Source organism: Psittacula echo, assembly GCF_963264785.1.
Source record: "Psittacula echo genome assembly, chromosome: 6".
NCBI lineage: Eukaryota > Metazoa > Chordata > Aves > Psittaciformes > Psittacidae > Psittacula > Psittacula echo.
In genome coordinates this window covers 48,063,146-48,135,234 of record NC_137743.1, presented here as the reverse complement: position 1 = coordinate 48,135,234, position 72,089 = coordinate 48,063,146, and positions in this window count along the sequence as shown.

Below are 72,089 nucleotides of genomic sequence, written 5' to 3'. Positions count from 1 at the left end.
CTGATAAAACTACTTGATAAAAGACGACTTTAAGAAAAGAAGCAAAAATTGTATATATTTCATTTGTGGATATCACAGTGGATTGGTTTTGGTCCGTTCTGCATTCTGATTCAGTTCAAATAGAACCTGGAAGACTGGTAAACTGTAAATGCTTATAAGGAAAACAGAAATTGAGAGTAGTGACTTCAAATACTCAATTATAAAGCAGAAAGCATTGAAACTTATCTGGTTACTTTTAGTAAAAGTCCAGTTAGAACAACAAGGTCATTTGTTTAGTATTTACTGCTGACATTCTACCCTTCCAGTAACCAAGGCCTGAAAGTACAACTCATTGAAACCAGTGAAAATATATCCATTAACTTTGAGGTTACAGATCAGTCTCTGAAACAGTTTTAACATGATTTGTTACATATTTCTAGATCTATTTTAGAAAATGATTGATGTAGTTTCTTAGAGGAGATAATATACCCGCTTAAGCAGCCGCTAATCTTTCAAAACTTATTAAGACCTTTTCTCTACATTTAGCCAAGAAAGCACAAAATATAAGGGTAAATTTATCTGTTAAATCTGAGAAAGAATAAGAGGTGCACAATCCTAGTACATAAAGCTCAGTTCTCAGTAGGCTTCAAATAGTTTTCAGAGGTCAGTCACCAAAGCTGTTCTCATTGTTAAGCCAGCTTTTGCTGTTCTAAGCCCAGATCAGCCTGAGTAGTATACATTAAACTGAATGCAATGGCTTCATTTGACTTTTCTTGTATATAATTTGGGTAGCAGGATCATCAGTCAACTGATGGTAACTGATGCTAGTTCCCAGTCAACCAGGAGAGCATTTGTGACTGCAGACTGAGTGACAGTGTAAGTGTATGCCCTTTCTGTGGCACTTAGGGGAACAAATTGTGTGTAAGGAAATTACTATAAAAATGCTTCTGGAGTTACATAATTCCATAATCATGGATGGAATCTTGAGATCCAGAGTTGATATGACACCACTGAACTCTTGATTGGAAGGTTTTTAGAAGTGTGAAAAGAACTTCACATTTTATCCTGATGGTCAGGGTGGCTCCAATGCCTTGTTCTATTAATTTCAGTTCAAATTAACCCTGTAGCCTGTCCAGAATTAAGTAGTTTATTTGCTGCAAGGCATCTCATGCCTAAAGCGTGTGGTAACACTGTAAAGCCAACCACAAAAAAGTGCTTTGTAGAGGAGCTGGCTATTTTTAAAATGTTAAAATTCAGTTTTATGGCAGCTTAGGATAAAAACTTTGACATTCTTCTGTCAAAGAGAGTGAAGCTCCAGCTCAGACTTTGCTGCAGCAAATGAAACTAAAGATACGAAAAAGAATGAGAGTGCTGGGAAGAAATCCCAGGAAGGTGGATTGCATCTGGAAGATGCTTCTTTCCAGAGAATTAGGTTTTTAATGCTGTTAAGGCATGGAGTCACAATCTTGAAGGACTTCCAAGAAGGAGAGGTCCCCAAGGCTGATAGTATGTGCTCTTCACAGGAGGTAGGCTGATAAGAAGATAATTTATAAACTCTTCCCTAAAGGCATGGGGAGTAGGGTGGTGTCTTGTGAGCTGTTAGAAGTCTCTAGAGGCCAAGAAATTCAGTTCTGTGTTTTGCACAACAGCTACCAGGTCATAAAGAGAATCTTTTAACAATTTGGTAAAGAGAAAAACTCTTTAAGCAGCAGCATTTTCTCAATTTTTGACTTAGCTCTGAAAACAGCTTATTTTTATTTGTTCCTTGCCTTACACTTGGGACTGTTCCATAGTTTTATTAACAAGAATCCATTTTCCCTTGAGAAATAAAACCCACAGAGGGATAATCTTTTATTTTTTTTTACCTCCCTGAGCAAATCTCTGTTTACGACTCATGCCTCAATTGCTACAACAAATTTCAAAAATCACCATCTCCAGTCATCTAGCACACCTTTTCATTTTAAAAAATAAACATCCTGAAAAACAAAACTCTCGTGCACTATTTTGTTGTCAAAAAATGGGAAAAGGTAGTTAGCTATTCTGACCTAGGTCTTTGGTTACAAAATTCAAGTCAGAAGTTCAATCTGGAAATTGATACATATTGCATCTTATTATATATCCTTAGTTCACCTACTACAAAAATTCTTTTAATTCATGTTATTATTCAAATAAAGATAACAGTTTAGAACAAAATTTGCCATAATTGTATCTCTTTGCTACAAAGCTTCTCCAATAACACTGGCATTGCAATGCAATTTCTCATGTTGGTGGTAGACAGGACACTGGTATGCACAGTATAGGGAAAATTGTGTGTCAATGGGACAATGTCTGAAAGCACTGGTCAAGCACATGCAAAGTGCTTGACCACTGAACAGCTACATGAACAGCTACATAGAGAACATAACACTTCCTATAATCTATTTGTAACCAACTTAGTGTCTTTTCTCTTCCTCATGCATCTCTGACTTTCCTGCAATCTATCGTTGTTGTTATAGTTATGTAGTTTATCTGTTACTACTATGTCTTCTTTAATGAGCGTTCTTTATTTGTCAGCTTCCTTTCATTGACACCATATAGATCCTTGCTCTACACCAGGTGTTTATGTTATACCTGAACGAATTTCTCTATTTCCAGTCTTCTCTAAATTTCACAGAAAAGTGAAAAAGAATGAGTTTTTCACACTTTAAATAAACATGCTGAGTTCTTGTTAAGAAATACCTGCCTTCTACTGAAGCTGCATTGCTTGCAAATGCACTTGGCATATATGTGCAGCTTTGGTATAGGGGTAACTGCAAACCTCTGCTCCTGCTGTGGGAGTTTATTTTGTAGGTTTTTGTTTACCATCTATTTACAAGCACAGATTTGGGTTCTTACAAATACCTAACTTCTGGCAAAACCAGAGCTATTCTGCTTAGATAGCTGACCCCAGAATAAACAGACAGGGGTGCAAGATGAGGTCCAAATCCTTCAGAAGTTTATTGGTAATGTTATGAATCTCAAAAATTAAAATAATGAGTTAAGCCCCATAAACCAAGGACCTTTCTGAGAATGTAAAAATAATGAATGTTGGGTTCTTTAAACATCTCTGCTAGTCCTGTTACAAATTCATTTCTTAACAAGATTTGATAGATTTAGCAAGATCATCTTGGATGGAAAATGTGCATGAAATTCACCAGCCAGGTGACCAAAAAACAAGAAATACAGGATGTCCCACAGCAATGTTAGATCTATAATCCAATATTAGATATATAATATACCTAGGAAACTGAGATCTTGAGAAAATACGTGCTTGGTCTTAAGCCATTTTGGTAACTCTACCTTACAGTATGTTTTGGATAGTGTTTTCCAAGCATCTTCTTTCTTCTGTCTTCCTATTTCTGTATTTTGAAAAATTAATGTTCTGACTCTTAACCAGACTACAGTCTCCAACAACTACATCTCTAAAAGCAGAATATGTTTCATTGAGCTTGTAGCATTGAACACTGAGATTTTACTAGTGTTACACTAATATATGCATACAGGTATGATCTTTTGAAAGGTCAAGGCCAACAAGCATATTACATGCTTGTGGATGCTAAAATTTTACATAGATTAAAACCAGTATATGGACAAGTTAGTGGAAGAAAAATTCACTAATAGCAGTTAAAAAAAAAAAAAAGTTTAAATAAATTACATTATCTCTGAAAGCCTCTAACTGAAATCCACCAGAGAAGTTACAGAGTAGTAAGTTTGCCAGTGCCAAAGCATCCCTACAGTTCATAGCCCACAGCCCCACTGTATTGTCCCAGCATGCTCTTTAGGCTTGCTTCTTTAAGAAAGACTGCATACAAGTGGTACCAGTCTTCTGCACCCTACATATACTGACCATTTCTGCCTTTGTTCAAGGAGCACACAGTGCAGTGTTTTAAGCTGGTAACGGGCAGTCTGCCCACTGTTGTTTATTTTCACATTGAAATACTTACTTGCTGTGAAGATATTTGAAGAGAGAGTTCTTTAATAGTAGTCCTTAAAAATATCTCAACATCAAAAAAGTTGTAATTGCTACCATGAAAATAAATACTAAATTGCTTGTAAATGTAAGAAGAATTTCATGCAACACTATGATCAAAATCCCATCAATGGTTATTAGAAATAAAATGCAATGAAAATGGTAAACAACTATGTTTCTAAAACTCAAGATGAAAATGAACAGTTAATATAAACTGCAGTGCATGAAGAATGACTCTGAAGATGATTACAGTAGCTGTGTTTCATACTTTGAAGTAATAACGTCTTGGGTAGTACGTTACTGTTGTTCATAAAAAAAAATAAGATACAGCACAAAATTGTTAGCAACCCCCTACTCACTTGGAAACAAAAAACCCCAAAACATTCAAAATACATTTCAGAATTAGTACAGCATATCTCTGGTCAAATTCTATCAGCAATGCAGAGCATAAATTTCTAGGCCAACCTTGAACATTGCCAGCACCAAAACCACTGTCCTTGAGGCTGACTAGTGGCTAATGTAAAAATTTGGCAGCACTTCCCAAATGAACTGTTGAATTTCTACATGTTTGCAGATACAGAAGCCTGAGAAAAAATAAAGCTTTATGTGTGGACATGTTTGCTTCCCTGTATGCCTATGTCTGTAATGTATGTTTTATTCTGATAGCTTTCAAGTAAAAGAGCAATAAAAATTTTAAGCAGCTTCACTTTCTGATAGCTGCTACCTTGGGGCTCATTCCAATCCTCATTGAAAGTCAACAACAAAGATCCTGTTACCTTTAATCATGCAGAATCAGGGCCTTATGTGACATGGTCAATCCTGCTGAGTGTTTTTTTCAATAAATACTCACTCGTGTTAGACTGTGATTATGCTTTTGACTGCACTAACTCATTTCTGTTATTAGTTCTTCATAAATATTCTTGTTCAGGCATGTCAGTAACCAGGGATGTCTGTGGAAACAAAAGTAGTTGAATAAACATTAGAACAGAGTCTTGAAAACAGGTTTTAATTTATGAATTTATATTAAAAAAAAAGAAATCTGTTCCAGAGATGCTACCTTGCAAATCAAAAGCCATAAGTGGGTCATGCAATTAATGGGTTCAGTGATAACCAGAAAAGTCTGAAGTTTAAACCCCAAATACTTCAAATAATTAACTGCTACATGCAGGCCAGGGACAGGAAATGATCTCCCGGTATTGTTTGGAACAAAATTAATTGTCAGGCTGTTTGCTTACTTGTACTGTCCTGCCATTTACAACAAACAGAAAAAAAAAATATCTAACTTTCTAAAAGATAACATCTTTACTTTGTAACTGTAAACATCTGTTTTTGGGGTACAGCCTTTGTCCGTGGAGGTGGCAGATCATGCTTTCTCTTAGTAGAGCCTGCTATATTTTACTCATTTTGATGTTACCCTTCTTAAAACAGATAAATTATTCAGTCCAAAATGCCTTTACAGGAAATCTACATATGTCACATACATTATTTCAAAAGTAAATAGGAAAGAAAAGAAAATCTTCAGCAGAATTGCTGCAAAAACCGTTTTTGTTTTTGGCTTTGTTGATTTTTTCCTCTACTGCATTGTGGCAGTAGAACTGAATGCAAATAAGAAAAAACAGCCCAATCCCAGACACCAATTTTGTGGGATTTAATTTAGGAATTGAATCTCCAGCTGGAATTTTTTGAAGAGATTTGCAAGTCAGATTATTTGAAAAATCCAGACAGTCTTTTTTTGTTCTGGTTGTTTTTCCTAAGCAGAGGGGCATTTCAACTTTATCTCCTCTACATTTTTTGCAGAAGCTGGTGATAAAAGGCCTCTTGCTTTGGGACTATTTGTGCAGATGTGACATTATCTCCATTTCTGCCTCCTCTGTGGCGCTATCTCTCTAGGTTCTAGCAAAGTGCATTAGAGGTCTGGGGACATCTTGTCCTTTTGATAACATGTTTTCTCTTGTTTTCCTTCTTTCCTTCTCTGCCTTGGCAGAATCTGCCATACAAATATGTTACTGCACAAATGAAGGGCATATTTTGAAATCTGTGCCAATATTTGTACCTTTCATGATTAACTTACGGAAATAATGCTTTCTTGAGGAGAACATCTTTTCACCCTACATTGGTAACATTTTATGCTTTAATCAAAACCAACAAAACCTTATATGGGGGATTATTCTAAACCATTACCAGTGTTTAATCATTTCTTCAAGGTGATTCTCTATATAAGTTTGCATATGCAGCTGTTTCATTTGAAGGGTCCATTAAATCTTTGCTCATTTTTCAGCTCTGGGACTGGATGAAATTTTATTCAGGTCTGCTGATCTGGGAAAGCTGGGAGGAAGGTGTGCGTTTTAAGTAACTTTCACCAGTAACAGTACTGAGCTCTGAAAGTATAGAAAAGACATTATCTTAATTTTGTCTTAGTCATCTCCATCATGCAAGTTGATAGCCACTTTTCTTTGTAGCTTTTTAACTGTACTAGACACTATTTCCTGGGGTGTGAAAAGCCAGGCTTTCTCATCTGCTGTTTGACAGTAGGTCTGCTCCCACTTCCCTTTGCCCTGCTCATTTATTTCTCTGCTTTAATGTGAGACCATAATGTTTCCCTCTAGAAACAATATGGAAACTTCTGTCTGATCCGCATACACTTTTTTTGTAATTTTGTTACAGTACCCTCCAGCCAATAATTCATGCAAGCATATAATGTGCAACTTGGTTTGGTTTTTATAGAATAAAAACCAATTCTACTCTCAATTAAGTGTGAGATTAGGATTATTCTAAGGTTCCATGCTAGGAAAAGGTGTTAAGTTTTTCAGCAGGGATAAACAAACACTGAAAATATCTACCTCAGTTGGCTGGGTCCTGTGAAAGCCTGTAAGATACACGAGACAAATCTCTCTCGGGAGCAGTTGTTTCCACTTTTCTATACAGGGGTGGACCAAATGACATCTAAAGGTTCCTGACAGCCCTAGGCTGTGTTTATTTGATGATGATGACTGTATTTTCATTCATCAACTTGTGGGCTTGTTTACAGGTAAAAGCAACACACACTGAGATAACACAAGCCTAGACTTCCGAGCTTCCCTTTCTGAATCAGAGCTGAAATCGGGGATAAACTTCCTCCCCTTTTTAGCTTCCTGGGATGACCTTTCTTTTCCCCATCCACACTTACTACCTGGACTAGCTATGCACAGGATAGGATGCCCTCTTTCGCTCCTTCTTATGCACTTGCTTCTTCATGGGCCACCAGCACGTGAGAGCTTGTCCAGTTCTGGCCTAAGAGTAAACAGTTCACTGCTGCACCTTCCCTGCTCATTCCAGCCTCCTTTGCAGCCCTCAGCTTCAGAGGCTTTTGATCTACTTCGGAAGAGGGAGTGGGTTTTACCTGGACTAATGGTTCGTGTGGCTTCTGTGCTCCCCTTCTGTGCTGGTTTATATAAAAATCCCATTTGAAAGGTTGCTTGTTCTACCCAGAGTACCTAGAGAAAACAGTCATCTTAGTATAAAAACATCATTAATAGGTTGGCAAGTATCCTAAAAATACAGATGCATTATAAAAACATTGTCTTGTTCAGTCATCAGATGTTGAAATGTGTCCTATATTTGTTTTGTTTGGGTGTTTGGTTTTTTTCCCTGAACATTTTTTAGTGTTAAGATCTCTATGATCATCACTTAGACTTTCTTTGCACCTCCCAGACACACTGTGTTATTGTTCGAGTGTTATTAGTGTAGCAGTGGCTCACACAAGGTCCAGAAATTCTCAGACTTAAAATAGTATCTTAGCTGCTATAGTGATCTCTTTCTGAGCAAAGTACAACTTTAGTTTGCTTATCTAAATTAGACTGCATGCTTATGATACAGGCCTAATTGATAGAATCTGCACTTACAAAACAGTCTTATGAAACTAGTCTGGAGAAAGGAAGTCTCCTAAATTGTATTCTCTTTGGGTTCTTCATGACCTAGTACCTCCATCTTTTAAGGCAATTTAGTGGTGGTATCTTAAATTTTAGTGTTTAAATTAATCCATTGAGGAAATCCAGAGCCAAATTGTTAGTATAATAAATGCTGAAAGGAGATGATTTTACTCCCTGAATCTATTCCTACAGTGCTATAGAAATAGTCCTCCTTTGGTTATTAACGAATTTAGGGCATGGATGGATGTCAGGAGGAGGCCATTGAAATAATTCCATTTACTTCAATTGGATTAGTATCAGCTTCTTATGAAATAATTGTAGGAAATCAATGTGTAGGAACTGCTGCTGAAATGTGTAACTCCTAAGAATATGAGACTGAAAGGAATAAATATCAAGGCTGGTTCCTTCTTGTCAGAAACAGACAAGCTAGGTACCTTCCACAAGCTAATCGAGAAATACTGGGGGTTTTACTAAAACATTCAATGTAAAAAGCAGCTACTGTATTGTTAGCATAATTTCAGATGTGGTGGCTCGGGGAAGAGGAAGTCATCAAAAGTCTCAAGAAATAAGTCATCACATTTCTTCTCTCTGCCATTCCTTGATGTTTGCCTGCCTCTGGGCAGGTTTTTCCATCTTCACATTTAATCTGGTGGAACAAGGCCTCTAAGGAGAGGCCTTTCCCCAGTTTCACAGAACTGATGCTCTCATGCTGCAGTATCTTCACTGGCTTAGAGAAAATAGTGTCTGTATGCTGAAGCATCACTTCAGTTAAAGGTCTTCTTTCCTTATAGTCTGCTGAATCAATATAGAAATTTTTGTTTCCTGTAAAGCTGCTTCTTGGAAATACCCAGACCTTTCAGAAGTTTTTTGGTTTGGTTTGTTTTTTTTTCTCAAATGTCTCAAAGGGACGCTGTGTTCACGGTACTTGCTGAACTTTTACAGTGGCCCACAGTATCAGCTGCCCATGTGGCAAAATTTCACTGATTAAAAACTGTTAACCTTGCACAACATTTCCCTCTTGTGGTAAAGATCATCTAGTTCCAACCCCCCTCCCATGGGCAGGGATAATTTCCACTAGACCAGGTTGCTCAAAGCCCCATCCAACCTGGCCTTGAACACTTCCAGGGATGGTGCCTCCACGACTTCTCTGGGCAACGTGTTCTAGTGCCTCACTACCCTTTCAGTAAAGGATTTCTTCCATTTATCTAGTCTAAATCTATCCTTTTTCAGTTTAAAGCCATTCCACCTTGTCTTGTCACTACATACCCTTGCAAAAAGTCTCTTTATTGCTTTCTTGTAGGTCCCCTTTAGGTACTGGAAGGTGGCTATAAGGTCTCCCTGGAGCCTTCTCTTCTCCAGGCTGAAAAAGCTGAACTCTCTCAGCCTTCATAGGAGAGGTGCTCCAGCCCTCTGAACATCTTCATAGCCTTCCTCTGGACTTGCTCCAATACGTCCACATCCTTCTTATGCTGGGGCCCCCAGAGCTGAATGCAGTACTGCAGGTGGGATCACAGGAGAGCAAAGGGGGAGAATCACTGTTTTGAGGGTTATGGTGAAACTTCATTAAGAAGTCAGGTTTCTTCAGGCTGAGTTCTATACTAAAAGCAAGGTTTAATCAGTAATATAGCTCTGCTCAGGCCTGATTGATTGATTCAGCCTTTCATGTACTCCTGAGATGGAGGAAGGAAATAAAAAATGTTCCCTGGAATAAGCAGTGTATGGTCCTTAAATGTAAATGGCTGTTATCTCTCCTTTGGGCTAAGCCCCAAGTGCTTATTCATACCATGCTTTATTATTTTACTGCACACTATTTTGTCTCCTAAGACAGACTCTCACTTCCCCACATCATCTTAGCAATCGTTCACTTAATATTTTGTAACCTCAATTCCTGTATATCGAATAGTTGAAAACTGAATGGCATGTTCTATTTTACATGAGTTTTCTTCTGGGTCATGGAGAGTGGCCTGATCATTATAAACAAAATCTGAGCAACATGGTTTTGCAAAGTTTCTACACAGCAAGACTCTCAAAACTCAAGCAGGTGAAGTATGAACCCAGCTGTGGATACAGCTTCCTGTACAAGACAGAAATCTTCTAAGATTAACTTGACTTTTTCTGCATGTAACTGAATTTAGCTATGCTTATGCAACCAATATTTAACCTGAAATATATACATAAACACAATACAGGGAAAAAGACTCTTTCGAAGGGCTTTTGAAGATATGCATAAATTGGTAAGGGCACCCTGAAGATGATACCTGCATTATATAAAGGCAAACTGCTAGTTTCCATAACTTTGTATAAAAAGAAATTTTAATGGTTAGATTTTGGTTTAGGCTTTAAAATGCAGTTATTAGAAAATGGCACTGCAAATAGAAATGGGTGTAAGTGAAGTCTACATTAAAAATGTCAGCTGTATGAATCAACATATCTGCTTAATTGGGTTTTCTTTCAAATAAGAGTAATGTTTAAACAAAATATCTTTCACCAGTGCAGACCATTGACAAATCACTACTCATTTTAATGAGGGAGTGTTCTCAGAAAGAGCCCAAATAAGAAATAAGTTAACAATGAAAATGCTGTATTTCAGAAAGCAAAACAGGGACTTATTTTACTATTGTTCTCCTTTCTGTTTAGGATGCATAGAGCTCTGCATCTTGGGAAGAGGAAATACAGCTTCTGCATTTTGTTCATCTTAACTAGAGAAATACCTCATTTCCACCCTCCCCTCTCCCCAGAATGTCCTGATTATGCCCATGCTTGCCCATGTTTGCACAGTGAATAAGTTCTCTGATTTTCTAACACTTCTCTGACAATGAGGAAAATTCAATAAAGTTCCCAAGTGCCAATGGACATGCTTGTTTATTTGCATTGCCTACACTAGAACAAATTGTGGCTGAACGTAGCAGGTTGGCATGGAGCCTTGGGCAGGCAAAGGTTCCTCCTAAAGAGGTTGCTAATATCCTTGAAGTAAAACATTTATTCAAAATGTCTTCATGGGGATGAGAAATAAGTTTCTTTTGGAAATGTACACTTATTTTCTAACCATTTGCTGAGGTATCGCTGCATCCTAAATCTCTCTTGTTAATTGACAAATCTGGATTTGAGGACAAAAATTAGTGTTTCAAGTCAGGGATGTTTTCTGTCATCTTATTCCTGACTATTCATAGAACCAGCAGACATTGTTTTCATATGCAAAAGTTATTCTTTAATAATTTTCTCCTGTATGATGCTTTTATGCAATTTCAAATGTCAGCTATGGATCCTCAGATTCATTTCTAAATTCAATTTTAATGTCTAACCGTTCCTTCTCTTTCTAAATATAGTCTGCTATCTCCAGCACAGAGCCTACAGATACAAGGTATCAGACAAATCCTACTTTTTAATCTGTTTGTGTTCATAGTGTCCAAAAACATTAAGGAATTCTGTATGACTTTAAAAGTACACCTTACATAATCACAGAGTATGTTTAGTTGTTTTGGGGACATGGCGAAACCTTTATTTTTTAGAAGCAAATACTATTCCCCCCCTAAAGAGTACAGAGAGGTTGATTATTTCAAATTAAGATACAGGCAACACTATGTACATGTATATACATACATATATATATATACACATACACGCACTTCTTCTTGGAGCGTATTCAGAACCCTTTCAGTTTCTCTTAACTTTGTGCAAATTCACTTGGTGGGTTGGCATTTTCTTTGTTGGTTGCTAAGTACTACTTTTATATTTCACGTTTTTCATTAATTGGATGAATAAAAAATAACTATAAAAAAAATTACAGCTAGAAATAGGTTCAAGATAATTTACTAAGCTTTAACATTTTCATGTTTTCAATTAGACATATGAAATGTAAAGAGGTGTCAGTTTCCCCTATTCATGAAAATATCTGCCCCAATATGGCCAAATTACATTTATAAAAACTGGAGTTTTGCATACATGTCAGAGCAAATTGAAAGCTCTGAGGACTGCCTTTGCTGATCATGCTCCATCCCTCTGTATTTGCAGTGCTGACCAGCTTGTGTGCAATTAACTTACTGAGCAGCACAGCAAGCACTGTCTTCTCATAACTCCTAGGTCTGACTAGATAGCACATATGCCGTCCCCATGTAGTAAATCAAACTTTTCTTGTAATTGCTGTCCCCAGCTGCTCTTGAATATACCTTATATGCTTTCAGCAACACCCATGCTGGTAATGAAGCTGTGTGGATTTGAGGTTGGCATGTCTAATTTGAATGTAGAGTGGACTGGAGCCAGACCAAGGACAAAGAAGGAATATTTTGGAATAATAGTGGTGACACTTGACCTGAGGGGCAGGGAGGAGGGACAAGAAGTTTGGCAAGTGAGTTTGGCAACTTTGAGCTGAAGTTACAGGAGTAACAGACAAGGAAGTGGAGTTTTTTGTGTGTTAGAGGAGCTTGGGATGCAGTAAGCAGACCACGGCTAACGACAAAAACTAGGAGCCAGTGACATGTAGTGGAAACACACACATTGAACATGATAGTGAGAGGCAACTGTAACTTGGTAAGTACTGTGTAAATGCTACAGATGAACATAATAAACAAATTAAAGCAGACATGAACTTGAGACAAAGACTGTGAGAAGAAGTTGTAAAAAAAACCCCACCAAAACAGACTGGGAGAAGGAGCCAGAATAGAACGAATGAGGCTGGCACTTTACAGGAGCCCAGAATGGGGAGTGGGGACAGGCAGCCTTACTTGTCCTCTGCTCTCAGCAACTTTGCAGCTCACCAGTTATGGCAGCTGCCTTCGCATCTCTCAGGGAAGCGGGCAAAGAAGTTCATCACTCCTTAGCCAGCCAGTCTTAATGCTGCTCAGTATTGTGGCTTTGAAGTAGGGTTGAGTTTGGGTTCTTTTTCCTTCTTTTTTTTTTTTTTTTTTTTTAAATTTATTTTTAAATTCCATCTTGTAGCGCTTGTATTTAATATTTTTAATATCACATTCTGAAGAACAGAAAGCCAAAATTAGTTCAAGGAAGAGGTGAATCTGTTGAATAGAAAACAATGTCAGATATTTAATATAATAACTTTGGTATGTTTGGGTGGTAGCAAAAGATAGCCAGTCAGTGTGTAATAATTATTTTCCCATTTGTGTTACCACAGCCTTGTACTGTCACAGTTATAATTAATATCACTATTGAGGTGGAATTGTGAAAAGGCTGTGCCAGCCAATTAAAATGGTAATACGGCTTCAGGATCTATTTGTGATCATATTGATTTCTTTAATGGAAAGCTTCTCTGTGACCTTTTCAAAGCACATACTGTACTTTTACAGGTTAATCTTGTAAACAGTATTTCAAATTGTCGCTTGTAGGATTTTATAAATTGACTAAAGGATGATAAAAACTACCGTGATTTTGTGGTAGAGCATTAGAGCACTGCTAGCAGAGCATGAAAAGTGGCTCTGAAAGTCTTCTGGGAATCCGTATGGCAGAATGAAAATTGCAGTAGAGCAATTAGCAAAAGGAAGATGTCTCTTATTAAGACACAGGTATTTGGTGTGGTAGAAACTTGTTTTTAAAATGTAAAATAGCTATAGCTATCAAAGGAAATTTAGGATGTGAAGAAAAGTTCATAAAGTTTGTACTTTATAAGTGTGAGTAAAAAGATTTTTCTGATATTTGGAAGAAAGCAAGCAGTACCGCTGAGTCTGTTACCTCATAAAACATTAGGCGTGGACTTCATTCCTCAGATATTCAGATGTGAGAGATGAAACTAAAGCAAAATTCCAAAGTGGGGTCTGACTCCTCTCAAGCTTTAAAAATCTGAACCTTCAGGTAGAAACCAATGAATAAGGTGTAATGGGACTTGAATTTTTTGGAGAGAAGAATAATACTTGGGGAGGGGATTGTGTGAGTGGATTTTAGTTGTAATGAAAAAAGGCTATGAAGCCTCATAAGGGCAGGAAATTAATGTGCTGTTCATTTTACTGAATTGTAAGAAATTCCGTGGCACTTAATAGAAAAATATTAAATCATAATGGGCAATTGTTGATGATTTAAAAATTGTACTCGATTCAGCCTATTTCAAGAGATAGTTTCCAAAAAAGTTTATGTTAGCCTTCATATTACATGCCAGAATACATGTGTTGGTTTAGTGTTGCACTGAACTTTGTCAGCTTATAAAAATAAGGAGAAAGCAAAAATAGGCATTGGTCTCATGATTCATTATTAGGGCAAGCACTGGATTGTATAAAATTTCTCAACTTACTCAGTAGGTTTAGACTGCATATCTGTGTAATCCTTTTGCAATTTACTCAAAATGCTGCTGTCACGTACTCTGTTTAAGTTTGGTCTCGCATAAAATTTACAAGTGAGGTCAGCAGTTTTGCTGTGGTATGTGCTAGCTACTGAGACCCTTTTTACTGGCTCTGAGAAGCAAAAGGAAGCCTAGGAATGGTGCTAACCTCTGTTTATAGACATAGAAGAGAGGTAAACACAGATGCAGTCCTTAGTGACTACTTGCTTATTTGAGACAGCTCTACCCCTTTTGCAGAAAATAAAAGCAATGTGCACCAATTCCCTAAGTCTTCCTTAATAGGTGATGGGTTTTGCATTATGTTACCAAAATGGTGTCTAGGTCTCTTGGCCTTTAGACTATTCACACTGCTATGCATGCTCTTTAACTGTGTGATTCTCGGTCAGATCCTGGATACTACTCAAGACCAGATCAAGGTCACCTCTTCAGAGCTTCCTTAGCAGCTGTTTCTTGAAGCAGTTTTTGCTAGTACTTAGCCACTGAGTCTCTTCTTCCCATCCCAGTGACATGATCCATGACCCATCTTGGATGGTAATATAAACCTAAAGCAAAATTCTTCTGATTAAAGCCTTTGTTTTTATATGGGTTTTATCTTACTTGTTCACTGGGATATTTACTAAATTGATAAAATTCCAAGCTCTCTTAACCATCACAGCCTGCTCACACTTTTCCTTGTAATGCCTTGTATCCCTGATTATCTGCCTATCATAAAATTTCTTTATGTGAAATACATTGATACTAGATAACTAGAGCTAGACCTTCCAGTTCACAGCCTTACTGAGTTTTATTATGCTTTGAGTGTTTCTTTAATGCTGGAAGTGTTATTCCTGCATGCAGGGGAATAAATGCATACCTAACTGGACAGTATCTGCTGTGAGATTTGTTTGCCCTAGTGTTTCTGCTGCAGGTGCATGCTTGTGTGCTCAGTGGATGATGATATGAGCCAACCAGGTCGCTGGTTGTTATTTGGAAACATCCTCAGTGCATTGCTAGTGCATTAGTTAGAGAGGCTATGGGAGATTGGTGGTAACAGAAGTGGCTCTTCCCTCTGCAGTGCAGCCTTCTGTCTTGTCTGATGGGTTGCAAAGATATCAGGTGTGTTTTAATACACATTTCTTTTGAAGCAAGGGAACAAAAGCCTGATCAGAAGGCCTAAATTTTGTCTTGCTCCCCATGGCGAGTGTTTTTTGGGAGAGACTTCATTGGAGGCAACCATTTCCTATACTTTCCTCTTCCTATACCAGGCAGAGGCAAATGAAGAAGCTGTGGTAGATGCCAGCCTGCTTTTCCCAAATAGTTGTACACCTATCTGGTGCAGCATAGCATTGTGGAAGCACATTTTCTGTGTGAGTGAATGCCTAAAGGTACACTTTTTGAGTGGCCCACAGAGGCCATTACCCTTCTGGCCAAGCTCATAAGAGATGGAGATAGGACTGCTTTTCTCTGATCTTACTGTAAGATCATATGGGCCTGTGTCAGTGCTCTGAGAAAGGTAAATTTAATTTGCTTTTTGGTGTTGTAGTCTATCATGTAAAATAAAGAGCATGCTGCTGTGCATCAGCAAAAATGGTCTTATAGCTTTGTCAATGTATGTTTCATTTGCTGGTGAAGGAAGGTGTGAGTGGACATACAGAAATGTAGGGATTATCAGGATAGGCTTGGGGAGCTGTTCAGCATGGCAGGCACAGAGGCTTATCCCTACCACCCCTGCATAAACTAATTGCTGTGTGGGTTTTGTCACAAAAGGGACTGCAGGGGATGTGGATGATGATAAGACCAGAGCCTGGGAGCAAAGAGTAAATCCGAATTAAGCTGGTATGGTAGGCACAAACAAATTTTGAAAAAAAAAATCAGAAATATTGGTTCAGTCCAATATAAATAAAACTCTCTTAATTGAATATTCTGCTGGGCTACATATCTTGCATTTTACTTATCTTTAAGTCTGGATTTTTTGCTGAGAAGGTCAATATTTCCTGGCTGGATCAATTTCCCCTGATAAATTGTCTGATTTACATACATATATGCTAAAATTCTGGGGTTTGCAACCTTAATCTGTGTAAATCTTGGATCTGATGACTCTGCCCTATTCAAGGTAATACTAGTGGTTCCTTTCAAAGATGTCATCAGATACATCACTGAAGACTTTTTTCTTCTACTGCTCTCCACCTACTGATTGATTTCACATGGTAACATGCAGTGGCAACAGATAGTACTTCCACAACCTTGCTTTGCTTCCAAAGAGGAAGCAGGGGAAAGGCAATGAACTGCACGTGATTTTCTAGCAGCTCTCCACCTGTTTGTATGCCCTCTTTACAGTTCTTTCTGCATCAGTGGTCATTGATGATGGGCAGTTTACAGCAGAACTAAAGTACTCCAGAGTATCCTGAGTGGACAACAGCTGCACTTTCTGTGGGAGATGTGATGCACAGTCTTTGCTTTGGTGATATCGTTCCACAGTTATGTGCCTTTGCTTAGCTCAAAAGATCTATTTGAGGTTATCAGAAAGAATCTCTAGGTCCACACTACTGTTTTCTTGTGTATGCAACTCATCACTGAAAATTTATGGTAACTTTGTGTAATAGCAGAAGCACGAGTTGGCCAGAGACCAGCCTGGTGAGCCACACTTTCAGTCAAGTAGAACTCCATTAAACTATCAGCTTCCATTTTGAGTATTCCTATATGAAAACAGATTTTCTCTCCAATATTCACAGGTTTGACAGAGAGCAAAATATTTCCATTTCCCTCAGCAAACAGCTTGTCCTCATGTAATGACAGTTTTCCATCTGCAAGAACTGTCTTTTTCATACCACAAACCACCTGAGGTGAAAATGTAACTGACTTGCTTTTCTGTAAACCTGCCAAAACTAAAATTATTTTGCCTGTAGCAAGAACTGTTTTCATGCCAGTGTTTTCCCCAACTTTGCTAAAAGTTGCATCCTTCTGATTTTCTCAGAACAGAAGAATAGCTCTAGTGTGTCTCTTGGCAAATTAACCTATTTATTGTGAATCAATGCAGCAGTTTTATTTGTGAGTTTGGGTTTCATATTCACTGAAGAAAGCTGTGGTGTGTCAGATTATGCCTTGTCAGTACCTAAATCTGAGCTTCTAAATCACAGGTATATCTCTAACTGAAAAGCAGACCCATTTCTAGAAATAAAGGGAAATGCAAACACCCATTTCCAGCTCCTTTTGAAGTCAAGGTATTTTGATTTAGATTTATAAATACAGACTTATGTGCCTAACTTTATGCATTAATTTCAAAAATATTTTTACCTGAAGAATCACATATTAATTACAAACGTTCCAATTAGAGAGGGGGATATTTCCAGAGGAAGGAAAGGTGACACGGGAGAAAAAAAGATTAAAAAATATATTTTCTTGAAAAAAAAAAAAAAAATCTGCATCTTACTGTTGTTATGGTTTAAGCCCAGCCGGTAACTCAGAACCACACAGCTCCTCACTCACTCCCTTCTTCTTCCCCCCTCTCCCCAGGCAGGATGGGGAGGAGAATCGAGAGAAGGTAAAACCCACAGGTTGAGATAAGAACAGTTTAATAACTAAAATAAAATACAATATAGTGATAATAGAAAGGATATCAACAATAACAATAATGATAAGAGAAGAAATGAAAGATCAGAAAACACAAGTGATGCACAATACCATTACACACCACCCACCGATACTCAGCCCAACCTGAGCAGTGATCGATCCCTTCTGGGTGACTCCCCCCAGTTTATATAGTGGGCATGACATGCTGTGGTATGTGTTGTGGTTTAAACCCAGCCACACAGCTCGTTCACTCACTCCCCCACTTCCTCCCCTCACTCCCGGAGGGACAGGGAGGAGAATCAGAAGAATGTAACTCCCACGGGTTGAGATAAGAACAGTTTAGTAACTAAGGTATAACACAAATCACTACTGCTACCGCCAATAATAATAATGATAAAGGAAATAACAAGGGAAGAGAATGCAACACCTCACGACCCGTTGACCAATATTTCGACCCCACCCTGCAGCGAAATCCCCTTCCGGGCAACTCCCAAATACATCCCGGGCATGACGTGCTGTGGTATGGAATACCTCTTTGGCTAGTTTGGGTCAGGTGTCCTGTCTCTGCTTCCTCCCAGCTTCCCCTCCTCCCTGGCAGAGCATGAGGCTCAGAAAGTCCTTGGTCAGACTAAACATTTGAGCAGTAACTAAAACCATCGGTGTTATCAGCACTGTTCCCAGGTCGAACAGTCAAAAACACAGCGCTGCACCAGCTACTAAGAAGGAGAAAATTGACTGCTACTGCTGAACCCAGGACAGTATGGAATACCCCTTTAGCTAGTTCGGGTCAGGTGTCCTGTCTCTGCTTCTTCCCGGCTTCCTGTGCCCCTCCTCACTGGCAGAGCATGAGAAACTGAAAAGCCCTTGATCAGAGTAAGCATTACTTAGGAACAACTAAAATATAGATGTGTGATCAGCGTTGTTCTTAGACTAAAGCCAAAACACAGCACTGCACCAGCTACTAGGAAGAAAAAGAACTGTTACAGCCGAAACCAGGACAAATGTTTTTGTCAACATCATCTTCTGACAGACTCTGAAGCCAATCTCAAGTATAATTATTTATTTTAAAATAATACAGTTTCATAATGTGGTTAAAATTGACTTCTGACAGTGACTTATTTTTTTCCACACGCTGTGATTGTCCTTATATTGACAGATATTTAATAAAAAGCATTACTTGTCCCCACCTTGCCAGCATCCCAAAGGACATGTTGCATCATGTGTTACCTAGTTATCCTTTGTGTGTCTATGCTAAATTTGGATAAGAAGGAACTTACAGAGTAGAATACAAGCCACAGAAACATTCAAGCTCCTTCATACTATGTGACCTAAACTGATGGTACTGCTAGAGAGTTTTCCTTCCATGCCACATGGCAGATTTTGGAACATGTTGATGTTAGGCATAGCTTCTTCCTTCTGTGCATCCTCTTTACACAACAATACTTCTGCTATGATTCTTTTATCCTGAACAACCCTGCCTTTTTCTCCTGTTACCCATGACAGCATCTTAAAGGCTTCAACTTAGTTCTGTTATTCCCCAGGAAGGTTATTATCCTTTAGAAGGCAAAGAGCAATGACTGTCCTTTCTGCTGCTGCAAAGCTGGCTGTGCACTTCTTAAACATACTGAATCCAATTGTGTTTATGGTGGGGAAGGTGAGAAGTGCATTCTGTAGTCCTGCCTTTTTGGATAGTCCCCAACTTCCTTCATGATCATGGAGGCATTAACAGGAGGAATGTACATCAAGGAATATTTTATCTAGCTCTTTACTGTTGGAAGGATGGAGATTTCTTTAATGAAGTTTTATGCAGTGTGAAATATAAATTGAGAAAAAGATGAATACAAGATACCCAAGTATTCATCATAGTTGCTTCTTAGGAGAAAAATGTTTATCCCAGTGAAATCAGTATCAATAGCAGTGTGTCTGTTGATTTTTGCAGAGCTAAGAAGAATTTCAAAATGAAATAATAAGCCTTGGATGCTTATTTTGCTGGTTTTATTTGCATTCAATCAAGTAATGGAGTATCAGCTACAGCACAGTAGAAAAGCCAATCTATATGCTGACCGGCTGTGGACTCAGTAATTTGACAGCTCTTTAAGTCAACATTATTTTAAAATATTTTTAATCACAACAACATAAAAATAGCATGGATTATGACCCCCCTTGCAAATTAATGTAAAAATGTATAGAAGTAGGAGACAGTTAAAAAAAAAAAAATTGCTGCTGGAAGAGACTCTCTTTAACAATATGCAATAAAACTTAACACTTTGACAGTTTAAAAATTGACAGTTGAATGATCTTAAAATAATACAGTCCAAGTATAGTCCACCAACAACTGTCTGATACCAGTAGCCCTGGAAAAAGCACTACAATAACTCAAGTTATAACAGGCATTCAGAATTTCAAGATAAATCAGTGCAGTAGTTTTTATATGATAAACATAGACCAATGTCAAATTGTGTCTTGACTTCTACTGAACCAACTAAAATGTTCCAAAAGTTAAAATATTTAGAAGAGAATATTGTTTCACAAATTAAAGAGACATATTTCATATATTGATGTGTATTATGTACATAAATCATCTTGAAAATATTTTTAGTGCCACATTGGATATAAGCAAAGAGACATTACATTTGCAGTGTGAAAGAATTATTAGACTGTAGCTGCAGATTGGGGCTGTGAATTTTTTGATTCTGGCAGTAAATCATTCCAATAGAGATGGAACAGAAAATGTTTCAAGCCAAACCCTTAGGGAAATGTATAGGCACAATTATACCCTTAAATACTGCAGAAAAAAGAAAAAAAAAAAAAAAAACCAAACAAAAAAAAACACAAAAAAACAAGCAAATAAAAAACCCCCGAAAAGGTCCATCATGAAAAGAAGCACAATCTTCATCTAGAATTTCTTCTGGAAATAGAATTGCTAAGGTATTATTACCAAATTATAAAGTTCACAAGGTTTCTTCATTAGAGCTGTAGCTGTAGGTCTAAATGACAGAAAAATTATTCTGCATTTGCCTTGGAAGCTAGTAGTACACAGGAGAAGTTAAATGAAATAAATTTAGTATGATGATTCTTAAAAATTCAGTTGTTTTAAACTGAATGAATTGATGCAGTTCAAACCTCAGTACACAGCATTTGCATCTCTTGCAGCAGTTGCTTCTCTGCTTCCTCAGTGTTACCTTAAAAAGGCTATGCTTTTTCCAGAATCACAATTCAGAGGAAGATCAGGGTAGCTGTGAGTCGGAGTTGTGTATTTTCATAAAGGGCACTATCAAAGGGGCACCTTTTTAGCATCACAAAGTCTTGCCCTGCTAATCTGTAATACTTGGTAGCAACAGAAATTTAATGTATTTATCACAGTTCCATCCCAGTCAACAAAAAGTCTTCACAAGTTGTTACAATATGCAGTTCCAGATACATGTAGCCGGTTTATTGAGTAGCTTTCCTGCAGTACTCAGTTTTGGAAGTGCCTTGTAGAGACATTCTAATTTGTAAGTCCCTCAAAGCATCAGCACTGCAGTTGCATAGTGAAAGTCCACTTGCTCAGTCTGTTTTCATGCTGGGCAAAATGACAAAATCATCCCTTATCTCTCTCCCTCTGGAAGCAGAAAAAATATGGTTTAAATATTCACAAATGCACATTCTTCCAGGGGACAATCCCCAGTCTCTAGGGAGAGATTTGGATGAAGTTGCTGTTTGGAACCTTGGATCGTGTTCAAAGACTCATGGCACCTTTTGAAACCCTCAGTCCTGGGGTTTCTCCTTTCTCCTTTCTCATTTACCTTCTGTATTCATAGAATTCTCCTTTACCATTCTGTATCCATATATGCTGTTGAAAATCTTTAATTTCTTCAGCCACAGATTACATCAATACAGATTTTGTAACTTTGAGGTTTACTTGCACATAGTATCTGAAAATTACACAGCATTTTTGTTTTCTTATTACTGTCCTGCAGTTTCAGGGTAAAGTATCAAGGATTATAATCACTATTCTTCTTTCATTAAGAACTTTCATATTTCAATCCTTTTTACTAGATAGATTAGAAATACTGAAAGCTATGTGCTACAACATCTAAACCCAGACTTCACTGCAGGCAGCTTGTGCTCTACTCTCTGGGCTCCACATGATGGAATGTCAGTTGTACGATGCCTTGCAAAAATCAATCTGATCTTCGTAATCTTTTGTTGAGCGGGGTATCCTGTCAGGATCAATGACCTGAGAACTGAAGTTTGCTATAGGTACTTACAGTCATTTCAAATAAATCAATGCCATGGTAGCTCTAGGGGATCTTTTTTGATCATTAGCACGTGATCGTTTCATACAACCTCACTTTTTTGGCATATACCATAAACTTGAAGAAATTTTTATGATTATCTTTCAAGGATTTTTCAGTATTAATTTTTCTGGCTTACTTTCTATCCACCCCCACACTCTCTTACTATCTTAAAAGCTTTATTTTACTATAGCTAAATAAAAACAAAACTGGAACTGAATGCTTATTCCCAGACTGTTGAAAAAACCCTGTAAAATTGCTGTTAGAAATTTTACCTCCTTTGTGTTTTTCAGATCTTGTCCTACATTACAGTACTGGTAGTCACAGTTTACATTGTGAAAGCCTATCAGTGACCTAAGAAATGTATTAAAGGTTATCTGATGGCTTTTACTGTCTCATTCTCATGTTGATTGCAGTTGGGGAGTTTTTCAGATACTCGAATATTTCAGTCTTGCTGTTTTTCTTGTAATTAGCAGATTGGCGTGGGAAGATGTCATTGGGACATAGTGATGCTTCCTGCATCCTATATATGCAGGAGGTAATGTTTTTGAGTGTAAACAGCAGCTTTTTGAAATGGATTTTGCAGCTGTGAAGTGACAAGGTATCAAAGTAAAGAACTTCAGTAATTTCATGTTGTTTATTTCATGTAGGTTTCACATATTCCAGAAGAATTATCCGTTAACTGGATAGTCATTACAAGGGTTTAAAAAAAACCTCTGTGCATATTCAACAAAGTATGTATTCTTTTTACCTACCATTGAAGAGTAGGTAAAGATTTTCATACATGCAAGTTAGCTCAATAGCCCAAAAAGTAAATTAATTTTCTCTTAGTGAGTACACACCTCGTAATTTCTGTTTTGGACAAACTGCAAATACATAGGGCCATCCTCTCAACTGGTGAAAAAAGTATAATTTGTAAGGAATTCACATCCATGAATTACCATGTCCTAGTTGGCTATACTCCCAGAAATCTCAGTATCCAGATGAAAATAGTTTCACTGGTACCAATTTGTGTACCTAACAGGAGACTAAAAAATGGAGTTATCTGCAAAAAAAGATGTCTAAATGTTTCAGGGCCAGAATGAGGAACGATAAGAGGGAATGCGAGTTCTCAGGAACCTTAAATATGAGCATCTATTTTCATCCTAATAAAACGTAAGCTCCAGAAGAAGCAAAACCTGAGTGCTCCAGTATACTTTGTGTTTCCAGTTCAGTTCTGAATATTGGATACATTAATTTACCTATTAATACGATGGAAATTGCCTAGGAGATGTCTGAGTGTTAAAGTGATAGATACATATACAAGGATTAAGTGTCTGCCTTCGATCAAGGTGTAGAGGCCTCACAAGTAGAGGGAGTTTTGCTTTTTTTACAGAATGTCTGAAGATTTATGGTTAACGACATCCAACTGTGTTGCTGGTAGCATTCCTTCTTCCTTATTAGATCATAATCAAATAATTAGTTTTCTCCAATTGCTTCTTCTGACTCTAAGCTGTGTAGCTGAGGTACATGTAGGTGGAAGAGAATGGAGATGGATTATTCTCCCAGAACAGGAAGCTTGCCACAGCAAGAGCCGCCTGCAAATGGGAGCGCCTACCAGAGGAGCTAAAATCAAGAGGTTGTTGGGGACTGTGGCAGCAACAGGGGATACAGCTGTGAGGCCTTGCCAGCAGAGAAATATGAGTACCTTTAGGCCTGCCAGACAAGAAGCAGTAGAGGACTAATTAAAAAAGACCTCAGGAACTACAGAGAGTCTAAAAATCCATAGGCATGACTAGAGACCCTCATTCCCATGGTAACCCTCAAGAAGGATGTCCTAAGTGTCAGACTGGTTGGTGCTACGATGAGAGGGAAGATGCTGCTAAAATGCCCTTTCCTGGGCTGGGTTCCGTAACCAAATTAGCAGATGGGACCTAGAAGGCATCTGCCAGCTGTTCCCTACATATGCTAGCATACACATTTTTATATCCATATGATCCAAAAGGTATTTTTCCTTTCGTATAACACCTCTATATCTTTAATGAACAGTAATACATTAATCATAGAATCATACAAGAGCTAGGGTTGGAAATTACCTTAAGATCATCTAGTTCCAACCCCCCTGCCATGGGCAGGGACACCTCACACTAAACACTAAACCATGCCACCCAAGGCCTCATCCAACCTGGCCTTGAACACGGTCAGGGATGGAGCATTCACAGCCTCCCTGGGCAACCCATTCCACTGCCTCACCACCCTCACAGAAAAGAATTTCTTCCTTATATCCAATCTAAACTTCCCCTGTTTAAGTTTGAACCCACTACCCCTTGTCCTGTCACTACAGTCCGTGATGAAGAGTCCATCCCCAGCATCCTTGTAGGCCCCCTTCAGATACTGGAAGGCTGCTATGAGGTCTCCACGCAGCCTTCTCTTCTCCAGGCTGAACAGCCCCAACTTTCTCAGCCTGTCTCCATACGGGAGGTGCTCCAGTCCCCTGATCATCCTCATGGCCCTCCTCTGGACTTGTTCCAACAGTTCCATGTCCTTTTTATGTTGAGGACACCAGAACTGCACACAATACTCCAAGTGAGGTCTCACGAGAGCAGAGTAGAGGGGCAGGATCACCTCCTTTGACCTGCTGGTCACGCTCCTCTTGATGCAGCCCAGGATACAGTTGGCTTTCTGGGCTGAGAGCGCACACTGAAGCCGGCTCATGTTCATTTTCTCATCGACCAACACCCTCAAGTCCTTCTCCACAGGGCTGCTCTGAATCTCTTCTCTGCCCAACCTGTAGCTGTGCCTGGGATTGCTCTGACGCGGGTGTAGGACCTTGCACTTGGCATGGTTCAACTTCATAAGGTTGGCATCAGCCCATCTCACAAGCATGTCAAGGTCCCTCTGGATGGCATCCCTTCCCTCCAGCATATCAACTGAACCACACAGCTTGGTGTCATCGGCAAACTTGCTGAGGGCACATTCAATCCCACTGTCCATGTCACCAACAAAGACATTGAACAAGACCAGTCCCAACACCGATCCCTGAGAGACACCACTCGCTACTGGTCTCCAGCCGGACATCGAGCCATTGACCACAACTCTTTGCATGTGACCATCCAGCCAGTTCTTTATCCACCAAGTGGTCCACCCATCAAATTGACATCTCTCCAATTTAGAGACAAGGATGTTGTGTGGGACACTGTCGAACGCTTTGCACAAGTCCAGGTAGATGACGTCAGCTGCTCTGCCCCTGTCCATCAGTTCCGTAGCCCCATCATAGAAGGCCACCAAATTGGTCAGGCAGGATTTCCCCTTAGTGAAGCCATGCTGGCTGTCACCAACCACCTCCTTGTTTTTCATGTGCCTTAGCATGCCTTCCAGGAGAATCTGCTCCAAGAGTTTGCCAGGCACAGAGGTGAGACTGACTGGTCTGTAATTCCCTGGGTCATCCATTTTTCCTTTCTTAAAAATGGGGGTTATATTTCCCTTTTTCCAGTCATCAGGAACTTGACCTGACTGCCATGACCTTTCAAATATGATTGCCAGTGGCTTAGCAACTTCATTCGTCAGCTCCTTCAGGACCCACGGATGGATGTCATCAGGTCCCATGGACTTGTGTACGTTTAGGTTTTTAAGATGGTCTCGAACCAGATCCTCTCCTACAGTGGGTCTGGGGTCTTCATTCTCACAGTCCCTGCGTCCGCCTTCCAAGACTTGGGTGGTGCAGTCAGAGCCTTTGCCAGTGAATTAAGGACATTAATTCAGTGAATTAATGGACATTAAGGGTAGGTAACAAGCCCCAAAAGCATAAATCTATTCATATCTGTATTCATGCAGAAGCAGAGGAAAACTCTATATCTTACAGGATTTCTCCTGAATTTTGGCAGTTCACAAAACCAACCTTTTTGGCATTTTAACATGTGCTTGTGTACGTGCCCTGCAAAAGAATTGAGGCAATAGAGAAAATAGCTGTGCTGCGATTCACATTGAGTCTTCAGTTTGCTTTCAGCCTACTGTGACTGGTCCCTCACTGAAAGGGACCACAGGAATGTTCAGAGTATGATCCCTAATGCTATGAGATAATTTACATTTCTTCGTTAATATAAGTGAAAATCTTTTTCTATAGCAGTAGGAGTGATATATTTATGACCATAACAGTTCACATTTCATGGTGAACACATTCGGGGTCTTGGCAAGTTCTACTAAGTACAGATATCCGGCAAAAAGGTTCAGCCTTGACTCTAGTCTGTTAAAAAAGAATGTTACAGGAACAGATGGTGTAGCTTTCTATTTTGGTCTTGCTGCTTGAGTGGAAGGTTCAGAAACTCTATATTTTTTGAAGAACTGTACTTTTTGCTGGGAGTGCTAGGCAAGCTTGTACTGTGTGCTTGGCTTTTAATACATGAAATGGTATGGAAAAATGGACCTATTAGGTAAAATACTAAGTCCTTCAGGAGTCTGTCTTTTTATCTCATCTTCTCTTTACCTTTTTTCTACAAAAAGAATAAACAACAACCACTTATGATTGTTTTGCTAAATATTTAACTGTTTCTCTCAAGTATACGTAGTATAATATAATATGAATGTCAACATCCTGGCCTATTTTTAGCATAGGTTGAATTACTGCCTGTTACTTATGTCTTCTGGAAGGTGTGGTGTCACATTGTGGATTTAATCAATAATAGGTGCTGTTATAGGACTTGGAAGAACCTACTCAAAGTACTGAAAATCTATATTATCAGGAGAAATAGCAGCATCTTCAAGCAGAAAAGGAATTGTACTTTGAAAAAATTAATATGAAATACCTTAAATGAATCTCTGTGCAAAACACTGGGTGCATGGTTCCCTGCATGACTTAACTTCAGAGAAAAAGAAGGGTGATGGGACCTGTATAGGGCTGAAGTATGCAGTGAGCACAGGTACATTCCTGAATTAGCAGATCTATATGAGTATTTGAGTCACAGGGCTGCAATTAAGCTGTATTCCTGGGGTGTTTAGCCTGCCTACTTGTTGGGCTCAGCATACAGTTTGAATTGCACTGTGCTCCAGTTTAGGAATGTTTTTATGCATGTTTTAAATCAGTCTTTATTAAGGAGGTTTAAATCCCATTAATTTCAGTGAGAATAAAGTGTGTGGTTTAGTATTCTTAAAGCCTACAGTTCTAATTATTGAAAATAGTTATTAAAGGAGGTTCTATTCCTTATGTTAGCATTATTTTGTGATAAAATATAATTAAAATCAAGAATTATTAGGAGAAATTATTACACTTCAGTACTACAAGTGAAAGATGTGGAATGAGGTGTATTAACTGAAATTACAAGAGAAAAATGGTAAGTGGAAAAGCAAAGTATTTTCATTTTGAAATAGAATTATTCAGAGCAAAGTATGTTTCTCTTATACTTGCTAGCTAGCTGCTTTTGAGGGTGTGTATATATTTTCTTAAAATCATTTCATAGGGACAGATAGGCAACTATTTTTTTCCTAAATTAGCTATATAGTGTTTTAAGTAGGAAAGCATGATTTCTATCTGTTTTCATGTTTTGCTGTTGAGATGAAACTGCTTCAGAACAAGGTAATATTCTAAGCCAAGAAGCAAAAGTTTTTCGTTGGTTTTGGGTTTTTCATTTGTTTGTTGTTGGATTTTTTTATTAATATTAATATCATATACAAATATGGGTGAAATGAAATAAATAATATGTGATATTTGCAACATGCAATATTCTGTAGTAATTTAGATTTCTGGAAAAGCATTTGGATCTAAGAAAAAATTTTTCATAGGAGAAGGGCAGGAGGACTAATGGGCTGTTTCATATCATTAATTAAGCAGCAGGGTGCATTTAAACACACAGTGCTGTTATTTTTCATGTGTGGACATTAAATCAAATTGAAAATAAGTATATTTAAAAAAAAAATGCATGTGTTATTAGAAAAGTTTTCCCCTATACACATGCATCTAGTTTTAGGTTATACTATCTTTGTTGCTTTCAGTGAGTGCTATTCCATGAAAGAAATTCCAGGCACATTGTAATTCAGTTATAATTTTTTTATTTGATTTCAAGGCTCAAATATTTCTATACATAGTATGATAAAAAAGCTTTGTTCTTCTACCCTAACAGCATGACTTCCATGACGGCAAAGCAGCTCTCAGAATGAATGGTGTTACCCTGCTCTTTCAGTGGAAGAGGTACTTTATTGCAAACATTGGTGTAATGTTTGGTAAAATTTCTTACTGAGGTTTCAGTTAAATGGTAAAATATATGATGTTTTATTCTATTCTTCTACTGATTTGACCCATGTGTGAATATCATGTGTACACATGAAGTACATGTACAGAAGTAATGCGTTATTTTTTCCCAACAGTCTTCAGCTTTATATGCTAACGAACTATTTAAACTATGTCCCATAACTATGCATACAAAATGAGGGGAACTGTATTTTTAATGGCATTTTGTACAAGAAATGGATTTTTCAGTCCATCCATCTTTTGCGCACATCCTGGTATTCATGAAAAGTGACACTCCATATTTGCAGGGAAAAAAAAAAACCTTCTCACATTACTTCCTATGCAGCAACCTTTCATGACATGTAGTGAACTAACACTAGGGTTTCATGGACATTTGTGTGCAGGCTTCATTTGGGTCCCTCTGTATCTACATATATGGTGAAGTTTTCTCACATTTTCCCTAGGTAAAGCACAATTCTGAATCAAAGCTTTTCTGCCATAACGAAGGTAACCACGTCCATTATAGACTGAAAATTTCAAAATTAAAAAAAATTATTAATTAATGTTTTTTGGATGCTTGACCAGTTGTCTTGAAACTTTGCAGGAAATTTGTCCTTATTCTTCAAGGATAAGCTAGGGTTTTACAAATACAAAGCCAGTCTAATGGTAATGCAGGGGGAGATACGGAAATTAAAATGTCAGATGCGTTTATCAGTGTGCCTGTAATAAGTCCATTCTCTGATTAAATTCTGAGCAGTCAGATCTTTGTGTGTTCAACATGCTTTTAGGCCAGATTTATGACATTATGAGAAAGGGACCAGCTTAAGAGCCAAACCTAGGATTGCTAGCTGTACTTTAATTAGTATTTTTTTCTTGAAAGCTGTATGATACTAGTAAGTGCTTAAATATTCTCAAGCCACTCTAGATCTATAAAACTCAGGCACTGAAGAGAGAAACTAGGAACCTTTAATGGTCTTTTAAAACTTTATCTAAATCACCAAGCTCGTAACTGAGTGTAAAATATATTTAAGATCCTTGGAGGCTGATCCTGATATTTTAAATAACATAAGTGATTGGCAATAACTGTTTCAGGCCTGCTTTGGGGACTGAGCAATCTGCAGTCACTTTGCTGGTGTATAGGGTTGACTGACTTGCAAGTGAAGTTAGGAAATTCCCATTTTCTCTTGATCGCTCAGTATTTGCAACCTGGCTTTGGTTTTCCTAGTGATCTTTAATGTTGATCAAAGGATAAGAAATGTGAATCATGATGATAAACTGGCTATATCTGAATGAAGTCTTATTTCAGTGCAAGGTAAAATCTTGTTCTGTGGTGTCTCCTCAGTTCATTGACTTCATTGAAGTGAATGGTGAATATTGCAACATTGGCAGTTTTCAAACAAGTGACAGAAAATCATCAAGAAAAATCCTGACAAGACTTAACTTGACAAAAATCAGTAAGATTTTTTTTTCTCTTTTCCTTTTGATTTATGAAAAGAAAGATTAATAGATTACGTTCCTTTTTTATTTAATATCCATATCATTGAATTGTGGCTTTGCTTAGTTTTTCTTGTATATGTGCTACAGTTAAAAGTTTGTATTTCTAGCTCTGAGAAGAAGAAACAAAACAGGCTTTCTAATGGTATTTTTCCACCTGGTCTGCAAAAATACTATTTTTGCATATATACATCTGTGCTTTTCCCACACTGCTGTACTTGTAAGTTATGATCACAAAAAAAAATTTTCCATTGCTAAGTTTAGAAGTACCTTTGCTGTTGGACATAAATTATTCATTGCTTTTCATGTCATCTGCTCTTAAGCAGATAAACTAGTGCCTTTTAATTCTTGTAATAGCTAACAAAATTCATTAAATGTGAATTACTTTTCTTTAAAATGTTTTCATCCACCCTTTAATTTTTCATTTTTCCTAATTTTTGAACTCCAGTTATTTTGGAGTTTAGGGTATTGTTGGGTTTTGGGAGGGGTTTTGTGGATTTATTGTTGTTGGTTGATTTGGTTGGGTTTGGAGGGTTTTTTTCTATTTTTTAAAGCAGCTGAACTCAGTATATGGTATTATATGTCATACTCCATAGCATCTGATTTGCTACAGTATATACAGTGAAGACTACCTTCCCACTGCATGCTTCTGCTGCCTAATGTAACAAGGCCCTGAGACATCCAGAGGTCACAGATACAATGGTAATAAAGTATAATAGTAATAATAAGTTACAAGAGAAAAGTGGCAGTGGATCAAATATAAAATTGACTAGTAAGATCACTAGTCTCAAATAACAATGCCTGTTGCTCTAAAATACTACTCAGAGCTTTTCTAACCATCCATTTAGTAAGCATACAAGAATAGAAACCACTAATCCACTGAAAACCAGTGATGGAGTTGACAAAAGCAAATAGCAAAGGTTAGGCTGCACCTGCCCTATAATGAAATTATACTGCTTCTGGAGATGGGAAGAAGCATGTTATCAGTAATCTAGGAAGTATATAATGTAACATGGTATTAAAATGTCATAAAGAGAGGGGTTGTATTTTTAGCATGAGATGTTTGCCACAGTTCTTTGTAAAAAAAAATTTTTTTCTTTTTTGCTACTTCTCTCCTTCCCCATAAAATGCTTTTCCCTTTTTTCTTCCTTTTCACAGAGTTGATTCTCAGTGTTTTCTTGATGATGAACTTTCTGATTTTCTTACTGGGAAATTCCACATTCTTTGAAATTCTTTCCAGACTTGCAAGGCTTGAATTGTATTTAGTTCTGTTTTCTTTCCCCCATATGCTGTAAAGTAGCTGGGCATCACTTTCTAACTACTCTCTGTTTCACGATCACCAGATAACTAATGACTGTTTTGGCAGGCCATTAGGTTTCTTTAAGCATAGACAGACACAACCTATTCTCCAAATAAATAGCTACCTATGTAGAAACTGTTGGACAAGTATTTAGTTTAGATTCAGGCTTTCATTTCTCAGGAAAATCAAAAAAAGAAAAAGAAAAAAAGAAAAAGCTACTGACTGCACAAACAATAAGACTAATCTTAAAAACCATACTAGTTCTGATAAACTAAAATCCTCTAAGGTCTGATTACAGAGCCTTTATTTTTGGTGATGTTAAAACCAAAAGAGAGACTTATTACCTCGATCTGAATCTCTCATGAAGAATGGGGTTCATTGAAGAATAGGGTTGATTGAAGAATGGGGTTGAAAAAAAGTAACTTCAAGAACATGAGGCTTTGTTAGCAACAAGAGATAAGGAAATGGCTAAGATAAGCATTGTCCAAGAACTGGCCAGAACCGGCCTGGTGGTTACTGACATGACAATGATCCTAAAAGGAAGTGATGAAGAGAAAGATGATGAAGAAATAACCACCAGGGGTCCCAAAGCCCACTACCACATTTTAGTGCGCATGCGAGAGGAATTCTCTAGAAGTATGATGTAATGTATAAGTAACTCAATGAATATGTATGTAATCTAATGAATATGTATGTTTAAGGACAATATAATCACAGCCTGGTTGATGCTCAGACAAGACACGCTAGGAGGAGCTATCCCCCATGTCTCCTGGTGCCACAATAAAGAACACCTGCTTGTCAACTTAAACTTTGTTGGTGAGTTCCTGGTGATTTCTCCGAATCACTTAGAAGAGAGCATTAAATACATTGTATAGCATTCTGCTGTGAGTCAGGGTAGAACAAATCTTCTGTAGATTATAACCTAATTTCAAGACTTTATTCCTATAACATGAATAGTAGGGTGAATTATGTTTGCTTCCTTATGATGAAGCTTACAAATTATTTAAGTTTTAACTTGATGCAATAATAGAATTTCGCACTGGTACTGGTTGTGTATAAATTTTTATGACCCAAAAGTTGTAATGGATAGAGCTACTGTTCATATTCATTTTTGAAAATAACAAGACGATATAAGATAGCATATGCAAAACTCGTACAGAGGAGGGGATTAAGTGATTACTTGGCTTTGGAAAATTAGAAATATATGGTTTAAAGAATCACTAGTATTTAAGGGAATGTGTTTTGACTGCAAAATACTTTGCTTCCAACTATTCCTGCTAAGCATCCCATAAAATTCAAATATAAGCTCAATAAAGTGTATGCAATAAAACCACTTCATACTTTCCCCTTTCTGTACAGTGGGCATGGATCACATTGACTGGACAATTGCTTGCAGTGAGTAAAAGCTGATCTGTAAAGTCCAAGTAAATAAATTCAAAGCAGTCATTCATACTGTCCAGCAGTTCCAAGCTTGATTTCAGTAATACTACTTACACGTGGCTGGTAATTAACATTCTAAGAATCAAAAGAGATAAGCTTGTAGCATGAAGACACCACAGAGAATCCTTTAAATCAGTTTATTAGAATCTTTAAGGAAATGAACATAAAACATTTTGGTGTGAAATATAGCTAAAACAATATCCTGTTAAAGTAAACATTGGTGAAATCAGCCTTCTGTTTGATCACTGATATTAAAACTGATAGCCATGAAAAGGGCTCTTGGAACACATCTGGGCTTTGCAGACTTGCGCGGTTTTTTCTCTTTCCTCCCAGTTACCTTTCTCTGCTTCATACACCACTTCTGTCAATTGTCTCCATTTGTGGCACTTCTTAAATGGCTGATGCAGCCTTCCCAAAATACTCTTTGGAAGTGAATCTCCAAAGGTAATTCTTTTCCCTGTAAGTCAATTGTTTGTAAACAGATTCTGAATGCTGCAAGGGTCAGCTGTTAATGAATACTTGCCAGGTAGTTTGCACAACCAAAACAGATGTTGAAGTGCACTGCATAATATGCATCTTATGCCTTCTTTGTGAGAAGTCATTTAAGTCATGGAAGATGTTGAAAAAGCTTTGCTATGACTTACCCATTTTTTTTACATGATACAAACAGAATTTCAGAAAAAGTATTTAAAATACAAAGTTATTTATTAGGAAATATTTGTAGAAGAAAGCACGAGAGTAGGTTGCCTGGAAAAGCTGCACAGTCTCTAGTATTGGAGATATTCAAGAACACATTAGATACACATGTGCCAGAATGACTTAAATAGATTTAGGCAGCTGGCAAGGGGATAGTATAAATAACCCCTGTAATATTTTTAGTTTCACATACAGAAATACAAACAAAGATTTACACAGGAGGTGATTGGAAATTTCTGTGCAGTTCCAATGAGACTTTCACGGAGCTGTTTCCTCAGTAGTACTACAAGTTTACAGATTAACTGGGGGGGGGGGAGGGGGGGGAGAGGGGGAAGGGGAAGCCTCGGTAATGAACAAGAATTGAGGTAAATGGAAAAGAAAAATAATGGGCTTTGTTCAAATTCAAAATCCACTATTTACTTAGCTAAACTCCATCGAAAATCTGAGTTCCTGGCGCTGTTTCATAATTAGCTTACATAACCTGTCTGACTACAGGGAAAAAAATCACACACAGTGGGTTTTCTTTTCTACTATTCTCCACTTTAAAGGGTAATTAATTCGTTAAGAAGGAGTTAGGGTGACTGGTAGACTTCCAGTCTGGTTAGATACCTTTTTTGTGGTACCTAGCCTAGAAGCATCTATCCGCTGAAACCACAGTCCTGTAATTTTCTTTGCTGAACAGGGTCACAGTGCAGTTCAAATTCACAGGCTGCCCTCAGTCAAACCTTGTCACCACCTTCTTTCTGACAATGTCTCATAATGCCTTAAAACGTAAAGCTTCATCCCAACAGTTCTGAGAGATGTAAGTTTATTAAAAGCATATGTTCATAACTCTGTATTGGAATACATTTTTCCCTTAGGGATAGAAACAAAAGGATTCTGAAATAAATGTGAATGTGACTTATTAGTCTCATGATAGCAATCCATTTTCTTACCTTACTGTCTCCTTAGTAACTGTTTGTGGCTCTGTCCCCAAAATGCATGCTTTAAATAACTCAGAAAATGTTATTTCATTTTTAAAGACAAAGTGCTGCTGGTGTCAACCTAAGAAAAGTAGAACCTCTAATGGATATTGTGTGAAATAGAAATGTTACCATTTATTGATGCTCATGCCTCAAACCAATTAATATGGGGCTTCTGGTATGGGTTTGTTGGAAACAAGCTTCTACCAACTGGAAATTATCTGCTAGTTATTTTTTCCCCTTATCAAAACTGGAACATTTTCCATACCAAGTAATGTGGTAAAGAAACTACTATATTACTGAAATATGTGGTGTTTGGAGTCTGATAATTACATTTCCACTGTCTGCAGCAACTGCAAAGGTTGCTATTTTGATGTTCTGCTGAGATTATTGTCAGCATTTCAGCTCTTTGAAGATAAATCTTTAGATGATGCAGCCTCATCCATATATTTTTATTCTTAAATTTGGCAAAGGCCTTTATGACATTAGCAAAAGTGGTGTTTGTTCATGAAAAAGTTTGTCAGGCCCATCATGCTCATGAGAACTTTGGGGATCACCTTTACCTGGAAAGGAACTGAGCTTTCCTGCTCTGTACCTCCTATTTTCAAAATGTCCTTGAAGGACTTCCAGAAACAATGTCATCTATTTAAAAGTGTGGTTCTGTGGCAGTTTTGGCCTGTAGATTCAGGTTAACTTTAAGACACCATTTTATTTGAGTAAAAATTTGTGTCTATTGCAAAGGCAGAAGTGATGGCATGGCTATTAAGCAAGGCTAAGATAGCCTGCAGTGTGCATTGGCTTTTGTTACATGATCATGTAGCTGGTGGTCAGAACTCAGATATGGAACATTTTGATGGAAAAAAATGTGGTCTATCCCAAGGACTGTTTTGTTTTGGTTTGGTTTGTTTTTATTACAGATGAATGAAAGGCAGTTTTTACTTCAATACAAATTAGATTCTTAGTTGTTACCATATTGATTTCAACTGGGCTAGTAGCAACAAGCAATTATAGTAAGTGGGAATTTAAAAGATGTACTACTGGCCATTTTAATTCACAAAGGGCCTGGTTAAGAACTTCTTATACAGGAAAAGCTCCTGTTAGGCTTCCGAGAAAACTGTTTCTGAGCACCAGCACTTCAGCATGTAGCCAGAAGTTATGAGACTTGACAAACATATTCATATCCTGTGTTTTGGGGAAATGACAAACCTAAATGGAGATGTTTTGGGTAGGAGGTCTGTTATATGGCACATCAATGCAATGTCTACAGATATTTTAAAAACATTAGCATTTAAGCTGACAGGACAAATTACAGAAAGTTATTCAAGGAGGTATAAGTAATAGAAATGGGAAGAAGTTAGCTGAAATAAAGTAGACACTTGAGGGGGGAGAGTTACTTGCATCGTGACTGGAACACAGCAGTAGATTTTTCAGCTTGGTGGTTAGCAGATATGGTCATAGTGAACATTAAATTCCTTCAAGCAAAGTCCAAAGCAGAAAAGAAAATATCCATAAGATAAAGGTTCCTGTAGAGTTCATTCCAGAATTTTTATGTGTCTGATTTTCCCCCTGTATTCAGAGCCCTGTCACCTCACTTTTCCTCGCAAGATCAACTCTCACACCCTCTACTGCCAATTTACCTAATTGTTCAGTCAACCTGGTATTTCTGCTGTCAGTTATCTTGGATAAAACAGCAAGAGTTGGTTGTGAAAACATTAATGGGGAGTGGTTTCTCCCTGCAAAGGCAAAGGCATGAACTGCCAGCTTGGTGGCAAGGCAGGTGCCATGCTGAGTTAGTTTGTATCATTTCCAAAAAACGAACATTTAATATTTTAAAAAAGTAAATACTGGAAAAGGGTGAGGAAAGAGTTCTACAATAGCATATCAACAGATGTAAATATATAAATAGTTTTGTTGAAATTAAAAGACATGTTAGTTTATTCCAGCTAAGGATCTAACCCTGTCTCTGGAGCTGTTTCCTGACATCAGCATCCATTTCATTTCAAGGGTGTTAAAAATCCAGTTTAGATCCCTAAGAGAGGTTCAGAACTATAAAGCAGTAGTAAAGGATGAGTAAGAAATTACTAGTAAGATAATCCATGGATATGAAGGGTCTTCTAAACTATATCTGTGCAAGTTATGCTTGTGTAAATGCTTCAGCATGTTGCAGGTTCTGGGTCTGTCTCCTCACATTGTTAATCAGGAGAAGAGTGTATGAACACTGCAGCCAAAACTGGGCTGAAAAGCCTGCCTTTCTCGTTTCTGTTCTCTCTGCTGGGGTGATGTTCCTGGGGCTGGTACTGACAGACAGGCAGGCTACTTTGCACAGCAGCAAAACAGAGTACCTGTATTTGGAGATTTTGTGGAACTGCTTGTTTTCATGATTTTCTTTTTCATGTGTTGAAAATTTAAATCACAGAAAGTCTGCGTAAATTATAAATTGTAATGAATTCTGTTTAGATGTATCTTGTGATTCATCTCATGTAATCAGAGATAATGGTTCACTGTGTGCTTTTAAAATATGTATCCAAAGAATTCAGGAAGTTATTGTTCAGTTCTACTGACGAGATAGCACACTGGCTATGACTTTCCGGCACTTAAGCACATTATTAATGTATGGTTTGTTTGTTTACTTAGTTATTACAAAAATATTTTTTGTTCTGTAGAGGATACCTGGAAATAATATCCTTTTCCATCTCCCTCTAAACCACCCAAATAGCTAAACTTTGTGGACAGCTGCAATTGTTGCTTTAACGAGAGAAAGAAAACAATACTTGGCATGTGTAAAAGCATTCCAAAGTGATCCTCAGCAGCTGGTTATTTGATAAATTTTTAATAATATCTATCAGTTTAATTTTTGATAGAGAATTTCAAGACAGGTCGATTTTTTTTAATTACCTCACAAAGGTTCTGTAGTAGAAAAAGTATGCAAAAAAATTCAATTGAAATAAGATTTATTTGTCTTTTGGATTGATTTTTCTTACAGGTATAAAATGATATTATTTTGTTCATGTGCCTGAATTTGTTCTAAAGATCACTATGAATGTGTGTTCAGAGTCTAAGAGTTGAACATACGTACGTCCTGGTTTCACCTGGGATAGAGTTAATTTTTTTCCTAGTAGCTAGTAGAGTGCTGTGTTTTGGCTTGAGTCTGAGACAGTGCTGATAACACACCAATGTTTTAGTTGCTAAGTAATGCTTACTCTGATCAAGGATTTTTCAGTCTCTCATGCTCTGCCAGTGAGGAGGGGCACGGGAAGCCAGGAGGAAGCAGACAGGACACCTGACCCAAACTAGTCAAAGAGGTATTCCATACCACAGCACATCATGCCCAGTATATTTACTGTGAGGGTGGTGAGGCACTGGAATGGGTTGCCCAGGGAGGTTGTGAGTGCTCCGTCCTTGACCATCCAAGGCCAGGTTGGATGAGGCCTTGGGTGGTATGGTTTAGTGTGAGGTGTCCCTGCCCATGGCAGGGGGGTTGGAACTAGATGATCTTAAGGTCTTTTCCAACCCTAACTATTCTATGATTCTATGATTCTATATAAACTGGGGAGAGTCATCCGGAAGGGATCAATCGCTGCTCAGGTTGGGCTGAGTATCAGCTGGCAGGTGGTGAGCCAATGCATTTTGCATCACATTTATTATTTTTTTTTCCTTTTCCCTTTTATATTCTGTCATTATTTCTGTTATCATTATTATTTTTAGTAGTAGTATTATACTGTACTTTAGTTATTAAACTGTTCTTATCTTAACCTGTGGGGTTTACAGTCTTTTGATTCTCCTCCCCATCCTGCCTGAAGAGGGCAGGAGAAAGAGGGGGCAGGGGAATGAGCGGCTGTGTGGTACTGAATTAACTGCTGGGTTTAAACCACAGCAGCATAAAATCATTTGGTCTGATTTTTCCAAAGTAACCTTAATTTGTGCTTGCATTAACTTCTGCTCAAATGGAATGTTTCCATGTTTTTGTACTTGTAGTTAGAAATTAAATTCCACTGATGTGTGGAGTAGATGGTTTTATTTCCTAAAATTATAAAACCTCTGAAAAAGACATTTGCCTGCTTTAGTACCAGAGTTTTGCAAAGGAAGATAGGACGGATAGGCGATTAGGCTTAATTAACCAATACAGAGAATAATAAAGATACTGGTAAGTAATGCTCTCAATTGACAAGGAAAAGACATGAAACATTCTCCCCTTTGATTGTTTAGACTGTACATTTCTGCAAGACTATACTTCATCAGAAATGAAAGAAAGGAAAATGGAACTGCATCTTGAAATCAAAGTGGGGTACTGCAGTGGCTAAGTTTTAGGCTCCTAGTCCTTGGAATATAAATTACAGGATCTCATTTCATGTTCATTAGTATTCCTATCTGCAAACAGGAAGAGCAAGCTGCCAATACTTAACAGAAGAAACTGTGTTCCTGTTGCAAGCCAGCAGATACTTGGCCAGTGAGTTTCAGTGAGGCCAGAATCTCATTGCGTATCTAGGTTGGCAGGGTAATTTGGGTCTTGTATTCTCTAACTCCACTGTCCTGTCCAGTCAGGGATTTAGAGATTTTCTTTTTTTTTTTTTTCCCAGCTGGAAGAATTAAATTTTAGTAATCTTTGTCAGTCTTTTCTACAGATATTTGTACTCACGAAGTATCAGCAACTAAAAATTTCACATTATGTTTGTGATTATATCATCCAGTATTTGGTCAAACTTTATCATAATTTACCATTCTTAGTGTAATTACATGTTCTACACAGTGAGATAGATGCTGGAATTTTCCTGCTTGCTTCTCCTAAGATGCAGGGAAAACCCTTGTTGCGAGCTGTGTAGCTAGATTGGCCATATGTTCTGTACGTTATGTGTAGCTAAATATAATATCCTACACCTCTGGCTGCAGGACATACAAAAAGTGTGAGGAGTACTAAAGAAATTATAAGCTATTTAAATCCCACGTTCTTTGGGGGGGGGTTAAGCTAAAATTTCAAATGGGATAGGTTGAAAAGTCAAATGGAAATGTAGTAGGTCAGAAAACCCCCTAGAGCTGCTAACAAGTATCATTTGAATACCTGGACAGTTTTATATCAACACATAAAGAACATAAATAACTACAGGTATATGTATATATAATTCTTCTAAAATAGTATTCTAGGACTTGCAAACTCCCTATATTTTGAATCTGGAAGTTCAGATAATATATTAGCCTATACGATAATGTTAAAAGAGTGGTTTAACTGCATATTAATTTTAGTCTACATTTCAGTTTAGACAACTGATGTGTAGGAAGCACTCAATTTGATGCAATGGGAAACACAAGCCAACAGCTGAAAGTGATTGTATCATTCCTATAGTGTATTAAAGAAAAATCCCCAAAAACTCAGTGAAGACTATTGGTGTTTCTCCATGCTCTGGTTATCTGTCTAGCCTTTGAAGCTACAAAGGACATGGAAAACACTGGAAATGGCTGTGTTCCACAGAGTATCTATGGCTGCTTCAAGCACGTGGATGCCAGCACTGTTTTCCATAGGTAGTCTTTCCTCATTGTTCCTCTGGCACTGTCCTGAGTAGAACCATTTTCCCTGTCAGAGCAGAGAGTAAATTTGAACAGACGGGTGTACCCTCCCTCCTGACCTCCCACAGACAGCCGCTCTGGCAGCCGAAGGCGTACAGCCTAACCCCGTCCTCTGGTCACACCCCCAAAACACCAGCCTCGGTCGCTCTTGCGCCAGCGCAGGCACGTGGCAAACCACAGCGAGGGTCTGGCCGGGTACGTGACCTGCCGCCTCTGCGCCCACTTCCCCTTTTCCCTCCACCACCGTGTGGTCTCGAGCCAGCAGTTCGGCTTTTTCGAGCAGATGTTAACAGCTGTTGGTCACGCGCGGCGCAAGGGGGCCCGTTCTCAGGCAGGACACGGAAAGCTCCAAACTGCCTCCCAGTAGCTCCTGGTGAGCTCTCATCGCTGAGAAGTGAGGAGGAGAATCGTTCTCTTTGTTATCTTTGGGGTTTGACTAAATAGAACATGAATCCGCATACTCTTGGGATATAGTGGCTAGTGGAGGTAGTAAGTCTCATTTAAAGGGTAGCTATCTTCCCATTTTCCTTTTTGTGCTAACCTCCTGGAAAATACCGGAGACAGAACATCTCTGGTATGGCAGAGGGGGTAACATACCATATTGTTTGTCTTCTTATCACAGATGATATCATTTCCAAATCGGGGCAAAGATTACTTGGCATAGCTTAGTGTGTAAAGTGTTTGGGAAGTGTTTCAGAAAGATAAGGTGACATCTGAGGTGGCACAGTCTTTAAAGGAAGCGGTCCTGCTCCTCCGCAGCTTCCCTTCGTGTGGGGTGGAAAGATTTTTTAAAATATTTGGAGAAGATGACAACAAATGGAAAGGCATTTAATTAACACATAGAAAAATATTTAACTTCATATTTCCACAAGGACATTATTAACAAGGAATAAAGCATTTAAAATTTTAACAGTATTTTCAATGATTGTTACCCCTTTGTCTTGCATAGAATTGTTTCTTAGTTTGCAGTGTTACATGGCAGTGCTACAGGTTCTCTGAATACTATAACTGTCAAATTCCTTATAATTTAGACTTACAAAAGACGATACTGTATAGCATTATTCTGAATTAAAGCTAGTTGTGTTACCAGCTGAATATAATATTGAAACACATCTGTAAAGGCTTTCCTGTGTCAGGGAGTGTAAGCTGTTGTTATAAAACAAATAGGATCAGATTGCTTATATGAGCTGTTAAGCAATCATTGTATTGGTGTATTTTGAAAAGTAAATATGAGGAGAAAGTAATTTTTCAGTTATACAGAATTATATTTTTTTGTAGTTTTGAGACATTTTTGAATTAGAGAATATAAGGGTAGCATAGTCAGGTTCCATTTGTATGTCTAATAGGCTTGATGTGGTTGCCTGTCAGTTTTTGCACCAGGTGCAGTTACTGACCTAGGGTATAAAAATTCCTCCTTTCACCACTGAAGATGTCATGTCATGTTTAAGTAATGCCTTCTACTGTTGCCTGGCTGGTATTAGAAACTAAGGATATATATAAGGAAAAGACCCTTAAAATGTTTTTCAAAATGCAGTGCTTTTTAAAACTGCATTTTACCCAAGGAATAGACACTTATCTTGGGATAATTACAATGATATGCAGTGATTGCTAGAGTTCGGGTTATGTGTCCTTAACATTAAGTGTGTTTTTATGATGATAAGGATATATTCTCAAACTGAAAAATGCTTCAAGACTGGGAGACAAAACAGGTTATTGCATCAATAGCTCCAGTACTAACAGTGTTTACTGCTTTGGCAATCCTGTTCAAGGTTTACTTAATGGAACTGCTACTGGAGTACTCAAGAAGTAATGCTGATTAGTCTGATTGTATTCTCTGCTATACTTTCTATATTTTTTAATGAAATGTTAGAAGAATCATCCCCTCATGACTTCTTTTCCTGTGTAGAGGTTCGTCACTGTCTCAATACATGGAGTCATTCTCAAAAATCCATATAAAGGCCTTCAAACTTTGAAGCAGGAGGTAGGAGCTGAGGAAAAGAAAAAATAAAATCCATACTTAGAATTTCTGATTAACTACAAGATGCCTATACCACTGAAATCCCTTGTTTATAGGGAAATGTTTTAGGTTAGATTTCTTTCCTTTACTTAAACTCAATATGTGATCATAGAATCATAGAATAGTTAGAGTTGGAAAGGACCTTAAGATCATCTAGTTCCAGCTCCCCTGCCATGGGCAGGGACACCACCCACTAAACCATGTCACCCAAGGCTCTGTCCAACCTGGCCTTGAACACCGCCAGGAATGGAACATTCACAACTTCCTTGGGCAACCCATTCCAGTGCCTCACCACCCTTACAATAAAGAGATTCTTCCTTATATCCAATCTAAATTTCCCCCATTTAAATTTTAACCCGTAACCCCTTGTCCTATCACTACAGTCCCTAATGAGTAGTTCGTCCCCAGCATCCCTATTAGCCCCCTTTCAGATACTGGAAGGCTGCTATGAGGTTTCCACATAGCATAGTGATAGGCTCTCTATTGTGCTATATTATATTGTATTCAGAAAAGCACATCACTACTGTATCTGCAGAATTCAGGACTTTTAATAAAGATGATTTATACTATCTTTAACTGCAATGGGATGCATTTGACAAGTACTGTAGGAATAATACATCAGATATTGGTTTCTTATTATACTCTGAAATTTTGGTTTCTCTTTAGTAGATTATTTTATTCTAATAGGTTAATATAAGTATCACTCATGATTTTAAACTATTTCTATTTCACAAAACTTTTATTTTAGAACAAAGGGAATACTTAAATATATTTGTGAGAAAAGATTTCAATATTTCTGCTTTCTTCTCTTTTTCACTGTCCTGAAGCATTTAAGCTTTTATTTTTCTCCTGTCTGAAATAGAAGTCAGCAGAACTACTTTGGTGGCTAAATTAAAAAAAAAAAAAAAAAGTTATTGTTGCTGTTTGCAATGATTTGATACAGCTTATTTGATATGATGTGGGATAATTTTGTATCACACTTGGGGAAAATAATAAAAAATAGTTACAAGTTCATTGACTGTACATAACTGCCCTTTTATTGATGGTGGGCTTGCATATTCTAGTTTCTTCATAAGTCCACAGTCACTAGTTCATGCTAGAATGAAATTAATATAAAGTTACCTAGAGTTATCCAGGTGATAGCCATTTTGAGGTCTTTAAAAATAAAGGCAGAGGAAAGAAGTTACTCATACATTAGAACATATTTAAGCACCTCAGATACATTTTCCTGTAGACTCTGATCCACTACTGGAAAGTTTTTGAAGAATTCAGTGTTTCATAAGTAAGCACAAGACTCAAACCATCTTGGAGAAACTGTTATCTTCAAAATGTATCATGTTATTGAATAATTTTTTCCAGTGGAATTCCATACTGAATGTCATTAATGAAAGAGGTGCTTCCACTGCCTCTGGGCACTTCAAAAGTATTGCACCTTTGTTGGCATGGTTCAGAAAGTTATGCATTAACGAAGTCAGGAACAAAGTCCAGGAGCCTCTACTCAGAGCGGCCAGAGCCACCAGGGGAGCCTCAGGTCCTCAACAGGATTTGCCCAGGAGCCAGCAGCTCAGCTGACGCGAGCAGCTGACTCACAGGGAGCGCAGCTCTTCGGTTTCAGATTTTGTTAAATATATAGATTGCTATGTGCCAAATGGTGATCATGGTTTTCTCAGTTTTCTGAAAGAGAAGAAAATGTAAGTAAATTCTGTAATGAGTACGACACAGTATGGAAACTTTAGATTTTCAGTGGAAAGTTTTCATGTATCAGAATAGGTACCACTTTTTTTTTTTTTTTTTTTTTTTTTTTCCCTTTTTGTTTTGAAGGCCTTTCTTTGTAGGATGATATTTTCTTTGTCTTAAGTCATAAACCTGTTGCCTGTTGCATTTTCCTTCTTGCTTTTTGGAAGGTCTGTTTATTGACAGTCTCCTGCAGTTTTGTGAATATGTACAGCTTTAATACCTGCAAATAAGTTTTTTATGTCATCCACTGTCATTTCCAGCAAAACTGAGTAGGAACGCATATGTGGCTTTACATGATTCATATATCTCTTTCTTGTCCGCATCATTAGGCAGGCTGCTTATATATACTCTGGCCTCAGCACTGTTTTGAATTGGGCTCTACAACCTATTCAATGGAGCAGAAGTAAAGTCTGCTTTTGTGCCTACTATATAATGAATTACCTGATCACTTAAATCAGAGGCAGATATCACTCAAGATATTTTATACTTAATCCATTTGCTCTATGAGTGGCACTTGGATTAAAATGCCAGTGTTGCAGTGTTGTGTAAGTTGCCATGCATTTTATCTTCTGCAGGGAGCCCCTAGACTGCACAAGCAGTTCTAATAGCATGGGTATGTTCTGCAAGTGCTGGATCATTTCTAAGTCAGTGTTGCTGGAAATGGCAAAGGAACTGAAGACCTTTTGACTCTAACTCTCTCTTCAGAGGGCTCTTGAAAACATGAGTGTCTTAAAAAGTCTTGACATGTGAGAGTCCTTGATAGTCTTAAAAGTGCCACTCACTCTTCCCCAGCTTCTTGAACACGCAAAAAATCCCAAGTGCCACAGGAGCTCTAGAAGAGGCTGTCAGAAACACATGCTGTCTGAAAGCAGATGTACAATATGGATTAAAGTTGTTCAAATATTCTTGCAAACATCATTAACCTGTTCTCACTGATGAGTGCTATAGAGTTCTGCCACTTTCAGAAAACTTTAAACTGAGTTTGTTGTCTCAATAACTTTATTGAAAAGAAACATCTTTGATAAAGTACATGCATATATATGAATAATTTTAAGATGTGTATCATAATACATAGTTACATGTAACTACAGACTAGTCAGTCTCACCTATGTGCCCGCTAAGATCATGGAGCAGATTCTCCTGGAAACTACACTAAGGCACATGAAAAGCAATGAGGTGATTGGTGACAGCCAACATGACTTCACTAAGGGCAAATAATGCCTGACCAATTTGGTGGCCTTCTGTGATGGGGCTATGGAACTGATAGGAGCAAAGCAGTTGATATCGCCTACCTGGACTTATGCAAAGCATTTGACACTGTCCTACATGGCATCCATGTCTCTAAACTGGGAAGACATGGATTTGATGGATGGACTATCTTCTGGCTAAAGAATTGATAGGATGGCTGCACGCAGAGAGATGCAGTCAATGGCTCAATGTCCATGTGGAGACCAGTGATGGGTCCCTTAGGGGTTTGTGTTGGGACCGACCTTGTTCAACATCTTTGTTGGTGGCATGGACAGTGGGATTGAGTGCATCCTCAACAAGTTTGCCAATGACACTAAGTTATATGGTTCGGTTGATAATGCTGGAGGGAAAGGATGCCATCCAGAGGGACCTTGACACTCTAGAGAGGTGGGCCAGTGCCAGCCTCATGAAGTTCAACCAAGCCAAGTGCAAGGTCCTACACCTGGGTCAGGGCAATCCCAGGCAAAGCTACAGGTTGGGCAAAGAAGAGACTCAGAGCAGCCCTGTGGAGAAGGACTTGGGGTGTTGGTCGATGAAAAACTGAATGTGAGCCAGCAGTGTGCCCTCACAGCCCAGAAAGCCAACTGTCTCCTGGGCTGCATCGAAAGAAGCATGACCAGCGGGTTGAAGGAAGTGATTCTGCCACTCGGCTCTCATGAGACCCCACTTGGACTGCTTCGTACAGTTCTGGTGTCCTGTCGTGGTTTAAGCCCAGCTGGTGACCCAGAACCATGCAGCCGCTTGCTCACTCCCCACCACCTTCTTCCTCCCCCTGCTCCTGGAGGGATGGGAAGGAGAATCGAAAGAATGTAACTCCCATGGGTTGAGATAAGAACAATCCAGTAACTAAGGTATAACACAAATCAGTACTGCTTCCACCAGTAATAATAGTGATAATAATAGTGACAAGGGAAGAGAATATAACCACTCACCACCTGCCGACCAATACCCAGCCTGACCAAGCAGTGATCTAACCCTTCCAGGTAACTGCCCCCAGTTCTACATCCTGGGCATGACGTGCTGTGGTATGGAATACCTCTTTGGCTAGTTTGGGTCAGGTGTCCTGTCTCTGCTTCCTCCCAGCTTCCCCTCCTCCCTGGCAGAGCATGAGGCTCAGAAAGTCCTTGGTCAGAGTAAACATTACTTAGCAACAACTAAAAACATTGGTGTTATCAGTGCTGTTTCCAGGTTAAAATTCAAAAACAGCACTGCACCAGCTACTGAGAAGGAAAAAAATGACTGCTACTGCTGAACCCAGGACATGTCCCCAATATAAGAAGGATATGAGCTTTTGGAGCAAGTCCAGAGGAGGGCCGTGAGTATGATGAGGAGGCTTGAGCACCTCCCATACGAAGACAGGCTAACAAAATTAGGGCTTTTTAGCCTGGAGAAGAGAAGGCTATATGGTGACTTCATAGCAGTCTTCCAATATTTGAAGAGGGCCTACAAAAATTCCAGAGGGGGACAAGGGGTAACAAGTTCAAACTTAAACAGCAGAAATTTAGGTTGAATATAAGGAAGAAGTTCATTACTGTGAGAATGGTGAGGCACTGGAACAGGCTGCCCAAGAAGTTGTGAATCCTCCATCCCTTTCAGTGTTCAAGGCCAGGTTGGCAGGGCCGTGAGTAACATGGTTTAGTGTGAGGCGTCCTTGGCCACGGCAGGGGGGTTGGAACTAGATGATCTTAGGTCATTTCCAACCCAACCTATTTTGTGATTCTCTGATAATTATGAAGAGGAAGAACTCAGCAAAAAATATTGCAGTACATAGAATCATAGAATAGTTTGGGTTGGAAGGGACCTTCAAAGGCCATCTAGTCCAAACCTGCTGCAATGAGCAGGGCTATCTTCAAGTAGATCAGTTTGCCCAGAACCATATCCAGCCTCGCCTTGAATGTTTCTAGGAATGGCACATATACCACTCTTCTGAGCAACCTGTTCTAGTATTTTACCACCTGACTGTAAAAAATTTTCTTTGTGTCTAGCCTGAATCTCCCCTTTTTTAGTTTAAAACCATTACTCCTCTTCCAGTTGGTGCTTGTGGCACTTAGGGAAACAATGGTAATCCAATCAGTAGCTCTGAAGTGATAATCTACATAACTGAGATAACATACAAAAGACTTCTCTAAGCAAAGGGCATCCATCCTGCTTCTCTGGGTGATGACTCAGAATTGATAATGAGGAGCATCAGTCCTCAGCTCTTGGATGACTACCCAGAAGAAAATGGTCAGTAATAAGGTAACAGGTAATTTTGGCTGGGGACTGCATGACCCACAGACTCAAGAAACCCACTGAGTCAAGAGAAAGAATGCATGCCTGATTAGCATGAGAGATGAGAGGGACCTCTAAAACAATAAGAGGTGGAATACTGATTAATGAACAAATTGTGTAACTCTCAACCAATGGAATCGATTTGTTTGTTTCTCAAAATGTATACATAGCTTCAAGTTACGATCATCAGTGTGCTTGATTTGTGGAGACTTCCATCAAGCACCCTGTGCAGAATAAACAATGTCTCCTTTCTAAACTAGTCTGTGTCTTTGTTTAGAAAGCCCCAAAATGGCAACACTATTGCAACAGGCCCAAACATGATTTGCATCTTTACAACTCAGGCAGTGTCAATGAAACTTTTCTGTGTCAAGCACTAGAAGAATGCAAGTTACTCTCATGAATTTTAAGGAAATAGGAAGAATGCAACTTCTGAGGTGTCCAAAAAGTCTGTCTTAAACTGTAAAGAGACTTTTCAACGTTCCTAAGTTGTTTTCCTAAAAAAAGTTCTTACAGTAATGCTGTGGGTAAAGGGTACAGATTTGCTGAAATACTGCACATGGAGCACAATTGTCTGCCATGGGTATTCACCACAAATTATGCAGTCGAGTTTCCCGCATTTGGGGAAATCGCAGGGGTCAGCACACCCAGAGTGCAAGGGATGAGCCTCGCCCTGGGAAAACCACCTGCTTGATCATGGTGTCTCCCCTGCCAGGTAAGTATTCTGACCAGCAACTGAAAACATCGGCTTTATCAGTATTATTCCCAGGCCGAAAGTCAAAACCACAGCACTGCACCAGCTACTAAGAAGGAAAAAAACTGACTGCTGCTGCTGAACCCAGGACAGTATCCACCCCTTATTCCGTACCATTCACGTCATGCTCAGATCCCACATTTTCCATATACCCTCACTCTCATCTCAGTGCACTGTTATCTTAGTGCACAGACCAATTCCTATAAAACTACAGAGTCCATTCGGTCCATGATGTTGGGCTCCATCTCTTACAACAGTCTTTCAGGGCAGGAGAGGCTGTGTGCAGTGTTGGATCATTGCCTGCTGATGCTGAACGTTCCTTTACTGTAGAACTCATCCGGTTCTATCAAAGGTCATTCTCTGTTGGGATGATGGTCGGAGGGAAGTCAGGGCCAGTCGCTGGTGCCCTGCAGACTTCTAGTTGATGTGCTATAGCAGGCAACAGCCTACAATTGAGTTCATTGTCTGTTTTCCCCTAAAATCAATATTCAGCAATTTCAATTTTTGCACAGGAAAGCCTTAGCACGTGTTGAGACAAGTAGGTACAAAATGAAATACAAACCTTTGTAAATAAGTAGAATCAGTTCTAAGTACCGTTAAGTTTGATGGCTTTGTAACAGTAGCAATGGAAAATAACTGAGGTACGTGTTTCACAGAAGAAAAAAATGGAGTGCAGCTAGAGAACATAATGAGAATACTTGTATAAGATAAACTGTTGTAGTTGACATAGTTTTAGGTCCTTATGAGCTTAGTACAAAAATGAGTGTAAGAAAAACAGGATAGAAAAACAGGATGTGTAGATAAAGAGTACCTGAAACTAGCAGACGTCCAGGATGGGCTGCAGCTGAACTAACTGGTAAGTAGAAGGATAGGATGACTATGTCTGCAGTGTTACCGAACCAATTAAGCTGATGTAAGCATTATTTACTGCACGTGCTTCAGAGGCTGCCAGAAGTGATGAAGATTGTTGGAAGAAGTAAACGACCCCCAGAGACCACCACATTTTTGCATGCATGCAGGGAAAATTTCTGGAAGAATGATGTAATACATACGCAACCTCATGAGTATACATGTATGTACATAATAAATATGTATGCATAATGACTATATAATGACAGCTTGTTTAGCAGTTCACAGGGACACGCTGGGAAGAGCTATAAAGAATATCTGCTTGTCAACCTAAACTTTGTTGGCGAGTTCCTGGAGATTTCTCCAAATCAATGTGTGCATATTTACTAAATGAGAATCAGAGGAGACATGCTTTATACAATTGGGATTTTGTTTATCATTGTGAGAAGGCTGTTTCAGATGTATCAGAGAAACTACATATGCACCCATTGTTGCAGGCAAGGTTCTGGGCATCGAGGTGCACCCACCTGAAGAAGTGGTTTGTATGAGAGTGGTGTGTACAAGGACTGAAAAGAGAAAATGCAGTCTAATTCCAGCCTGCTGTAGGTTTGAGGACAAAATCTAATTGATTTTGCACTAACAAGAAATTGCAGAATATTTTAATATAATTTTGCTGGGAAGTTCAAAGACTTTCCATGCACTTTGCTCAGGATCCACCAGTGGTTCTTCCAGGATGAATGTGATGAAGTGCATGCTTTCCCCTCAACAGTAGTTGAAAAGGCTTAATGTGGAAACTCCACCTGCGACCAAGCAGCCAGTTAGAAACAGTGTGGGTAGCAGGTGGAGTAGTGCTTTGAGAGACAGTGTGGGCAGCAGGTGGAGTACTTGTGTGATAGTAGTGAGAGAAGCTTCAAGAAGAGGAAATACCCAGAGGAAAAATAGCCGTGCAGCAATGGGTAGGAACAGTATGAGCAAATGGCAAAGGAAGGAATGTGGTTATTGAACCACAAATGGCTTGTGGCTGTTGAACAAGAACAGAGGAGAGTCCAGAATTAAAGGCTTGCTTTTTCTTTCTCATACGGAAGGGAAAGTGGGAGTTGCAGAGCTGAGGGTCAAAGGATTCCTGTGTCTTAAGACTGCAGAGAGACACCGTTCAGTGCATATGACCCCTCTTGTCTTTGGATTATGATTTTAAGCACCACTTTTTTCCCCTCTGTTCTCAGGCCCAGCCACTCTGGATGGGAAGACAAGTGATCAAGTGAGATCTGAAGCAAGTCCAGCAGTTCTCATACCAAAGATTCTGCTGTGCTTGATCCCTGACCCTTTCTCAGTGATGCAAATGCAGAATGCACCAAGAAGAGCTTTATACAGGTGATTCTGAGAATATGGGTCAGCCAATAGAAATATTGCTATTTTGACAGTTATATGGGGAGGTTTCTGAACTAAACAGGTAGTTAGTCTGACTCGGGTCTCAGAATTTTGGAGGAGAGCTAAGGAGAAGCTACAAAACTTGTGATTTTACAGATTTCATTTACTTACCCCACCAAAAAATAAGCATTTGATGCTTACTTCCACAGTCTCTTGATTCCCTATGACATTTACTCTTTTGGTAAGCTTTGTTAGGTATTGTCTTTACATTGTTAAAAGTTCCTCTTTCTTGAGAAAAACATTTTTTATTCAAAACAAGATCTTGCTAATTTCCAAGGCTGTAGGTGCAATATCACAGGGGCAAGATTGACAGCAAAGTTACGCAGACTATAGCATCATGAAGTCATAACACTTTATGAAAGACTCTGGAAAAAAAAAAAAAAAAAAAAAAAGATGGCAGTTACCTCCAATTTTTATTCCCAAACCTCCTGGTGGCTGGGAATGTAGTTTATACTGAGTATGCTTTCTGAAAGGATAGATGTGCTGGAGTCATGCTTCACTTTGGAAGAAGTGGTAGCAGTTTCTATGACTCCAGTAACGAATATGAGGGGGATGGTATTTAATTCGTAGAAAAGATGTGTAAGGAACTACTATGCTAAAAGTTTGGATTTATGTTTGTTGTCTGCTCAGTATTTTGCTACTTTATGGATATATTAGTGCTTAAGTGTCTTAATGTCGTACATACTGTCTCTATAATATATGTTTGGATTTCATGTGTTAGCTCTGCAGTGGACAATAAATATGCATAATCACCTAATCATTGCTATGTAAATGATAAATCACAAGATTAATGATGTTTAGAGTTTGAAAGAAAATGAAAAATGTATAATATATGAAGGAGATTCTTCTGCTACAGGATATTATGGGGGGGCGTAATACAAAATAAAAAGTTTTCTAATTCCCAGGCATGAGTTTTTTAAACAGCCTCTTCCACAATAACTAGATTTTCATGTTCATTCAGGGCCCAGTAGTATGCAGGTATCTGCATTCACATTTCTTTCACCTCTGTATCAGTAAGCGTGAGTGGAGGTATTTTGAGAAAACAGGACAAAAGGATCCTAAAGAGCTGACAAATTTATGTATGTTACCTTTGCCATCATAGACACATTCTTTTAAAGCTCAGAAGTATAACTAGCTGAATACGAATAGATTTTTTAGCCTCTTTAGAGCCCCATTGCCTTCAGCTTGGACACTGCAGTGTGACCCTAAAGTGGACTTCTGAGCACAGGCATGGAAATATCACCACCTTTATCCCGTTGTTTTGGTTCTAAGTGCATGATTGTGGGAATGAGAAAAGCCAGAGTAAATTACAGCAATCTAAATAACCACACCAGCAAACTTTCCCTTTATTTAACACACTATTTCAATTGCTGAGGTGAGTAGCTCGAGAGAGGACGCCTCCAGCACCGGAGTGGGAAGGAGATCAGCGTCCAGGAGCCTCAACTCAGAGCGGCCAGAGCCACCGGGGAGCCTCAAGTCCTCGGCAGGACTTGCCCAGGAGCCGGCAGCTCAGCTGACGCGAGCAGCTGACTCACAGGGGGCGGAGCCACGAGGAGCGGCACCAGCCCTGACTGGTTAAAAACCTGCCCCTGGGAGCGCGAGCGATCGGGAGCGCAGCGAACAGGACGGGTCGAGGCAGTTTGCGCGGCAGTTCGAGCGGGATGGTGAGTACTCACCGTATGACCGGGGCCCGGTCTGGGAGCTCTGCTCTGGCTGCCCCAGCGGTGGCCAGCTTAGGCATCAAGACAGAGCTGATGAGAAGGGAGGCTGCAGTGCAATGCTGAGAGCGTAGTGAGTGCCTGCACTGATCTCCTGAGGGAACGGTGCCCAATGGGCAGGGCTGCACGCAGTGCCCCCTGGTGGAGGTCATCCTGCAGCAGGTGGCTGAGCTGTGGGATGCTGTTAATGAGACTGCAAGATGTCAGGGAAGCTGAGAGGAAACAGGGCTGCCTCCTCCAGGCCCAAACTGTGCAGAGCCCTCAAGCGTCCCCTGAAGCTCATGGAGGAGAGGAGGAGGCTGTCAACCCAGAAAGCTGGGAAATAGTAACAACAAAAATCAACAAAAAAAGGAGGAAGAGAACAATTAAAAGCAAGGGGCTTCCTCCTAAATCTGTTGTCCCCACCCAGAACTACTTTGCTGTCCTCCAGGGTGCTAAGAAGGAAGGGCACTTGCACCAGAAACAACCGACAGTTGCTCTGGAAAAGAAGATCAGTACTGGTGCTGCTAGGAAAAAGAGGCAGGTCATAGTGGTAGGGGACTCTACTTTGAAAGGGACAGAGGCACTCATCTGTCGGCCTGACCCGGTCTCGAGGGAGGTGTGTTGCCTACCTGGGGCACGGATCAGGGATGTTGCAGAGAGGCTGCCTACTCTAGTGAGTCCCACGGACTATTACCCACTTCTGGTGATCCATGTGGGTGCTAGTGATGTTGATAGCAGTAGCCTGGAGAACATAAAGAAGGGCTACAGAGCCCTGGGAGAGGTGGTTAGGGGCTCTGGAGCTCAGATTGTCTTTTCATCAATTCTCCAGGATACAGGGGAGGACCTTAAAAAAGCTAGGAGGATTGGCCAGGTTAATAAATGGTTAAAAGGATGGTGCCATAGTCAGGGGTTTGGCTGTTTTGAATACGGGACCCAAGTTAGTAGGCCAGGTCTACTGGGAACTGGTGGAGCTGATCTGACAAAGAAGAGGAAGAGTGGTTTTGGTAGGAGGCTTGCCAGGCTGGTCAAGGTTTCTTTAAACTAGATGTGTTGGGGGAGGGGGGCATCGTTCCATCCCAACACACCCAGTCAGTTGCCAGCACCTACAATAAATGCTCGGAGCGATACAGAGATATTCCAGCCACTCCAGCCAATGAGCCGGCTTCATTTTGAGCTGTGCTCAGATGCCTCTATACAAATGCCCATAGCATAGGGAACAAACAAGAGTAATTAGAGATGTGTGCACAACTGCGGGAGTATGATGTAGTGGGCATCACAGAAACATGGTGGGATGGCTCCTACAACTGGAGTGCTGGAATGGAAGGTTACAGGCTCTTTAGAAAAGACAGGCCTGGCAGGTGGGGAGGGGGAGTTACTATTTATGTTAAGGATAGGCTGGGGAGTATGGAACTCTGTCTGGGGATGGGTGAGCAGCTGACAGAGAGTTTGTAAGTCAAGTTTAAAGGGAGAACAGCTATGGGGGACATGACTGTGGGGATCTGTTACAGACCGCCTGATCAAGAAGAATCTGTGGATGAAGTGCTCTATAGGCAGATAGGAACAGCCTCACGCTCACAGGCCCTTGTTCTCATGGGGGACTTCAACCACCCTGACATCTGTTGGAGTGAAGGTACGGCCCAGCACAAGCAATCCAGGAAGTATCACAGTATGTTAGAGATTGGAAGGGACCTCAAAAGATCATCTAGTCCAATCCCCCTGCCAGAGCAGGAATACCTAGACAAGGTTACACAGGAATGTGTCCAGGCGGGTTTTGAATGTCTCCAGAGAAGGAGACTCCACAACCCCCCTGGGCAGCCTGTTCCAGTGTTCTGTCACCCTCACTAAGAAGAAGTTTCTTCTCAAGTTTAAGTGGAACCTCTTGTGTTCCAGTTTGTACCCATTACCCCTTGTCCTATCATTGTTTGCCACTGAGAAGAGCCTGGCTCCATCCTTGTGACACTCCCCCTTTATATATTTATATACACTAATAAGGTCCCCCCTCAGTCTCCTCTTCTCCAAACTATAGAGACCCAGCTCCCTCAGCCTTTCCTCATAAGGGAGATGCTCCACTCCCTTAATCATCTTAGTTGCCCTGCGCTGGACTCTCTCCAGCAGGTCCCTGTCCTTCTTGAACTGAGGGGCCCGGAACTGGACACAATATTCCAGATGCGGTCTCACCAGGGCAGAGTAGGTTCCTGGATTGTGTGGAAGACAGCTTCCTTCTGCAAGTAATAGAGTAGCCAACAAGGAGAGGTACCATGCTTGACCTCGTGCTCACCAACAGGGAAGGGCTGGCTGGAAATGTGACCCTCCAGGGCAGCCTTGGTTGCAGTGACCACGAGATGGTCAAATTCAAGGTCTTCGGGACAGTGAGAAGAGCGTGCAGCAAGCTCACTGCCCTGGACTTCAAGAGAGCAGACTTTGGCCTCTTCAGGAACCTGCTTAGTAAGGTTCCATGGGATATAGCCCTAGAGGGTAGGGGGCCCCAAGACTGTTGGTTGATATTCAAGGATCACCTGCTCCAAGCTCAGGAGTGTTGCATCCCAACTAGAAGGAAATGCAGCAGGAGGGCCAGGAGACCTCCTTGGATGGATAAGGAGCTGCTCAGGAAAATTCAAAGGAAAAAAGAGGCTTATAGAAGGTGGAAGCAGGGACAGGCGGCCTGGGAAGAATACAGGGATGTTGTCTGGGAAGCTAGGGACCAGGTTAGGAAAGCTAAGGCCCAGATAGAATTGAACTTCGCTAGGGATATGAAGGATAACAGGAAGCGATTCTATACTTACACAGCAAATAAAAGACAGGCTAGGGACAATGTAGGCCCCCTCTGGAAGATATCGGGAGACCTGGCTACCCAGGATTTGGAGAAGGCTGGGGTTCTTAATGACTTCTTTGCCTCGGTCTTCACTGGCAAAGGGTCTGATCGTACCACCCAAGTCTCGGAAGGCGAACGCAGGGACTGTGAGAATGAAGACCCTAGGCCCACTGTAGGAGAGGATCTGGTTCGAGACCATCTTAAAAACCTAAATGTACACAAGTCCATGGGACCTGATGACATCCATCCATGGGTCCTGAAGGAGCTGACGAATGAAGCTGCTAAGCCACTGGCCATAATATTTGAAAGGTCATGGCAGTCAGGTAAAGTTCCTGATGACTGGAAAAAGGGAAATATAACCCCCATTTTTAAGAAAGGAAAAATGGATGACCCAGGGAATTACAGACCAGTCAGTCTCACCTCTGTGCCTGGCAAACTCTTGGAGCAGATTCTCCTGGAAGAAATGCTAAGGGACATGAAAAACAAGGAGGTGGTTGGTGACAGCCAGCATGGCTTCACTAAGGGGAAATCCTGCCTGACCAATTTGGTGGCCTTCTATGATGGGGCTACGGAACTGATGGACAGGGGCAGAGCAGCTGACGTCATCTACCTGGACTTGTGCAAAGCGTTCGACAGTGTCCCACACGACATCCTTGTCTCTAAATTGGAGAGATGTCAATTTGATGGGTGGACCACTTGGTGGATAAAGAACTGGCTGGATGGCCGCACACAAAATGTTGTGGTCAGTGGTCCGATGTCCGGCTGGAGACCAGTAACGAGTGGTGTCCCTCAGGGATCGGTGTTGGGACCGGTCTTGTTCAACATCTTTGTCAGTGACATGGACAGTGGGATTGAGTGCGCCCTCAGCAAGTTTGCCGATGACACCAAGCTGTGTGGTTCAGTTGATACGCTGGAGGGAAGGGATGCCATCCAGAGGGACCTTGACACGCTTGTGAGGTGGGCTGATGCCAACCTGATGAAGTTTAACCATGCCAAGTGCAAGGTTCTACCCCTGGGTCAGAGCAATCCCAGGCACAGCTACAGGTTGGGCAGAGAAGAGATTCAGAGCAGCCCTGTGGAGAAGGACTTGGGGGTGTTGGTCGATGAGAAAATGAACATGAGCCGGCAGTGTGCGCTCGCAGCCCAGAAAGCCAACCGTATCCTGGGCTGCATCAAGAGGAACGTGACCAGCAGGTCAAAGGAGGTGATCCTGCCCCTCTACTCTGCTCTTGTGAGACCTCACTTGGAGTATTGTGTGCAGTTGTGGTGTCCTCAACATAAAAAGGACATCGAGTCCAGAGGAGGGCCACGAGGACGATCAGGGGACTGGAGCACCTGCTGTATGAAGATAGGCTGAGAAAGTTGGGGCTGTTCAGGCTGGAGAAGAGAAGGCTGCATGGAGACCTCATAGCAGCCTTCCAGGATCTGAAGGGGGCCTACAAGGAGGCTGGGGAGGGACTCTTCATCAGGATCTGTAGTGACAGGACAAGGGGTAACGGGTTCAAACTTAAACAGGGGAAGTTTAGATTGGATATAAGGAAGAAAATCTTTACTGAGAGGGTGGTGAGGCACTGGAATGGGTTGCCCAGGGAGGTTGTGAATCCTCCATCCTTGGCGGTGTTCAAGGCCAGGTTGGATGAGGTCCTGGTTAGCATGGTTTAGTGTGAGGTGTCCCTGCCTATGGCAAGGTGGTTGGAACTAGATGATCTTAAGGTCCTTTCCAACCCTAACTATTCTATGATTCTATTTTTCTCCTGTATTTATCAGTTCTTTTTTACTCTTCGTGTCTTGCTACACCTAAACTGAAAGATCAGATAGAGAAAAAAAAATAAAAATAAAACCAGGAGTGAGGGATTATTAAGTAAGTTATCTCACTGAAAGGAATGACAAAGTTTCCATTTACTTCAATGGGTGCATCTTGTGCTTTGCTTCAAATCAGTAACATGCTTTTGAAGCAAATTTGATTATCAGCACTTACTGTGCTTTGGTTCACATCATGAAGTGATCATAGAGACACAAACTGACTTCCTTTTGAGTAGACTGAAATTAAGGATGAATTCCAGAAGTACACTTCGTCAAATTAATGTTCAGACCATGGGATGAGAAAAGGGCTAATTTGAAATTAAAATGCTGTGAAATGGATATAATGTGGACATGAAATTCTGTGCACCACTGTTTCCTTTTGTAATTCTTCACCTGCTAGGCCACATTATTTAGAAATAATAGACATGACCAGTGAATCTGGGGTTGGTCTGTGTATTGTTTCGAAAGGAACTGTGCATTTTGGTGCTTTAACAACTTCCTTAAAAATGTTGACTGTTGTGATGGCTTAAAGAAATGGGGAACAATTCAGTCGATATTTAATACAAAGTTATGAGAAGGAAATACTTGAAATTAATTTGAAACTGTGATTCATCTTCAGAGTTTAAAAATACTGTGGATTGTAGTTTAGAGGGCTCTTTTGTGGAGTTCTTATTACCAAGTACTGTCAACGTCCTTGACTGGTTTAAAACATAAATTTCTTAGAGAAGATGACATTTTCAGGATGCATGTCTGCAGAACCAACTTATCACCATAAATTAAGTGCTCTGCTTGGAGTTAAATAGCTAGACTATATTTGCATTCTTTCTGATACTGTAATAATATCTAATGAAGCTTCATTATTTAGTTTTTGAGGGGTTTTCTAAATGAAAATTTGAAAAGAAAAATTGGGTGGTTCTTTTGTGACAGGCAACAGGAACATGTTACGTGGTTTTCTGCATTATGTGCTGTAAGACTGCACAAAGTTAATACGACTTTTTAATTGTGACCACTTTAAAAATATATTATTGGTGATCTGAATTAATTAGAGATAATATAAAGGGCATAAAAAGATGTCATATAGCATGTGTTTGCTCATTAGATATGACAGTAACTCTGCAGGGGAAATTGATACATATATTGAAACAAGAATACACAGGAGAGAGAGAAGCTGAGCACTGTTCATTGCCAGCATTAATAATGGGAAAATAAACCAGAAATTAATATTGACTACAACTTCTCATGCTAAGTATTCTGTGGCTCAGTAGGTTTCTCCCAGTACCATTTGATTTCCCTGAGACAAATGGTGATTCTATTAATATTGATACACTTCTGGCAAGGAAGACTTCATAACTGATTTTTCCTAGCTACCATTATACTACAAAACTGGTGTAAAAACTTTGTGCTACAATCTACACAGGCTTTGCGGTGTTTGTGAAAGCAAAAAAAAAGTTTCTCCATTTAGTTTCTGGTTTTATTTAAGGGGTAAGCAGATCTGTGTCACTGTTGCTATTTCTGTGATATTTGTTCTCTTTGGTAGCAAGCCGGCAGTAAGAACTGGGAGGAGGGCAGTGGGCTGTTGTGCCAAGTGTATACTTTGTTGCCATTTAGTTTTTAACTCGCTGAATTTAACAGTGCACCAAGATGTGTATTTAAGTTGCATTTCAGAAGTATTTGCAAATACTTTGACTAGCAGAAGTTTGTCTTTTATCACTATAGGTGGGTAAAGCTGCTTTTCTTTAAATGTGAAATTAATGTTCAGTAGCAGCTAAATAATTAAGAACATGAACCATATTGTAAATCGGTGATGTGATGCTAACTAACCTTGTTTGGTTACTGCCTGTATGAAATGCCTCATCTCCACTGCTGGGACTCTCCAGTAGGACAGTAAATGGGACACAGTGTGCTGATATGGTTTCCTATCATTTTCTTCAGTTTCTTTCCTTTGTTCCTACTCCTGTCTTTCTGAAACTTGGATCAGATATAAGGAACTCTCACTACTAAAGTTCCCATAGTAACATCACTGAGGAATTGTGAACAAACTGTATGCTATCAGCAGACTTCTAGTTTAGATGCAGCTGTGCTGAGTAGTTCCTTTGCTGGCTTAGGTTATGGTAGCTGGGAATTTATGACCTTCTGCTAGACATACCACAGAAAAGGTCTTATGTATGTTTTATCTCCAGCCTGTTGCTTTAGCTATGCTACAATCCCTGTTAGGGACTAAAACTGGATCAGTGCATGAAATCTTTGGGATTTTAAGTGCCTAGGAGTAAGGAAGATTTGTTTTGGTTTTGTGGTGGTTTGTTGTTGTGGTTTTTTTGGTTTTTGTTTTTGTTTTGTTTGTTTGTTTGGGTTTTTTGTTTGTTTTTAGGGGTTTTTTGTTTGTTTGTTTATTTCTTTGTTGTTTATATAGCATCCTCCATGCTAGTACCAAGGAGGTTCTAGCTTCTGGGGCTAGCCTCCAGGCTAGGACCTGGCTTCTGGGCTTTGCAGTGATGTTCCTAACACATGCTGGTTACACACAAAAAATACTTTTTTAGTAATGAATAGAAAAATAACCTTCTGATATTTCTTCCATGTCAGATAATGGCCCATGACCCTAAATGTCAGCGCAGTTGATCAGAGCCACTGCTATTTTCCTGGATACGAGGATCTAAATCAAAACTTGCAAATACCTTTATTCTTTTAGTGTAGCCCAGAATTCTTTACCACCAGACTTGTTTTCATTTTTGCTTTTTAGGTTAGTTCCGAAAGATTGTAGAGAAACTGAATACTTTCTCTAATGTTCATTCTTGCATTCTTCTTCTTGTTTGTTTGTTATTTTCATTTTATTAAAAACAGAACCTGCATTTTTCGCCAGTCACTAGGAAGCAGAGAGCCTTATTTATGTTAATCATAGGTAAGACTATGTCGTGGTTTAAGCCCCGGCTGTAAATTAGAGCCACGCAGTCTACTTCCCCCCCCCACTCCCCAGAGGGATGGGGAGGAGAATCGAAAGAATGTAACTCCCACGGGTTGAGATAAGAACAGTCCAGTAACTCAGGTATAACACAAATCACTACTGCTGCCACCAATAATAATAATGATAAGAGAAATAACAAGGGAAGAAAATATGATACCGCTCGCCGGAAAAGAGCCCGACCGAAAAGAGGACGTGCCCTTCCGGGTAGCTCCCAGTTACATCCCCGGGCATGACGTGCTGTGGTATGGAATACCTCTTTGGCTAGTTTGGGTCAGGCGTCCTGTCCCTGCTTCCTCCCGGCCCCTCCTCCTCCCTGGCAGAGCATGAGACTCACAAAGTCTTTGGTCAGTCTAAACATCAGTTGTTATCAGCTTTGTTCCGAGGCTGAAAGTCAAAAACACAGTGCTGCAACAGCTACTAAAAAGGAGAAAAACTGACTGCTACTGCTGAACCCAGGACAGACTATTTGAATATTGAATTGAACTCTGATTTATCTTAATCTTCTGGTTTGATTTATCTTAATCTGCCGTTTGAGCTTCTGAATGTCATGACCAAGGTGGGTTTTTTTCTGTTCAGGACAAGAAAGTGAAATTAAGTGAACAGCTGAAAATTTCTACAGCACATGTGAGATACTTCAGCAGAATATCAAGCTCTGTTACCTGTACCCTCTTTCTAGCAGGTTTGAAGGGGCATGCCTAGCACTAATAGCAAACACATGCATCATGGGCACAGTCCAATTCAACAAGTTCCTAATTTGTTGTAATTTATGCTGCTGGAATAATAATAGAGTATGTCCTTTGTGATCAAAGGGGTACAGACCATTGAACTGGCTCAAAATTAGTTTCACAGAAATAGCAGGAGTGCTTAGTGTGTTAAAATTTCTACTGTTCTTATGAAGTGGAATACTGACTCATTGACATAATGGTAATTTTGCTAATTACTAATTAGTAAATTACTAATGGTAAATTTGAGAGTGCTTTGATAATGCAGTTGAACACTTCTTAGCAGGGGTTACTTTTGTGGCTTATGAGTAAAGTCATGAGATAACAGATTCATGAATTATGTGAAATTGCCCTCTAAGCTCACAAAGGTCAGCAGCATCCTTATTAGTGCTGTTTGAAGGCAGTCTGTACATTTTGTACACTTAGGGAGAAAATTATTCAGTTTTTTTTCCTGTTCATGTCTTTCTATGAACAGCTGTAATGATCTAACTTACATGTCTATTGATATCCTAATAAACTGGAGGAGTTGAAACTTTGCAAAACACTCTGTTATCTTTTAAACATAATGGAGGGAAACTAAATTTTGTTGTTGCTTATACCAGAGTAATATTCTGTTTAAGGGTTGCCATTGCTGGTGCACATCCTCACTGTTAGCTGAAGACAAAACAGGTAGCTCTGTCATTCTCAAAAGAAGCCTGGGAACCCTAAGTCACTGTGGTCATTCTCTTGGCACCCAGAGAAGCTATTGCGCAGCTGTGGAAAGCTACCCTAGGTCTGAATAGATGTAGAGCCTTTTAGATGTCATAAATTTGATCTATGATCAAATTTTTGTATTTTCTGTCATTCAGCAACCCAACATGTAATAGATCTGTAGAAATTGTCTTGTTGGTGATTACTGTAAGGTAGCTAGTGCCTGTAAAAGCAATTAAAATCAAGAATTACCATGCCAAAAAGGGAGCTGTAATAGGGAAAATGTGTGTACGTGTGTACATAAAAGTGAGTGTGCATGCTGTTTTTACCTCAATGTATGTAGTGTCTGTCAGCTCTGTTATAGCTTCAGGGACTATTTTTTTATTCTATTGATTGCCAGTGTAGAGAGGCCGGTGTGGCACTGCCAAAAGTTATTTCAAAGCAAGCTGTGTGCACTCTACTTAGATGCTAGTGACCACTCCTTTGCGAGTGTTTAACTTCTCCAGATGAGCCTGCAATTAACAGAATTGTAGAAAACATTTTTTTGAGGCAGCTTGAATTCAGAAGCAAATACTGGTATACAGGTACTGACCTTGAAGTCAGGGAAAACATGATCTTGTTAGAGGAAAAAACTGGATGCAATTCCATGTTTTCTAATGAATGAAATCATAAACATGACTTTCTCCTATCAGAAGGATAATATGTAAGTCATTTTGGGCAGTGCTCTTAAAATGAACACTAGAGTCTGCAACATTTTATGGAGGTAGTAAAAATTAAGGAGGCATTATAAGTGATGCATGATCCATCAGCGTCTAGCTGTGATACAGTTGTGTGCTTTTGACAATAATCTTTCCTACTGGGTTGCACTGGTCAAGAAAATGATTTGGAGCTTGATGGCAGAGGATACATTTGTGCTGTATGAACATTATACTAGTTATCCAATTTATGTGTGGAGTTTAATTGTAAAAATGTGGACTTTCAGAAAATAATGCATTTACAAATCTTTCTAACAGGGGAGAGATTGGTTTTACTTGCTGTGCTGAAATTTTCAAATGTTAAAAGTTGGTAAATGCAAATTGAGCTCTATTTTCCATTTTATTGCAATGCATGCTTATTATTTAATAGAATTTTCTCTAGAGCCATGCACTATCACAGAATCACAGAATCCCAAGGGTTGGAAGGGACCTCAAAAGATCATCTAGTCCAACCCCCTTGCAAGAGCAGGGTAACCTAGAGTACATCACACAGGAACTTGTCCAGGCGGGCCTTGAATATCTCCAACGCAGGAGACTCCACAACCCACCTAGGCAACCTGTTCCAGTGCTCTGTCACTCTCACAGTAAAGAAGTTTTTCCTGATGTTCACATGGAACCTCTTATGCTCCGGTTTACACCCATTGCCCCTTGTCCTGTCACTGGACATCACTAAAAATACCTAGCTCCATCATCCTGATCACTCACCCTTTACATATTTGTAAACATTGATGAGGTCACCCCTCAGTCTCCTCTTCTCCAGGCTAAAGAGACCCAGCTCCCTCAGCCTCTCCTCATAAGGGAGATGCTCCACTCCCTTAATCATCTTAGTTGCCCTGAGCTGGACTCTCTCCAGCAGGTCCCTGTCCTTCTTGAACTGAGGGGCCCAGAACTGGACACAATATTCCAGATGCGGCCTCACCAAGGCCGAGTAGAGGGGAAGGAGGACCTCTCTTGACCTACTGACCACACCCTTTCTAATGCACCCTAGGATGCCATTGGCCTTCTTGGCCACAAGGGCACATTGCTGGCTCATGGTCATCCTCCCATCCACCAGGACCCCCAGGTCCCTTTCCCCTTCACTACTTTCCAGCAGGTCAACCCCCAACCTGTACTGGTACATGGGGCTGTTCTTTCCAAGATGCAAGACTCTACACTTGCCCTTGTTGAATTTCATCAAGTTTCTCCCCGCCCAACTCTCCAGCCTGTCCAGGTCTCGCTGAATGGCGACACAGCCTTCTGGCGTGTCAGCCACTCCTCCCAGTTTAGTGTCATCAGTGACCTTGCTGAGGGTACATTCAGTTCCCTCATCCAGGTCGTTGATGAAAATATTAAACAGCACTGGTCCCAGCACCGACCCCTGAGGGACTCCGCTAGTCACAGACCTCCAGCTAGATTCTGCCCCATTGACCACAACTCTCTGCCTTCTTCCTTTCAACCAGTTCTTGATCCACCTCACTTACCTGCTCATCAAGCCCACACTTCCTTAGCTTATCTATGAGGATGCTGTGGGAGACAGTATCAAATGCCTTACTGAATCAAGAAAAACCACATCTACCGCTCTACCATCATCCATCCACCTAGTTACTTCCTCATAGAAGGCTATAAGGTTGGTCAAACATGACTTCCCCTTGGTAAAACCATGTTGGCTACTCTTAATGACCCCCTCATCCTTGATATGTCTAGAGATGGTGTCAAGAATAAGTTGTTCCAGCACCTTTCCAGGGATGGAGGTAAGGCTGACCGGTCTATAATTACCCGGGTCCTCCTTCTTGCCCTTCTTATAGACTGGCGTGACATTTGCCATCCTCCAATCCTCAGGCACCTCTCCTGTTTCCCACGACTTACCAAAGATGATGGAGAGTGGCCCAGCAATGACCTCCGCCAGCTCCCTCAGCACCCGTGGGTATATTCCATCCGGACCCATCGATTTATAGATGTCCAGATTGCTTAACTGATCCTTAACCCAATCCTCATCTACCGAAGCAACCTCCTCCTTTATTCTGACTCCTTCTGGGGCTATAGGAATCTGGGGCCCGCGGGGAGAGTCTGCAGGAGTGAAGACAGAGGCAAAGAAAGCATTCAGCACCTCTGCCTTCTTTATATCCTCTGTCTCCAAGGCACCCACCTCGTTCAGCAGTGGGCCTATATTGCCTCTTGTGTTAGTTTTATCCGCTATGTATTTGAAGAAGCCCTTTCTATTGTCCTTAACCCGACTTGCAAAATTAAGTTCCAAGGAGGCCTTAGCTGTCCTAATTGCCTCCCTACATCCTCTAACAACTGTCCTATATTCCTCCCAAGTGGCCAGCCCCTCCTTCCGTAATCCATAGATTCTCTTTTTCCACATGAGTATATTTTATTCCTAGAGAGTGGAAGCATATACTACATTTTGTAGTTCAAATACCATAGGCACTTAATTTTAGAATAAGCAAGTAAATTCAAAGGTAAATATGGTCATCCTATTTTTGTTGTATGGTACCTTACCAAAGCTTTTTGTTTTTAACCCTTAGAAATGGTTTATGATTTAATACATTGGCCTGTGGTAACCAGTGCTATTAATTCAAAAAAAAATGACAGCAAATGGAGAGGGAAACCTCCCAGCATACTGCAGTGCAGTCGCTACCTAGTGTGTATATAGTATAGTGTATATAGCACTAATGCAGGTAAATAAAAACTGTAAGATAGCTGATGAGCAGTAGGTGGATGATAGCCAAATGATAATATTGAGCAAGAAAGAATTATCTGTTCAGGAATGTTCTTCAAGATAGTTTAGCAGTCAGATCAGGGTGGGGGAGACATCAGAGCAATAATGGACAGGGACAGTTAATAATCTTGATGGGAACTGTAATAATGGGGTTATGAAATTTCCTCAAAAGAACCTTAGGTTAAAGTCCTAAGGACCTCATCCAATAATTATGCACAAAAAATCTCTTCTAGCCAAATATCAAAGTCTTTGAATATTTTTACTTCCACTTTTGAGAGTGGAGGAGCTTATGCTTAGGGTTAGGATACCAGTCCTTTGCCCTTGCACCTTGAGGCTCTAACTCTGTGTCATTGATCATGTGGGCTTCAAATGGACAAAAGCATGGTTGGATCTGTCTGGCTGAGTTTTGTTAATTTTCCATAATTTTATTAATTTCAGTAAAGTACAAAAGAGAGCAGCTTACAACAGAATAAATGTGCAAACATAGAAAACATTTTGCTCTAATTTGAAACATCCTTTTAAAAAAGGGAAGGTGAGTAGTGAACTGGCTAGCTACAGGGTAAATCCTTCTAGGCACAAGGAGCAATACCATCACAGGTACAAGACTGCCTGACACAGATAGTGGGAAGTATTTATTGCATAGAGCAAGTAGTCTTGACACATAGTCTTGACTGTGTGGAAAGTGTGAAAGCCTGCACAGTTGCGGAATGCCAAAGGAAGGACTACTTGAGCATGCTGTATTCCCTCCAAATTTCCTGCTTCCTGATTACTGCCTGGAGCCCCTTGAATCAAAACATAGATCAAAGCAGCCTAAGGTTGCTCTAAGTTCCCATGTGACCCAAAGAGGCATTCAGATGGTACTGTAATATATGAATCCATGATTGCTTTCTACTTTGTTTTAATCAAGCACATCTCTCGAGAAATAAAGCACCTACAACATAGTAACTTGTAATGGCATTCTGCTTGGGGAGTTACCTCAGCTCTCAGTTATTCAGCTTGAGAAATGTCTATTGGTTGCATATGTTTATATAACATGCTTTGTAAAAGAAAATCTCTGAAAAGGAATTATCAAAGTATAAGTAGACTGCTACTGTGTTAGAAACAGTTTTCTAACAGTTTTCTACATTCTGCTGTGTACCAGTGGAGGGCCATCATGAAATATCAAGTAGAGTGTTTTGTCTCTAAGATATATGCCAAAGCAGAAGCTGCCCTTCTGAAAATAAGCCAAAAGTACCCTTTAAAGCTGAATTTTTTAAAGCGCTTGACCTCACCTCAATGCTAATGCTGTTTAAGTTTGTGGGAACAGGACCAGGACAACAATGAATACTTCAGAAGGGTTATTTACCTCCACATCCTTACTTTCTAATATTGTGCTATACAGAGAAGTCTTAAGAGGAGTGTTAGGCAGCTCTTAGTTCTGATATATCCTGAAATCTTTTTAGAACTTTAATAATAGATAACTATCTCACGCTCTGTCACATATGGTTTCTCCCTCTCTGTCTTTCTGAATTCTGTCTCCCACAGAGCTGTATAAAATCATAAATGCAGTACAAAGAGTTTGGATGCCTAATTAAGATTCTCTTCCTTTGCGCATACATCTTCTAAGACTCACTGCTTTTCTTTCTTCTTTGGCCTAGGTACCATTTTTAAAACAGTCAAAGCTTTCCAGTGAGTTTTATGGAAATTCCCTTATTTAAGGCCTAGTCTATTGTCTCTGTCAGTTTAAATAAATTAGACTTTTAAATTTACAATATTGCCATTTATTTTTAATATGTAAGATAATGTGCTTTGTGAAGGAGAAAATGCAGCTTTTAATTACTTAGTATTTGTTTCATTTTCTCATAGTCTCTACAGCAGATGTACAGGTGATGGATCATAGCATATTTACTTTCATTTTTTAGCTTATTTCCTACGTTTGAATTAGAAATACGTTATGTTGCCTTTTGTGCTGTCATTCTGGAGTTCTCAACCATGTGGCGATCTTCTCAGAATTTTGAATAAAGAGCATAGTCTCTTAAGGAACATAGACTTGTATCGTGTTCTGAATCATTATCATCACTTCTTAGGAAATACGTAAAAATAATGACATGAAATAAAGTTCTTTGGCAGGGTCCTGTTGCACAACTGTCGCAAAGGTGAACAGTGTGACAAGGTGAACAACTTTGAAATTATGGAGTGCTATGATGTAGTTAGAAATTGAGCTCCAGGGGGATGTGTGACTCAATCCATAAGTACTCAAGATTTATACAGTCCAGAAAAACCGTCAACCTACAGAGCAATGCTTACAGGTTTTATGTTTCTCTGATAAATTTAGGAAGAATACGGCATAATTTTACATACTAGTAGAGAAGTATGTGTGTATTTTTCTTCTGACTCTTTTGGCTGCAGTACAATAGAGGCTGATAAGTGTAGGAAGCTGTAATTTAAAAAACACATTGTTGGAAGCAGTAATATGAAAGCCTGGAACAAACAAACTTGTGCTGGAACTCAGTGAAGCTCGTAGTACTGTGTGGTAAGTACTGAATAAAACATTGACAATAGGAAAATTGGGGAGGTTAGTTTAACAGTGCGTGCAACTTAAGTGTTGTGAAGTGACATCAAGTAACAAGAGCCAAAACATATTTTCAGCGAGGACATCAGTACAGTCCTCATGCAATAGTACAATCAAGATTGTGACTAAATAACCTGAGAAGTGCATTGCATAAAGGCTTGCTTTTGAGCCCAGTGTTTAAATGGGGACATAGAGCCAAGTCCAAGGCTATACATAGTCTTCTGATTTGAATTGTTTTAAATACCTCTCTCAGACTGAACACATATAACAGTGCCCAAACTTATGGTAGAGATAAACTGGTATTAAAAAAGAAAGGAAGCTATTTAGGCCTAATACATAGAGAGTTGCAGTTGTTTCATGCAAATCATAGAGTTGTTCGAAGAAATATCTTTAGGGTTATGGTAAAATACATGAAAGAAGGTAGGAAAAAAGAATTAAAAAGCTTACTTTGGTCATAGAGGTAAAATTTGGTTAAGGACAATATTATTTGAGAGAGCAAAGCAAATCAGGACCATAATTTTCAAATTATGTAGTTGTTTTGGAATATTAATTTGACTTTCATGAGATTTTATGAGATCTTTACTGGAAGGTGCTTCCATTAAGCAGGAATCATGCTTGTCAAGTCAGTATTTGTGAACTATGAGACAGGGAGCTCTGAAAATGGGATCTGTCAATATGCTTTCTAAAAATTCCATAGAATCAAACCAAAAGTTGTAATTAGCACAAGTCAGAGTCCATCATTGTTAAAGAAGATGTCAAAAGGGAACCATATGGCTAACATTATCAGAGGAACCAGCAGCTGTTAAAAATATAAATATGTAAATAAGATGAAGGAAACAAATTTAATATGATGTCCAGAGAATTGACATATCTTAAAAAGCATTATTTACTGCTTTCCCATCATAATTAGTGACTATAAACAATAGTGGTTTTCTGAGAAGCTGCACTTCCAGAATATATTCCCAACATAACCTGGAGAAGTGTAAGTAACATTTATTCCAAACCATAGAATGTTGTCCTGAGAATGAGATACTGCTCAGAAAGGTCTTTAGCATTCAACAACTGTAAAGTACATGAATCTTAGGGTATATCAGGGTAAAGCAGAAAAATCATAGACCATTAAAAAGTGATTTGTTTGGTAATGACTGCTTGGAGAAAATACATTATATTTGGAAAGCAGGACATTGTTGTTCTTAATTTTTATTTTATATTATGATATCTTGAAAATTTACAATGCTTGGTGTATCATACTTGTTTGGTGTCAGTTTATCTAGGGGTTTGGCAAGGCAAAATCTCAGTTTTAAGAAGTTAGCTGGTAAATAAACACGGAACTGTTACCATTTTAATATAGGGGGTTTGAGATATTGCAGCAAGAGGGAACTATAATAGAGATCTAAAAGTCCCCTGTAATACTGATAGAAAAAAATATATTAATTCAGGTTTCTTTCTAACAGAACACTTCAGAAGCCATCACAGATTACTTAGGAGGAAATGGCTATGTCTGATTACCTAGGATTAAAAAGAAATTATGTTAATTTGGAAACACTGTTAATGATAACTAAATTCCAGGTTCTGAAATTTAAGATAATCTGAGTTAGAGACATTGTAGTGATTATAGATGCAACGTTAGAAGGTCTAAATAATTACAGCTTTCAAAAGCTGTAGGGTGTCCTGGGTTCAGCAGCAGCTGCCATTTTTCTCCTTCTTAGTAGCTGGTGCAGTGCTGTGTTTTTGACTTTCAGCCTGGGAACAGCACTGGTAACACCGATGTTTTCAGTTGCTGTTCAGTAGTGTTTAGTCTGACCAAGGACTTTCTGAGTCTCATGCTCTGCCAGGGAGGAGGGGAAGCTGGGAGGAAGCAGAGACAGGACACCTGACTCAAACTAGCCAAAGAGGTATTCCATACCACAGCATGTCATGCCCACTATATAAACTGGGGGCAGTTACCTGGAAGGGTTAGATCACTGCTTGGTCAGGTTGGGTATCGGTCAGTGGGTGGTGAGAGGTTGTGTTCTCTTCCCTTGTTATTTCCCTTATCATTATTATTATTGGTGGTAGCAGTAGTGGTTTTGTGTTATACCTTAGATACTGGACTGTTCTTATCTCAACCCATGGAAGTTACATTCTTTTGGTTCTTCTCCCCATCCCTCCGGGAGCAAGGGCAAGGGTGAGGAAAGGGGGAGAGTGGGCAAATGGCTGGATGGTTCATGTGGTTCTGAGTTACTGGCTGGGCTTAAACCATGACATAGGGGAAGGCTGCTTTGTTTTACTTGTTGGCAAAATGGTACTTGCAAATTAAGACTTAATAATAGCAGACAGGAGCAACTAACTCCTTTGTTACTGCCTATCCCTAATAATTCTTACTAGAATCAGGTTGTTTTAAAATCTCAGGTCTTAATAGCTGCCTCTCTTAAGTTTAGTTGAGAGATAAGAATATTGCTCAGAAATAACTACACCAATATTCGCTGTTAAATTTTCTAATTTAGAAAACTTAAGGTACTTTTATGAAATAAATGATGATTGTGGTTGCAGGTATGATAAGAAACAATCTTTGGCAGTGGTTGTAGTAGCAAAGCTAGTTAGTCATTTGGAGTCATTAATGCTTGATGTGTATTAGCCCCTCACACGCAGCTATAAAGGGATAGTATATAGCAAGTGCCATTAAATATTTGAGTGATGGAGGATGTAGCTATTGTGATAATCCACATTTCACAACTTTGGGATTTTGCCACAGACTTTAAGGCTGATCTCATAAAAGTATGTGATGATAGAACTTCTAATGTAGTGGTTTGTCTTAGATGAGTATTACAATGGTGATTAAAATTACTTGTGTTAAAAATGTCTATTAAAAACAACTAGTAGATTTGATTATTACAATAGTGATAAAAATTATTTATATTGAACATACGGACTAAATTTCAGGACATTGAGGTTTACTGGAAATGAAATATTAAATGCTCAGTTGAAGGTGTATTTGCTGTGAGGAATAAAATTATATGGAAGAAACAGTACTTTGGAAGTCAAATCTCTGTTCCTTGAGGAAACAGGGCTAAAGCTGGTTTAATCTTTATTTTGCTCCTCCTTGATTGTGATCTAAAAGGTGTCTAGCACAGTTCATGTGCTGGTGACAACCAGCTGTGGTAACTGAAAGGTTCATGCCTTGAGGACTGCTTTGCATGTAGTGCTCAGTATGAAACTTGCAGTATTCAACTTGGACTGGAATCTGAACTTGAGATGAGTTAAATAAAACCAATAAAAGGTTTGAGAATAAAAAACTTAAGGTATAGGATAATTTTCTCTAAGTTTGCATTAGGTCTTAATTATATAATTTCTTATAACTCACTCCTTTAATCCCTTTTAAATAAAAGACCTATTTTTCTTTCATCTTGTTGGAGTTTGCTCTGAAATCATGCACAGAAATACAGCTGTGTATAATTTTCTGCTGATTTCTTAGAATTAATGTGATTCTTGTTCTTGCAATTTTTTGCAAAGAAAAAGGCTTAAGGCAACCAACTGCATTGAGGGAATGAACAAGTATGCTATGAATTCGTAAGTTTTATGTTAGCAAGTGGGAGTTCATTTTCAAAATGCAGTTTCCTGTTAATGTTGAGAAGAGTGTAGATGTGTGGTGTTTTAACTCCCACTTTCCCAAGGTCACATGTTTCTTTTGGTCCCCTCTAACCCTAGTGATTCTGTGATTCTAATCCAGTCATGACAGTAGATGGCTAATTACACAGATGCTTTATTTTTATATGAAATACTATGTAAGCAACCAGGTTGAAGTGGATGCAGTGTAGAATTTGTGAACAGAGTATTTACAGGAACCAGCGATAGGGATGGATGTGGAAATCTGGAAACATCATACAGGATTAAATTTATCATCTTCATTTAAAAATTACAGATTGCTATTTGAGCATAAAGACATGATTCTAAAATGTGGATGATACTGTAAAGATTACTGGTGCCCCTTATTGTGAATAACACAGTCTCTGATCTGCTTATAAGAAACTTCCATATGTAGTATTTTGAGTGGCTGAATAAAATAAATTAATGCTTGCTCTATGAATTCACATATTGTTTCCCAGAAGAAAAAAAAATGAGCTATAGTGTAATTTACTTTCCTCTATTTTTTGTGTGTGTGTGTGTGTGTGTCCTGTGTTTCTGCAGCTTTTCTGTCTGCAAGTACAAAACCAGATATAATCAGATCTGCGTGTTTTATGCCCGATGCCTTGAGCCCTGCCCTTTGCAGAAAATTCTCAGTTCAGGATGTCTGTAGCTATTACGTTTATTTGTGGTGCAAAATCCTGTAGCTTTCTGTCACAGAGGTATGCCATTTGCCCAGTGGCTTCAGTCTTTAGGTCGAACATTTTTTTATAAAACTGGTTAGAATTCGTATCATGCACTGAAGCAAGCAGTAATTGGGTATTTGACCACTTAGTGACACCAGGAGTTTTGAATCCCCCTAAAGTACTTAGTCATCTGCAGTAAGATCTTCTTGCCCTCATCCCACTTATGAATTTAAGTGTTTGCTGTCATGGCTAGTCAGCTTCAGTTTCGTAAGAATATGTGAAGGTGGTCAGGCTGAGAAAATCACAGATCTAATAAGAGGCTCAGATGCATGGGACTCGATGTGTGTGCCACAGTCCTGCTGAGCCAGTGTAGTACTGTTCATTTGTGTGTACCCAGCAAATTCATAATCTGAACACATCAAGAGTCCTCATCAAGATACCCAGTCTGTCCAGGCACCTATTACACACACTGCCTGAATGTTCCTCCTGAGTTTCGTTTGTTCCATTAAAAATGATTAGTGCAAAGTCAAAGTTTCGATACCATGCTATAAATGGAGTTTTCTGTTTTTTAAGTTTTTCCTACTGCAAATGTAGGAATTACACTTGTTTCTGACTTTGATTTGGATTCTGAACTCCTGCCAAACAAGTCCTTTGTCCACGACCATGTGTCCAAATCATAAGTCTCTATTTAAAATTTAAAAAATTGTGATTTTATCTGAAGTGATCTTTACTTTTGAGGGTAGGATAGCGTGCTGGTTTTGGCTAGGGTAGAGATAATTTTCTTCATAGTAGGGGGCTATGTTGTGGATTTGTCTGTGGCTGTTCTTCATAATATTTATTCTGTAAATATCCAAAATGTTCATTGATCACCACTGGTGAACTATTCTGATTAACAGTGAAATTCTTTAAATAAGAACATGGGAAACGACTCCATCAGGCTGTAGGAAATTAAATGAATATTTGGTAGTTTGTGAATTTGTGATTGCAGTGTAAAACCCATATGAATAGAAAGTGGTTTTAGAAGCATCTGAATCTCATTACCAAAGTGTAGCATTTTTACATATTAAGGTTATCAAAATTTATCTTGAGGAAAATGAATCTTTAAAGTACTTTCTCAGTTTGAAAGGAAGGTTAATGTAGAATTACATTGTTCTATAATCAATGAAGAGCAAGTT